The 72089-nt window shown below is 41.7% G+C and overlaps 1 long non-coding RNA gene across 2 annotated transcripts; it reads left to right on the top strand.

The window, feature by feature from the left end:
* The first annotated feature begins 28249 nt into the window (after positions 1 to 28249).
* LOC134548691 (uncharacterized) lies at positions 28250 to 65809 on the top strand. 2 transcript variants are annotated; one of them, XR_010079868.1, is made up of 4 exons: positions 28250 to 28382; positions 29752 to 29857; positions 63050 to 63110; positions 64006 to 65809. It is a non-coding gene; the product is annotated as an uncharacterized LOC134548691 (long non-coding RNA). The 2 variants fall into 2 exon arrangements; XR_010079867.1 differs by having other exon boundaries at positions 63050 to 65809.
* The last annotated feature ends 6280 nt before the right edge of the window (positions 65810 to 72089 follow it).

The following is a 72089-nucleotide window of genomic DNA, read 5'->3' as shown; positions in this document are numbered from 1 at the left end:
AAACCCTGATGCTTCCTTGCATTCCTTGTTTTGGCTGCGCTGGCAGAAATACATTTCCCTGCAGGGCAGGCAGGCAAGAGCTCACCCACCCTGCTGGGAGGGAGCAGGCAGGGCAGGGACGTGCAACCACAGCAGATAGATAGGACACAGATGGCTTGAGATACTTTGGAAGGGCCTCTGAGATACCCAGAGGAAACCATGAGCTCTAGCTGTGGGATTGGCATCCTTGAGAGCCCCTCTGAATGTGTTCACAGTGTCCCTCTTCCCACATCACTCAGCACATCCTTCTCCTCTTAAGAAACATTATGTCTCCTTACGGCAGGAGCTGTGGATTGATTTAAAAACACACGAAGCCAGCTGAAAACAAAATTCATGTGACAGCAATCACAGAGCTGCAGCTCTAACAGTGAGGGCTGCCTGGATGCTGGAACGGTGCTGAAACAGAGCCCGACTCAGCGCCGTGGCACTCATCAAACTCTGGCAGGATGGGAGGTATCCTTCCTGTTCACAGGCATCCCAGAAGCCAGAACTGTCTTTCTGCATCTGCCTTGTAAAGAGTTGTTTCTTGAGCTCCACGGATCAATTCAGTTTTCTTTCCTTCTGGACGATGAGCAGATGTGAGCATTTGAGTTGTTCAGGCCTCAGCTGTGAGGTACCTTTGGCAGGGGATCTGCAAACCCAGACCCCCCAGCCTGATGAATATTCTCAAAATGAAGCACACTCAGGCTTCTGTGCTCTGGATATCACACAAGCTTCCACAAGATGTGAGGGACTGGCAAAACAGAGCAGGGAGCTTAATTATGAAACAAAAAGCAACTAAGGCTACCCAAACCCCAGAGACTGACTCTGTCTTCCTGAGATGTGAAGGACTGGCTGTTACAGGCCTGGTTTATCACTGTGTTAAACCAGTTTTATGTTGGTGTAAAAACAGGGCGATAGAGCTGTGCTGAGCAGACCTAAGTATGCATCCCCTCTGCTCTGTCATACACTGTCACAGATATAAAACCAGCTAATGATTGAGAAAACCAAAGAAAAAACCTCTAAAAATGAAATGGGAGAAATGTCAGGTGTGGGGGAAGAGAATCATTACACTCCTTGATCAATGCACTTCTACTGAAATGATTTGGCCTGAGGGGCAAGAAAAATTTATTGGAAAGATAACATGCAGCAAGGTAAAGACCTCTTGCAGAGCAGCATTAAAATATCTTTTATGAGTAATTAAACCAGGCTGAAAGTTTCTTAAAGACTCTAGAGTTAAACACACACCTTGTGTGTTTGACCACCTCCATCTCATCATGTTATTTAATGCTTGCAACCCTTTGAACCCTGTTCTGTTGTTACTGAGCTTGTTGTACAGTACTTTATTGGTTTAGGAGACACTTTGATTCACAGTGGCTTATTCACAGCATAATTCTATTCAAGAGAAACAAGCATGTGACAGCTCTCTCTACAACAGCAGCACATTCTGAGTGGATAGTATGGCACACATTGCAAAATCTATATTCATCACAGAGCATGTGTTCATGCCATGAGAATTCATATTTCTTCTTTAAAACTACACAAGTCGCTCTCAAGTGTAAAAGGCATTAGGAAGTGCACTTGAAAACACTCTGAATTTCAGGAAGTGCCAAGGAGCCTCATTTCTAAGCGTGTCTATTTGCACAGGAACGTCAATGTGCAGAATGGCTGCTGGGCTAGAACAATGCAGGAGAAGAATTTGCAGAAAGGGGGCCAGCGTGGCTGGGATGAGCATATTGTGAGAAAAGTACACCTTGCCTGGTAGCAGGGCTTTCAAATAATGGCTCCTTTTAATTCCATCTATGATCATTAGCTTTAGCTGTTTAAAATATTGCAAATGTCTTCCTTATGGGATTGTTTCAAAGAAACATTTGGCTTGCAATAAGTCAGTAGTAATCAGTGGCAATGGTTCTTTTACAGTAAATGTACATGAAGTTTATGAGTGACTACACAGTAGGACATAAAAATATCTATTTGGAATTTCCAAGTTTTATGGGTTTTCTCCAGAAAAAAAAAAAGCCTTCTCAAGAACCTATTTACCCAATTAGATATCTATATACACTCATTTACTGTAAGAGAAAGCAAACTTGTATCCTCTGTAATGTTTACTTTGATTAACCATAGATGGTTTGCCCTTTGCTTGCTGCTGATGTTCTGTGGAACCATTTGTTTTCCTGCAGAGTTCAGGGCATTAAAGGAGGAGGTATTGCCTTCTTTTTAGCATGAATTAATTTAAAAAGAATTTTTGTTTAAAAGGGGATTAAAAAAAATCCTGAAGGAACAGAGATTTCCCAGTCTCTCACCTGTTAACTTTAGGAGTGTGTTTGAGCAGACACCTGAGACATGGACCTTATTAAGGAAGAAGGGAGAATATTTTTGTAAAGAGCACTCTGTTAAGTTACTGGCAACAAATCACTTGTCCCTTAGGACACACAGCACTTTCATTTCTACTGGCAAAACCTGGAGGGAGCCTGTTCTAAGTTTACCTGCTATTTATTCTGAAAGGTTTTAATAAAGACTTAATTGTGGAAGGGTTTCCAAGGAATGACTTGAAAGTGAATGTATCCCTGTCCAGGGAAAATAATGGTTCTGCTGCATAGCTCAGGATCTTTGGGATTAAGGATGTGGCTGGTGGAATTTATGGAAAGTAGTATAAATAAACACATCAAGGAAGGTCATAACTGCTCTTCCCTCTCCTTTTGTGTTATTTATTCTTCAATGCTGTGCAGTCCTGACAGTTTCCTTTGGGAACAGCAGCAGAGACCTGGGACCTGGCTGCTGGGTGCCCACAGTGGGGATGGGCTGGTCCCACCTCGATGTTCTCAGAGGGCTTCAGCCTCCAAACACACCTCCAGGAGACAGCAAACAAAGGAAGGCTCAGGTTTCCTTGTCGGTGTTCACAGAGATGCTGTCCCTGTTGTGGGTGGGGGCTTCACCACCCTGCAGCCCTCTGCTGAGGAGCTTCTTTCCTTTGCTCTCTGTGGATGAGTTTGTTGACAATGAACTCTTTTCCACCTGGAAAATGGAAGCAGTTTTGCTGTTCATCCTCCCTGCTGGAGGTTTTCAGTGGCAGAAGTGCTGCAGCAGCTCTGGAGAGCTTGAGGAGCCCTCTGCTCTCCCACCACGGAGTCGGGAAGGCACGAGGGCTTGAAGAGCCTCTTGAGAGACCCTTGAACCTCAACTTGGCTGCTTCTGTGCCTGCTGTGAATGGAAGCAGAGAGCCAGTCGCCCTAAGCCAGCTCATGTGGCAGAAAGGGGAATTTAAATCCTCAGGGTTTTGCTTCAAGGCCATGCAGACACCTTCATTTGGTCCCTGACCTGTCTTTTTATTCCAGCACTGTTGTAGGAATGTAAATTAGAACCAACAAGGAACAAAATGGTTTCTGTTCCTAAGTAGATGCTCAAGTTAAGGCCATCAGATGCAAGTTTTAATTATTGTTGAGGCAATTGAATACTAACATTTTTTCCTTTGTTTCAGGCTGTAATTATCTCATTTTACACCTTCATGGTCACTGCTTGTTTTCATGGGGAGATTTTTGCAGTCCTTCACACTGACTTAAAAAAAAATCTGAAATTACTAGCACCATAATTAGGACTGAAACTAGGAACAGCTCTCCCTAATAATTGCAGATATGATGAGTAACTGTAATTTATGTTGGCTTTTAATCACCACGAGTTTTACAAAAAGCAAACAAACAGGAACAGGTCAGCATCCCCACACTTGCTTTTTGCCCATGCTGTCCCCTCCCCTGCTGGTTTCTGTGAGCTGTGACCCCACGAGGGGAAAGGTGTGGGCTGAGCATGTCTGTCTGTGGTTATTGCACCTCTGCAGGGTAACATGGGATGAACTGCACTGGATCTCATCCACCCCATCCCCTCCTCCCCTGTGCCACAGCCTCAAGCACTGTCCTGACAGCAGCTCCCAAGGGTGTGAAAACAGGGCTGACAAAGCCAGAGGACTCAATGGATGGGAAACCACGACACTGAGTGTGTTGGGAAGCTACGAGCAGCCAACACTGGAAAGTTTGGCCCCAAATCCTCCTCCCAAGTGTGTCTGCAGGGCAAAGGTCCAGAGCAACCTCTCTCATTTCAAGATACTGAAGAAGTACTTTAAGAATTAAAACCTATTATGTTTTTAAAAATAACTATATTTGAGAGAGTTGCAGCTTTACTCTTTAGACACAACTGTCTAGAACCCCAGATGTTTCATGTTTAAATCACTTACCATGAACTTAGAGGTCTGGTGCTGCACTCGGGCTGGTCCCAAGGTTTAGAGAATTGGGACCATCTAATAGACCATCCATGTGTTGTCACTCTGTCCTTCCAGTGATGAGTCAGACATTAAAATTCTCATTTTTATGATTTGTCTTTCAGGGTGTTTTTCATTAATATTAACATAAAAATAAACCCCAGAAAGTTATTAGGTGTATGAATGTATCATTAATGCAAGTGTTGAATGATTAGGTAGGATGAGAGTGCTTTTTCTCTTCCCTTGCATTTCCATGGAATAAGAAACTGTAATATGCCTCAAAACCCTCCTTTACAATGTTGCTTCACAATCACTGACTAGAAAGATCAGAACATTTCCTGAAATAATGTGGTTTGCATAAGGTCACAGTAGAAATCAGAGGGAAGAATTGCACCATGTCCCAGCTAAAATATGTCTTTTAACCACTGAATTTGCTCTTTTGTAATTTTGAATATTTCCCCCAAATGGGCGTAATCAAGATACTTCCACATATGTTATTGTGCATATATCTGTATTTATATACATACCCATATATATAAAGCAGATGCAAAGATTTTGGTTGTACCACATGCAAAAGCAAAGTTGCTTCAGATAATTAACCAGTCATAAAATGCTGTAATTTTTCTCAGAAAGACAAGAACGTGTGAGTAAAGATTAGATGTATAAAAATGAAAAATTCAACTGGAAAGCTCTTCTAGAATAAGCAGAACTGTTGCTCTTTATCACAGTGTGGTCAGACAGTCACCTGCAGAGTGGCAGCTGTCCCTGAACACCACAGAGTTCTGCATGTCCCTACTCCTCTCATAATTGCTAACTGAGAGAATAAAATAAAATAAAATAAAATAAAATAAAATAAAATAAAATAAAATAAAATAAAATAAAATAAAATAAAATAAAATAAAATAAAATAAAATAAAATAAAATAAAATAAAAGGAATATCAGAATATCAGTTGTAACAGAGCACTGGAAACCATAGAGCCACAATGTGTTGTCTGGCTGATGGTGTATCCAAAGTTCATCTGGAAGTTGAAAGGGGCCACAGGAAGACACCAAATACAACTGAGAGATAACAATGTAAATCAGGCTTTGTGGTAATTAAGGTATGTGTGGTGAAAACAGAGGCAGATGCATGTTTAGATTAGTGAGTTGTGCCAGACATGATTGGTGCTGAAACTTCAAGAATTGATTGCCAAATTTGTTGTTATTCCCATTCTGGGCAGAGAGTTTGGAGCAGGAGAAGAGTCATTAGCAGCAACTCTCTCAACACCAATGTAAAGATTAGAAAAACACCTGAAAACATGCTGTGCAACCCTCTGGAGAGCTGGCTGCTTCCATGGCCCTATAATTTTCTCTTAAATTTTGTCTTGTACCTCCTGGTGTCCTAAAATGACATTCTTTTCTTTTGTCCTAACCCCTGATTTTGGAGACTGAAATGAAACATATGACACAGCCTTCAGTTCTCAGGGTCAGTGGGAATATTCACTTGCTGAGAGTTAATCACACACCAGAGGCATTTTAAATGCCCACTTTAACCCTGCAACGCTCAGCCATGTACCAAAGAAAACTGCACTGGCCAGGATCAGTGTTATTCCCAATGTTGTCTCCCCAGCTTTGTTTATGGCAAGAACCTCTGCTTTTCATTTATCATAGTTCCCTCCTGAAGTCTGCTGTTAGCATGTAAAGCCAAACAGAGCAGATGTTGTTATGACAATGATTAACATTATTATTGATGTTTATAAATTAAAGCCTGTTTAGGGGGGCACTCACCTGCCTGTTTCAGTTCTGTGGAACTGACAGGACCACTGAGGTCCCCATGCCTGATTAAAGGCTGTTTTAAATAGGAATGAACCCGAACATACTTTTAATTGCCTCACTAGAAGTAGGGGAAGTCTCATTTTCTTCAAAGGATGAACCCTTGTGCCTTCCAGCCGGACCATGCAGGCATAAATCACTCTGGAAACAGCTGAAGAAGCCTCTCCCTGCAAAAATTCCCGGACTGATCAAACTCAACACCTAATTACAGAGCTGCTGAACCTACTTGCACCGAGGGTGGTTTGAAAATCTGCCTGCAGCACCATGGGCTGAGCTGCCTTTGTCGGGAGCATTGTGCTGTGATGTGGAACGTGGGTAGATTCCTGGGGGATGTTGACAGTTTGTGGGAAATGCATGGAGGAGGAACTGGGTTACAAAGACCAGGGGGTTTAAATTTCTCTCTCTCTCTCTCTCTCATTGTTCTGCATTTGGGCTTGGAGATTTTTGAGGTTTGGTTTGTTTTGTTGGCTTTCTAAGGTATGGGGAAGGAAGAGCTTCTGGTTTTGGAAAAATCTGGCCACTACATGCTGTGTGTCATGAGCCACTCCTTCCTGGAGGTTCGACACTGCGCTGGTCCTACCCTCTCAAAAGGATGCTGGTTGATGCTCCTGAAAGCTCTAATGTTCCTTTTTTGTCACTCATGGCATTTATATTGAGTGCTAATCACTTGTAAAGCTATGGATTTATGTAATAAATTAATTAGCTCTACAACATTTCCTCCACTCTCTGCCTGCCAGTCTGTCTCTGCTGGGACTTGTTCCTTTTTTTCCAAACAGTTACAAATAGCACTCACTTATTATTTGCTTTTAAATAATTTGTCAGGCTAATATTTTTTTCCCTTTCACATCAGGAGTGGATTTTCTCCTATTTGTTATCCCAGCCTGAGGCACAGGGCAGGCATGATGTGGGTCTGCCTTGGCAGTGAGTTTTCCACATGCAAAAATGCAGGGTTTGAAGTTCATTGGGTCTCAGCAATGCAAGGATAGGGCCAGAGGCTTTGTCACTATAAAAGGATGAACCTCACCTTCATGAACAATTCAGGCCTAGCATCAACAGGGCATGAGATATCTAAAATCATAATGCCATTTTTTTATAGAAAAACCTTTTCATGGCAGCCTCCCATGCTTTCTGGTCCCTTTCCTCAATGTGTGCTGGAATTGGCCTGATATCAGAGTAGGATCTGTTTAAGGCAGAGATGGTGTCTACAGCTTCTTGAAAAATATTTCTTGAACTTTATGAATTTGCATATTCTAGTTTTCTTCACATGCATTCAGTCCATTTTAATTCTGCTAGAACAAATAATTTCAGGGAATAGTTTTGTATTGGTGTTGTGAGAAAAAATGCAGTCTTTTATCACTCCGTATGGATTTTTATCATGTAATGTTTCCACGTTTTTGAATGAGAGAAATGTTGAATAGGAGCACAGGATATTTCATTTGTATTAGAGTCATCATATTGAAACCTCTAATATATTCCTCGGTATTTTGTCTTTAAATTAAATGGACCTAATCCTTTTTATCTTTTCACATAGAAAACTCTTCATTCCTCTATTTATTTTAATTATTTTTTATCTGAATCCCTTCTGTTGTTGTATTATCTCCTCTAAAAGCACTGACCAAAACTGAACACAGTGTCCCTGTTGGCAGTGCATTATTCATTTACCTATCACATTATGCTGTTTATAATGTTTTCCACCCTGTCTTACGCCTCATAATACACAATTTGTCATTCTTTTCCCCTAGATTCCACACTCCACAGAAGCTTTCCTGCAGAGCTGTCGTCAGGAGTGAACCAAGCCTTTTCCAGAATGTAGCAGTTTATGAGTCAACAAAGTGCCTGTGACTTTCCAAATTCTTCTTACTAATTGTTAATGCTTCTCACTTTATCAGCATGTACTGGGCTGCCATTCACCTGGCCTTGTGAGGGTTGTCACCATTTTTTTCCTCAATTTTAGCCAATAATGCTCTCAGTTCTGGGCCTCTTACAACAATAAAGGCATTGAGGCTCTGGAGTGTGTCCAGAGAAGGGCAGTGGAGCTGGGGAAGGGGATGGAGCACAAATCTCATGATCAGCTGCTGAGGGAGCTGGGGGTGTTTAGCCTGGATAAAAGGAGGCTCAGGGGGGACCTTATCACTCTCTAAAACTCCCTGACAGGAGGTTTTGACCAAGTAGGCATCAGTGTCCTCTCCCAAGAAAAAAAATTATAGGACAAGAGAAGAAATCTCCCTCAAGAGGAGGTTTAGATTGGATGTTAGGAAAAATGTCTTCACATAAACAGTTGTCAAGCACTGAAAGAGGCTACCCAGGAAAGTGGTGGAATCACCACTGAAGGTATTTTCAAGGTACTTAAAAGACCAAAAACTGGTCTTCTATATAATATATTAATTATTATATATTAAAGTGTAACCATGGCACTGAGGAACACGGTTTAGTGGCAGATCAGGCAGTGCTGGGTTATCAGTTGAAACTGATGCCTTTTCCAGCTCAAACAACTCCGTGATTCTGTGCCTGAGTGTTCTGCAGGTGCTCCCACATTAGCACACATCCCTTTCTCAGGCTCCTTTCCATCAGGAGCCCTGCTAGAAGACATGAGGCACCCCAGCTCAGCTCCTGCCAGGCATTCTGAGTTCCTTGCCCTGACTTTCGATCCCACCCCACTGTGCTGTGCCCCAGCAGCCAGGCAGATCTGGGCTCCTGCAGACACACTGAGCTCCCCTGAGCTGGCCCAGGTGGGGCTGGCAGCAGTGTGGGAGGCTGAGAGGCTCCCTGAGGTAGCTCTGGTGATCTCTGTGCTGATACTCCTCCCCTCCTGCAGCACGGGAGCTGTGACAAAGGATGCTCAGGTAGAGCTCCTCATCCTGCAGCTGCACCCCTGAGTGCAGCCTGTGCATGGCATTCATGGTTCAGCCATGAGGAGGGATCCTCCAGAATCCTGGGCTGCCGTGTGTTCAGCAGCCTTTACAGGGAAAAAATGCAAGGATAGGGTCAGAGACTTTGCCACTATAAAAGGATGAACCTCACCTTCATGAACAACTCAGGCCTAGCATCAACAGGGCATGAGATATCTAAAATCATAATGCCATTTTTTTATAGAAACACCATTTTCATGGCAGCCTCCCATGCTTTCTGTTCCCTTTTCTCAGTGTGTGCTGGAATTAGCATGATATCAGAGTAGGATCTGTTTAATGCAGAGATGGTGTCTACAGCTTCTTGAAAAATATTTCTTGAACTTTATGAGTTTGCATATTCTAGTTTTCTTCACATGCATTCAGTCCATTTTAATTCTGCTAGAACAAATAATTTCAGGGAATAGTTTTGTATTGGTGTTGTGAGAAAAAATGCAGTCTTTTATCACTGCTTATGGATTTTTATCATGTAATGTTTCCACGTTTTTGAATGAGAGGAATGTTGAATAGGAGCACAGGATATTTCATTTGTATTAGAGTCATCATATTAAAGCCACTTTATCAAAGGCTTTTGGATGGTTCTATTCCATAATATCCACCAGGGTAACTCCACTAGTTCAAGATCCTTTTAGGCCTCCATCTAGCAAAACTCATAATCTTTTCCTTAATATTAAACTACCACCTGTGGGATTTTCCTGTGGTCACATGCAAATGCGTGCTCCTGTGTTAAACACATAATGTGATATCTTTGTCTTTGAGTACTGGGCTGGTGAAATAAGCTGTTTTTTATGGGATGCAATCTTTACACTTTAGTTTCTAAAGAGTTCATTTCTGTAGCCTGCAGAGCAGGTTCTGTGGTGCTGTGCTGCTCACTGATAGCGGGAAATGCTGGAAAACCTTTTTAAACTCTGGCCAAAAGAGCATTCAGATTAAGCAATAATTTAAGCAACACCATGAGGAATGGGGAGAGCACATGGCCAGTTAGTCACCAGAGGTCCAGACACACGCAGAAAGTAAATCCCCAACCTGTTATAGTATTGCACTTGGTTACTGGAAATGCAATATGAGCCTACTTTCATGAGCAAGGATGAAAGAACTTGTTTAACCTTTGTACAGCATTTCCCACCCACACACAGCAGTGACATCAGATGCTTCTTATAGGTAAAAAACAAGTCAGCATTTGGGGGACTCCCAAACAAGAGACAGAGATAAGCCCTCACCTCTAACTTTGTGCATTTAACACGCTTGTGGTGGGTCACTTGAAATTCTTGCTACTTATTCCTGGATCCTAATGAGACTGACAGAAAAAAACCCCAAAACAACAAAACCCTTCAGCCCTGTGCATAAAGCACTGGATGTGAAGCACTAACAGATATTTTATGTTTGTGCATGCAGTATAAAGTAGGGCTTTTGCATTCAAACTGGGGGATATTTTATTTTTCAATATCCTGGAGATCAAATCATCAGCACTGACGAGGGATTTTCACAAGGCCAGTCATTAGCTGGCCTTTAAGTAAGATCATGAAGCCTGGGAATGGGAGTCTGAGCACCACTGAGCCAGAGCTGGAAGCACCTGGCCATGTCAGGGTGTGTTTCAGGGCCACTTCAATGCCACCTAAAAAATCCTGCAGGATTTCTGAACTTCAAGATTTCCCGAGTGACTACATGCTAACCTTTGTGTTACTTTCAAAACATGCTGGGGCTTAGTTCCTGTGTGTCCCAACATGCAACAAGAAAGGATTTGGTTTTAATTGATGGTTTTGATTTTTGGAACAATCTGGTTCCTCTTTCCTCCCTCCTGCTCACTTCCTACCCCCCAAAAATGCTTGATAAATAAACTTTGAAGTCCTGGAAGAAGCAGCATGTGTTGGTGAAGGGAGAAGGTGGGGGTGGCAGAGGTGGTGGAAGGAGCTCAGTTTGTCAACACAACAGCCAGGAAGCAAGTTATTTATGAGGCTTGTGGTGGAGAGGGGGCCAGCCCACATGTTTTTAAAAAAGGGCTTAACTAATCACATGGTGCAGCTAATTCTGGTATTTGTAAATACATTTCACTCTGTCTTGGTGGATGAAAGGAGAGCTAAAAGAGGATCACAGTTCAGGGCATGACATGCCCATCTCTACTCCCAGGTGCTGCCCCGTGCAGGTGTCCAATTTCTCTGGACTGCAGGGATGCTCCTGGAAAGGACTTTGCTGTCCCTAGGCAAAGTATGAATGGAGTACACGGGAACTGATGCTTTCTCAGAACCCAAAAATCCTAAATAACGGCTCTGACAGAGTTCAACCTAAATTCAGAGTGCATTCTTAAACCACAGAATTTCACATTTGCAGCAGGGTTTCATGACTCCCTCAAGGAGGAAGTTGACTGTGAGAGACATATGACCATGAGACTGTATTTGGCTGGCCTGACATCAAATGAAGTGAATTTTTGACACACAAAGATTTTTAAATCCACTGATTCAGTACAGTCACACTGATATTTATTTTTTTTTCTGTGTAGAGCATATAATGAGCTATTCTTGTGGGTTGAACAACATTCTAAGTCCCATGATGGAGGCATGACACAGACTGGACACTGCTGCTACATTCCTCAGTTCAACAACCATGAGAGGGCTGTATCCTCCTCAGCTAAAAAAGGTCCAAAAAATAGCTTTATCTCCAGAGGGATAGTCTGCAATTTTATGCTTGGCCAGGCAAACTCAAATCACATTTGTGTCTTTATATATATGTATATATATATATACATATATATGTACATATATATATGTACCTATGTGTATATACATATATGCATAGATAGAAATACACAAATATGTACATAAACAACAGTACTGTGCTCTTAAATCAGTTCTATTTCATTTCACTTTCTCATAGAAAAAGCCTAAAATCCACACAAGTACATCTCAATTTTTTCCTTAAAGAGCAGTAAAAGACAAACTTTTCCAAGTAGTTTTTATATGTAGAAAAGTCTATTATAAAGAGATACATGTTAAATAAGGAGGAGGAGGAGGAGGAGAAGGAGAAGGAGAAGGAGAAGGAGAAGGAGAAGGAGAAGGAGAAGGAGAAGGAGAAGGAGAAGGAGAAGGAGAAGGAGAAGGAGAAGGAGAAGGAGAAGGAGAAGGAGAAGGAGAAGGAGAAGGAGAAGGAGAAGGAGAAGGAGAAGGAGAAGGAGAAGGAGAAGGAGAAGGAGAAGGAGAAGGAGAAGGAGAAGGAGAAGGAGAAGGAGAAGGAGAAGGAGAAGGATTTAGAAGCCATACTTGGGTCTACCTTGTTAAAGAAAAGGAAAGCAGAGAGAAGCTGCAATAGGTATTGCTGTAGAAACCCCCCCTGAGTTATGTCAATTTACTGGTTAGAAAACTAAACCAGAAAACTAAAATCACTTCAGGGCATGCCCTGCCCTTCACCCTCTGGGTGTGATCCCAGTGGGATCCTGCAGAGCTCTGGAAGTGCAGCAGAGCTCCAGCTGGGGACGTGCCATCACCACCAGGGACCTCACAGTTAGCACAGAATGAAATTCCTGGGTGAAATTCTGGCCCTGGTGACCGTGGCAGGTGTTTTGCAACTGGATGAAATGGAAAGAGAATTGAATCCTCTTTGTCCAGAAGAGAAATTTGGAACCAAAATTAATACCCAGGTACAAAACTGGAAATTTTATACTTTTAGGTATCAGGGAACCTGCTCTTGGTCTGGAAGGTCACTAGATGAATCAGGAAAGGAAGTAATAGAAAAAAAAATCAGTGGTAATTTCACTGTTTTCCTGGTGTTTCAGAAAGGTAGGAAATCTGGAGCAGTTATAATTTAAATGTACCTTGCTGACAAGTTTTACCAGAACTTTCCCACACGTGATATTGAGAGTATGTATCTGACAAATTTATCTCTCCCTAAAACAAAATAAAAAACATCCAAGAGCAAACTTGGAAAGCTACATTTTGAAAAAAAATAAAAAGGTTTAAGAGAAACAAACATCTGGAAAAGATCTTTTAGAGGGCACCTTGGTACCCTAAAATGCAGGACACTCTGTCCCCTTCCAATATTGAATAAAAATGATGGAATTTGCTGCACCCCAACATCATTGTGAAGGCAGTTCCTTCCTAGCCAGCAGAACATGGCAGGGGAAGGACACCAAAAGGAGCACTTACTTAAAAGTTACAATTCCTATTTAGCCTGTAAAGTCTTATAAATAGGGGAAGACTAAACAGAATTTCTATTTTATATATATATGAAAATACATATTTTAGCAATCTACTCTGTGTCCCTTCTCAGGCCAATTAGAACAGAATGCATTTAGGGATGCACAAAGAAATTACATTTCCATTTAAGTATAAAAGTGGACTGTACAAACTTCCATTTCAGTCTTTGATTTTATTTTTAGTCTAATATTTATATTCCTCCACAGAGACAATGTATCAGAAAAAGCTGTGCTGGCCCTACAAAGTAAAGAAATTGTCTCTAGTAATTTGCAAAGGTGTCTGAGTGCAACATTTCTCACTGGACAGTTTGCTGAATGTAACCTAGTGCTGCTCTTCCCAGAGGATCATAAATAATGTTTTCACTGGAATACAGGAGGCATCTTGACTTTAAGACTCTCCCACATTTGTATCAGGCTGATATCAACTGAGAAATCTCTGTTCTGTGTTCTTGTGTTACATAAAATAAGGGAAAGCAAGCAACATCTGAGTTCCCAGCTATGGTTTCTGGCTGATATTTTTCCCAGAAATAAATTCAGGCAGTCAAATCTCAGCAGTCCCCTCCAGTTCAATTTGTAAAAATACAATTTTATGCTTTCAGTGTTGGATTGGAATTTCTTGGTGTTTTACCTGTGTTTTGAACCATGATCAAGAGATGATAAATTGATCTCATCTGCAGATACCATCAGTCTAAAATGTTATAATAACTTTGGTTACTTATTTAAATTGATTGCAAACAATTCTAATGAGACCTTTTTATGTGAATTTATTTTTAAATGATACATAATTATCTTAAATTGGGACAAGTGTTTAAACTGGCAAGCAAACTAATTGAGACAAATGTCTCAAAGCCACGATCTCTTGTCTAGGAGAGGAAATGTTAAAGTAAGACTGACAGTGGATAAAACCACAGGATTTGTAGAAATTACTTACACAGAGAGTCTGTAACATCTTAATGTCAAATCAGTCAATCCATTTCAAGCATGTTCTTTCTAGGTTGAGTATGGATCCAACCAGAAGTCTGTGCCTCAGAAGTATTTGGTTTAAAAGTTCTGGTTCTCTATGAGTTTTATGGACTTTGAGCAGAACTGGATCAAAATTTCCATGCAGAGCAGTTCCAGCACCAGTGGTCCATCCGTGAAGCTGCGTGCTAGCATTGATCAGGCTGTGTTGCAAGTGTTGTGAAAGTGCAATATTTGTTCTGAAAAGACACAGATCCTGAGGTTGGAAAGCCTCAGCCGCTTTCTTTTTGATTAACAAACTCTTTCTAGCACTGAAGCACAAACTTCTTTTTTCCTGTACAAAACATGGCCTTGACTTATTAATGGAAAATCACAATTAGACTCAAATTTGTGTTTTGTCTTTTAGATATTTGTCGGGCAGAGGTGGCATTTAATCAGGGGAGGAAGAGACCAGAGTTTTTCACTCTCAACCTGCCCTGCAGAAATCTCTCACGTCTCCCATGTACCAGACAACAGCAAATGAGCCCATGTTCCTCCTGCTCAGATGCCCAGCTGGGTAACAGCTAATCCTGACATTTTAAATAGAACTGACAATACAACAATAGTTGCTGCAGATGGGAGGGAGTTCATTACGCCAGGGGACCGCATCCACAATGCACAATGGAAGTGAATCTGGGGAGGGTCGGAAAAAAAGGAGCTGAGCTGTTGGAGGGGAAATGTGGAAGATTAAATGGAGTGAGGAGCATGAAGGCTGCCTTTGTGTAAATATGAACATATGAAAAGAGGCTGTGGATGGAGCTGGATTTCAGCAGGGAGGTGGGCTGAGCTTCCCTCTCAGATCTGGATTTTGCCAAAGTGCAGCACAGCTCGAGGAAGCTCCAGGCAGAGCTGTGGGGCAGAGAAGAAGCTCAGGAGGCCAAATAAGCCAGCTAAATAAATAAAGAGAGTATTGGACACTTAGAAAGACCACGTTATAATTCTTTCCCCTTCAGTTAATGAATCCTAGATGACAAACTCTCTGTTCGGGATGATCTGTCAAGGTAGATTTCAACTGTATTGTATCAACATCCTCAGAAACCCCTTTCCTAGGTGTTGGTTGATTACTGGTATTAGGACAGGTGAGAAGACAGTAATGGCTAAAAACATAATTCAAAACTGCATAAAAGTGTGTCTGAGGCTGCTGGGTGAGCAGTGCAGCACCCTGGTGTTGCATGACCCAGCCTAAGGGGGGATGTACAAAACAAAACCTGCAGGGAGAGTCCTGAGAAGGCAAGGAGCACATTAAACCACATCAAGGCCCCCGATAGCTCCTTCTCAAACACTAACAGGCAGCTTGCTTGAGGAGCAGTGGCAGTGATAAGAGAGGCAGAAACAGAGAATGCAATTGGCTAAAAATAATTTTACTGCCACAATGCTCTTTTGGACTGCTCACTGTCGCTTCCCAGCAAGTTATTTGCAATTTCAGCCTGTGTTTAACAAAGTTTTGTTTGAAACAAATGAAAAAGGGGAGCAGCTATAACCTAAGTGTCTGCTAAGAAAATAGTACTAGCTGACAAGAGGAAAATATGACTTGGCCAGCAGTCTTAGCAGCTTTTGATCTTTTTGGAAAAACTTAGACTGGATGAAAAGAGAGGGAGTGTGTGAAAGGTGTCTGATGGTGTGCTGCTGAAGGGGGCAGGGATGAGTGGGTAGTTGTTTTGAAATTGTATTAATAAAATGAAATTGTATCGATAAAATGTTAGCAAAAAGGGCTCGAGTGTCGATGATATCTGAAAATGAAGGCAGGAGAGAAGCCAGCCCCAAGTTCAGCCCATCAGCTCCCACCGTGGCTGCTGGGATAAGAGGGATGCAGGGATGTAGCCCCAGGTGAGATGCTGAAGATGAGACCCTTGGAAGCATCCCAGTGTCCTGGCTCCAAAACTGGTGATGCACCACAAGCCCTGGAATAGTTTCACCCCTCTGGCACAGGGGGTGCTCCCACAAAGCAGGAAAAAATCACAGAATGGTGTGGGTTGGAAGGGAGCTTAAAGATCCTCCAGTCCCAGCCTCCCACCACAGGCAGAGATTGAGTGGCCGTGGTGCCCTGTGGCTCCTGAGAAATAATCTCAGAAAGAGTTTTCTCAGAAATAATCTGAGAAATAATTTTGAATCAGCCAGGACTGTGCTTTAACTAGGCACAGTAGGATTGTTTGAAAAACCTGGCAACACACTGGCCATGGCTGATATTAAGAGAACCTGAAAAATGATGAGAAAGGCCCTCATACATAGCCTTTTTTTTCATTGTGCTTTATGCAATTCAGTGCCTTCAGAGAGTAGCTGTGCTGTTTGTTTATTATTGTCATTAGCTTTTATTAGATTCAATGCAACTTACCTCAGAGTCCCTCTGTGTTCCAGTTTCTGTTTTGACATCATTATTTGTACTGAGGAAAATTTCAATATATTGTAGAAATTATTATAAAGTAAATTATCATAGGATAAATTATTAAAATTTCTTATACCATATTTTAATAAATAATGACCAATTGTTGAAAACATATTAAATGTAGGTACTTTTGCAGCTGGCTGAGGGAACACCAAGGAATTTTAGCAGCTATGAAATGTTTATATTAGTGATATCTATAGGAAAACAGAGATTTTTTAATACAAACTAAGCAATACCTTGATTCAGACACGGTTTTGAGGTGAGGATCTGTAGCAATTCTAGCAATTGGTTGAGTCTGCACCTATCTGCCACGGCAGCTAAAACAACTTCTCTTCATAAAATGCTGTAGAGCTGAATGATATTTGTTTGCTGTGCAATTAAACTGTTAAGGTCGACATTTCAATTAGCATCATTAGCCCTCAGCCTGAGCACCCCACTGAGAGGGATGGAATCACTTTACACCACACAGAGCGTGCTGGCTTCGGGCTGAGGAGCTGGGCACAGCTCCCTGTGCTGCTCTCCTGCTCACCCAGGGTCTGCACGGCTGTTTCCACCCCCAAACAGGCTGGAGAGGATGGTTTAATTCCCAGCACAGCCCCACTTTTTCCCTCTGCAAGCCAATCTCAACAATTTCAGGTGCTGAGAGCTGGATGGCTGCTTGCACTCGCTGCATTTCCTCAGGTGAGCTCCACACTCCCTGGGAGCTTTCTCACCATTCCTCTCCTGGACTCCCTATTCCCAAACTTTCTTTGTTTCCACATCTGGTTGCACCAGAGCAGCTGGCTCTGGTCCAGGACCTGCTGCATCTGCTGAGGGGAGCGAGGCTGTGACAGACACACAGGCAGGAATTTTTGTCTCTTTTTTGCCCTAAGCCACTGCCCCTCCCCAGTCCCAGGCTGGCATTGCCATGACCAAGTCCCCTGGTTCAGCCAGGCACCAGTGACAAGGATGATACTGAAGGTGGGGGAAGGACAGCCAGCTGAGAAAGGGGAAGGTGGCACATTCAAAGTGATGCCTTGGGAAGGCTGACCTGGAACAGAGACTGGACAGAGCTAGGAATAAAGTACATATTTATTAAAAGGCTTTTAGGATACACCTTGGGCAGTACAAGAGCCTGGCCAGGGCTGCACCCAAGGTGGACCCAAAACGGTCACAAAATGGACAACAAGTCACAAGGTCTTATACTTTTATAAGTTTTGGTCCATTTGTATATTGGTGTTTAATTATCCTACCACAGCCTCAAGTTGTGAGGTCCCATCCTTCTTGTTCCTCCCTTCAGCCACCCTTGTTTGTGCTTTTGGGCCTGAAAGTTGTCCTTGTTCTTCAGCAGGAAAAGGATTTGTTTTGTCTCCCTGCTCTGTGAAGAGAGCTCAGCAGCACTTACTATGAAGCTCAGAACTGCACCCCTGGGCAGCACAGAATCTGGAAAACATGAAAGATAAAACTCAAGGCACCAAAAGCAGAGCTGGCAGTTTTGTAAAGCTGACACCAGCAGTGCCAATGCCCAGACAGATTGCCCAATACACCTCAAAGGTTTCATCAGGAGAAGGCAAGAAATTCTGTTTTCAAGAATGGAAAATTTGGAGCAGTTCTGTCCTGTATGGGGGGATAGTTCAGCCTCGAACACAGATTTTCATAGGGTACCTCACATTTGTGCATCACCTCTGAAGTTCCTCCTGACTCCCATCCAGCCTAAATGCTCTAAATGCAGTTATGGAGGTGTCATCCACACAGGAGCCAGAGGATGGATGGATCTTCCCAAACCTGCAGGCAGAGCTGTGCAGAGGTGGCTGCAAAACCTCTTCATTCAGGATGCCTGACTCTCTTCTGTCTCTGCAGCTTTTCTTTTCTAGTTCCCCTTCTCCAGGGGTGGGATGAGAATACAGTGCTTAAATTTTGTGTGCATTGCTGGATTGGGCATTTTGGGAGATTTCACCACGTTGTCATTGCAGCCAGCTCTTTATTTTGTGAGGTCAGCAATCCAGATTGTGGGGTGAAGAGATGCCCAGCACAAACCCCTGGAGTTTTGTCTCTTCTCCTCACCCCAGCTCAAAGCTGACCATGGATGAGCAGTGTGGGTGTCTCTACCCTGTGCTTCCAACTCCTGCATCACCCTGAGCCCAGGGAAGGGGGGATTGATTGAAGCTCAGAATTGCACTACAAGTGTTGCATTGGCAGGCCTGCTAGTGTGGAGTATCAAACTAAAAGTGACAATAATTTTTTTTTCTTTCTCTCTTTTTGAGCATTTTTCTCATTTTTAAGTCTGGCAAAACTGATGCAGAGATAAGGTGACATACAATGTCACTCACCCAGCAAGTATCAGTCAAAATAGAGACAAAATAGCCTGAATCCCTTTATAAGCAGCTTTTGTCTTATATTTTGGCCGGACTTAGCATCATCTCACATCCCAAGGACTTTTAAGTGTATCCTGTCTTCAGCAATGCATGACAGTGACTGCATGACATTTCCCAGACTCCTGAAAACTCAATACAGGAATCCAGCAGTGATTCTGATGTGCTTTTACGTGCACATCAAATCAAACCTCCCCTTGGTCCACAGGCACATTACAGTGCCAGCTTTATCCCCATCACAGCTCTGTTGGCTTTAATGGAGCGGCATCAGAAACAAGGTTTGGCTGAGAAATGTTAAAGCAAGTTTCAGGAACAGGCTTCTCAGCCCATGTGCAACTATTTTCCACAGTGGCAAGAAGCACATTATTCAGCCAGTGAATGAAACAGGAACACTGACAGTCTGAGTGTGATGTTGAAGAAAGTAGTTTTTTCTTCATGTGTTGAAGGAAAATGAGCTGGCTGTGTTTAAATATGTGGCCAAGCACATGTGATGAGTAACATATAAAATGACTCAAGAAAAACAACATGATATTTTCAGCATTGCTGGGAGCCGTGCTTTCAGACCAGAATTCACACAAAATACAAGTGGTGGGACTTTCTTGGTTTGGTTTTTTTTTAAAAAAAATCAAATCTAACTCAGGTTTATCAGAACACAGCAGAAAAAAAAATCCTGTCCACAGCATTTTTTCCTGTGGGGAAGGTCACGGTGGCAGAAATTTCACAAGGACAACTGGAATCATCCTGTCCACAGCATTTTTCCCTGAGGTGGAGGTCACGATGGCAGAAATTTCACAAGATAAACTGGCACCAACAGATTTCCACCTTTCAAATGGTTTGGGGCCAAAATAGTAATCGATTTTTCACTTTCTGCTGGAGATAGTAAATAGTCATAATGTCTTTTTCTCCTGCAAGGTTTTTTCATTAGTATGGCACTAATCAGCTACAATAGAACTACTTCTGATCAAATTTTAATTTCTTCATCTTATTGTTAAATGTAATAATTTATATTTGGCACGTTCAATCAAATTTGAACTCAGATAAGCTATGTTTAATGAAAAATAAAATAAACTACAAAGAAGTTTGGAGAATTTCTTGAGTTCTGCTGTGAGCAGTAAAACCAGAGCAAATTGGTAAATGAGTATTCAATTCCTTTATTTAAATGCCTACAGAGAAAAAGGTAAACAAAAATACATTTGACAGTGGGTATGTCCAGCGGGAACATTTCCTTGTATTTTACTTTATAGTGGCTAAACATTAAGTCAAGCCTTTAAGTTGAATTTAATGTATTAAAGCAATAACAATCAAGGCACAAGGCATTTCCTGGGAATTAATGACTGACTGGGAGAGTTGATGGGCCAACGTGAAGCTGAGGGCCATTAACCTTGGCTAGTCATTAATTTCCCTGAAAATTCCCTGTGCTGAAGTTGTTAGTGCTTTTCATAATCTTCTTGTCTGTCAAGTGGAAATATAAACATTTGCCCTCATGTCCAAGAATTTTTTTAAAATAATCCATAGGATGGAGCTACCAGCAGCAGTGTGGCTCCAGATGTCCCTTCCAACCCCAACCACTCCATGGCTCTGGGAAAACAGAGAGTTTTGACAGCAGAAAAGATTCTCTCAGGAAATCCTTATGAGTAAATGCTGAATTTCCAACATTTTCTAAAGGGCCTGCATGGCAACAGGCTCATGAAATTGTATTCCAAAGTGTCTCATGGAATAAAAAACCAAAAAGAGCAGTTTTGGTCTTTTATTCCAATGGCATTAAGTTCCTTTGTGCTTAATCCCGTACCAGGACATCTTTGTGCATTATTGGTTGTTATTAATAAAGTTCACCGCAGTAATATCTCAGGGGCCTTGGGGAATGGCTTCCTTTGGTGTTGAGGGAACAGAACAGACCCTCAGACTTTCCCATGGCATCCACAATCTCACTTCTCCTACTCTGCTTGGAACAATAAATAGATGATCCACAGCAGCTCTGAGGAACAGAAATGGTGATGGCATTCTTTGTCTGGCTCTCCTTTTCTTCCCTTGATGGTATTGATTTAACCTTTATGAAAATTAATCTCAGGAGAGGGACAGAGCCTGAAGATTTTATTTTTAAGACTTGTAATTTGCAAAAGCAATTGCAAGTTCTTGCTCTTCCTGTTTGTTTATGGGTTTTTGTTTCGGGGGTTTTTTCGTTGGTTTTTTTTTTTTCCCCCCAGTTTTTTTTGACTGTGTTTTGTTTAGGGTTTTTTGGCTGTGTTTCGTTAGGGGTTTTTGGGTGTTTGTTTGGGGGTTTTTTGCCTTTTTTTTTTTTTTTTTTTTTTTTTTTTTTTTTTTTTTTTTTTGTGGATTAATTTTCTTATTTGATGAAAAGGTTATTTGTTAGTGTCTTCTAACTTTGCCAGCCTGCTTTCAGGAATCATTAATTCATCTTATAATTGGCAATAAAATGTTCCATCTCATACTGTAGCCTGCTTAAAAATCAGTCATTGCTAACAACAAATGAAAACTCAGCAGGTGGAGGGGTGGAAAAAAGATGCTGAACCACGTGTAGGGGATTTTATTCATCCTGATATTTTTGTGCACCTGTGAAGTAATTGGGGCATGTGAGCCCATGATTAAATGTAGGTAGGAAAGCAACTCCAACCCTGTATTACTCTTTGGGATGAAATTACTCACTACACACAAGAAATAACCTCTGTATTAACAGGTTTGAGATACACCCCTCCAGCATGGAGAAGAAAAATCCGTGATTGGCAAAGGGCCACTCCTCTTAAATCTGAAGTCCAGCTCCTGTTAAGCAGCATTGCTACACAATTTCCAAGAGCTCTGTTGATTTTCTTCATGGATGCAGCTCTCAAAGTAAGCAGGGAATTGGAATGCAACCCTGGCTCAACGTGATCAGAAGCAAAATAGGAGATATCACCTCCCTCTGAGCCCTGTCCTGACTGTGAATAGGAGAAAGGGAGTCTACAGAGGATCCTAAACCAAAAGTACTTCATCCAGCAGATTCTGGGGATACTGTGACCCAAGTCACAGTCTGAACTTCATGGCTGATTCTTCCTTCTTGAACAGGATAAATTAAAACTTAAAACCCAGTAAATGAGGTTGAACACACAGAGGGGAGAAGACAATTCAAATATATACTGTGTTGCCTCAGACAATGGCAAATTATCCAGTAGGAAACTATAGAAAGCTGTATCAGTGCCTTTTCTTTTTGGCAAAACACCATATATTCGACAAAACTCTTTCCAATAACTGAAACAATTGCCAGTGAGGAGGCTGTATTTTATCATTTGAAATGCAGCCCCAGCTGCAAGAGTTCTATTAGATTGTCTAGCTCAAAGTTTTATATTTATTCTTATCATTTAGGAGCATCAGATACTCATATCTTGGAAGGTGTCTCTTCAATAATCTTTTAGTACTCACACAACAAGTGATAACACTGCATTGGAGTTAACTCAATTTCACAACCTGTGAGTTCAGAGCACTACCATGGAAAGGTCTGGGAGTTTATTTACATCAAATTGACCCATAATTAAGTTTGGCACTTGCATATAAAAAATCTGTGATCCCTGCAGTGCTTTCTCTCCAAGATGTTCTACAATTCTTTGTTAGGTAATCAGTCATTTTATTATCCTATTCATGATGTTACAAACTCTCACCTTAGAAATGTATATATTGCATAGGTAGTTAGAGACAGAGCCCTTAGAAATTATTTTTAAGAATATATTCCAAAGAGATCCAAACTTCTGGAAGAAGAACAGTCCACAGGTTGCAGTGTTATGAGCTGAAATGACTGTAGGGAGCAGAAAGAGGGACACTGGAATTTTCCTCCCGTGGAGCTGTGTGGTGGTTGAAGAAGTGTAACCAGGCAGAAAGAGATGTTTGCAGAGAATTGCAGTGACTCATTAGCGTGGCAGCTATTTGGTTAACCAATTAAGAAATTACATTGATTTACGCAGCAGTTTGTAGAAATGCATGTCAGTTTTATTGCAAATGCTTTTAATAACCAGTGGTGTCTCTAAATAGGTTTGGTGCAGGGAAATGGTTGCATTAGAAAACAGATTAATGAATGGCTTAAATGGTTGATGTGGACAAAAAGGGATATATTTCCCAGGCAGTTATATGATCATGGACATCTAATTTTTAGACCCACATTAGCAACAATCTATTTAAAAGTAGATAAAAATTTGTAATGATTTCCCAGTCTGTTGGAACAGAGCTTTTCTATTTTAGGTGAAAAATACAGGATTTTTTTTTAACCTGTATTAGAATCTAAATGTAAACTGTATTGCTTTTTGGCTTCTCCTTGAAGAGGGTTTCAGCAAACCCATGTATTTTTTGGGTGGGGTGAAAAGGTGAGTTGGGCTCTACTGAAACCCACTTGGAGAAGAACATGGTAAGGGTTTGGGAGACCAATGGTGAAGACCATTCTAAGAAATAAGACTGATTTTACTACATGTGTTTAGTTTTCAAGCAGCACTGATGATGAAACTGCTACAGAGATGGCAAGGGAAATACTTAACAGCACAGTGGATGAAGTAGGAGAGTTTTATTAAATGATTGTGTTTCCATGGAATTGACACTCAAGCCTTACTTTGCTAGATGGTTGCTGGTATTATCATATTTATTGAGTAGAAACCAGAAATAATTAGTAATGAATAAATTGATGTGAAGGAAAATCTCATTTTCTTGTCCTGATGGTTGGAGATTTTGTAACTCCAAAACAAGGAGTTTGGAATGACCAAACCATCAAACTGAAACAGCCTGTTTCCTTAAAATGTTATCCAGGTTTTGTTAACGTTTTATGACTGAACATAACTCTCAGCTATTCTTTTCCAAAGAAGGAGAAAAAGGCTCTTGATGGTCCTATTATTAGAAGGATGATAATTTAACCTGGGAGGATAGATGTAACGTGAGGAAATTGGTTGTTGTTATAGGCAACTGTTATTCCTTCCCAATGATTTCAGCTAAAGCAGATTCTTTGAGGGAGAGCTTGTTCTAGGGGAGGTGATCTGCTGCCTCCTGGATTGTCTGGCTTGGCTGGAGACAGAGCCTTTGCAGCTCCATTTGTTTAGGTGTAGTGTGCAGGATTGTAACCCTTCCTCACCCTTGCAGAGGTCTGGCCACTCTTCTCCCACTCCTGCCATGAGCAGATCCTGCCCACTGCCAGCTCATTTCCTTTGCTCCTCTGAATCCCATGTCAGGGCATTTAATCTCTCCAATTCTGAAGCTCTCTGGTGTAAATTTCAGTGCTCACTGGCTAATGAATGTCTCTAAGCACATGTTAAAACTAAATTAATACTTTTAACCAGAACTGTATTTTTACTCCATAGCTCTGCCTGGTTTTGTCTCCGATGTCCATTGGGGAATGTTGCAGAGCTTTGACAGAAGTTGAAGATATTAAAGTACCCTCATTGCTCCGTGCTGAAGTTCAGAGCACATAGCAAATTGAGGCAAGAGGACTCCCTGAAATTAGGATAACTTTCCAGCTGCTTGCACTACATTTTGCATAGTTCATAACAGCTGTTTAACACAGATTTCTCATTAGCACAATATTTTTACATGTTAAGTGTTTTAAAAAGTATTTTTTGCTGCTATTGTGGGCAATAGATGGTTTTCCTATAAGAAAATTGGTTCTTGATAAATGAACTTATGAAAAGGTTTTAACTCTTTGCTACTACTCAGAAACATCATGTGCAATCCCAACTCTGTCTTTGATTGTCTGGGTTTGTCTGTGAACATCAAACAGCCTGCACTGTTATTCCTTAACCAGCTGTTGGTTTATTATGCCAAATCCTGGTTTCTCTAGGGTGGACTAAAATCATTCTTTTGATTGTAAATGGATCAAAATTTGCTTTGTCACCTCACTCACTCTTCGAAGGGGTTTTGCATGAAGAGAAAAAACCCCATAGTTTTCTAAGAAGTAGTCTACAAACTCCTTTGACACAAAGTGGGAGATCTCTGTGCCCACCATTCAGATTTCCCTGGATAATAAACAAGGGTGTAATCCATCCTGGAAAGTTTAAGGTTATGACCTGCACGTTCTTAGAGCTGTAAGAGCACTTGGTAGCAACTGAAACAAGGAGCTAGACCAGAAAAACACTGGAGAAGAAGAGCTTTTGCCTGATCTGGTCTCAGATGGGCAGGGCAGGATTAGACCTGCAGACACAGGGTGGTTCTTAGTAAGTTCTGGTGGAAGGAAAGGGAGAGATGATTTACCAGCACAGAAAATAAATGGATGGTGCATTGAGATGTATCAGTAGGAGTACTGAGTCACAGCTCATCATCTGGAAAACTGGAAATTTTCAGTGCTACAGCAACCCATTAGTTGCTGTATATATTTTGGGAATGAGGGGACGGTGATAAGTACTGCTTTCTGGAGCATGTTATAAGAGAACTGGGTTTTATCTTCTGGGTGTTTCCATCCTATAAGTTTTCCTGTCAGATTTGGGAGAACAGTATTTCACTTGGCTTTCAGTTTGTCTCTGAATCATTGTTATAATGGATTTTATTCTTCCAAGCCTGAATTGCTGAAGAAAAAAAAAAAGCAGAGTTGTTTGTGAGGTGGGTGGTATAGAGGAGAGGAGGTGAAAGAAAGGGTCTGTGCATGACTGATATAATTTTCTTCATCTCACACACTGAGGGTATGATAGTGTCTGATTAATAGTCATTATTAAGTGACCAAATGCTTATTTTCTTGGTTTGAAAATCAGAATCAAGAGAGCATTTCTTCTGTGATGGGCTAGATTTAACAGCAGTGTTGTGTAAGACCTGAAAGGAACAATGACTTCTTCTGCAGAGGGAACAGCCTGTGCACTGGCCATGCTTCAGTGCAAAGACAAGAAATTTCTGCTAGCTTTTAATACATTTGCAACAGTTATAGGAAAGGCACCTGTTGACAAAACATTATGTTTATGAAGGGCTTGGTGGAAAATTAATTCTTCTGCACTGGAGGCATGTCAATGTGGTTTCTGTTGCTGAGGTAGTGTTTGAAGAGACACAGTCCTTGAAGCCATGGGCAGACCTTACTCTAGGTAACTATGGAATTTCATGAGGTATTCACCAGTTGGTAACTCTTGGTATATTGATAGTTGTATTTAATCAAAAGTTACGTGAGGAGGAAAAATTAAAAACTCGACAATTTTTTCTCGTGTACCATAAGCTCAAATAGAAAGAGGTCAAACATACAATCTAGAGATAAAACAAAATTTATTACTTATCAGCTGCAAAAGCTTGTTCTATATGTTTAACAAGTGTCTTTTTAAGCAGAGCTAATGGCACAACCATTTTCAGTGTTCACATTGTTTTCTGAATTATTGCACCAGTGTGCCACTAGGTTGTTGGGTTTTGAGGGGAAAGACCAGGAACGTTTTCTTGGATTGAATAGATTAAAAGAACAATTTCTACATGCCTGTATCAATTCTTATCCTCATCTTTATTGAGCTGATTTATACTTTTTTTTTTAGTGTAAGCTTTGTTTGATTTTGATATTTTTACATTAGGAATGGAGATATAATTGCTGTTTATTAATCCAATGGAATGAAATTGCACAAACTTTTCTCAGATAAGTACCTGTCTATGTTGCCATCAAAATATGTGTGTTATATTTGCTACTTTTACAGATTTCTGGTTTTACTACTCATTAAATATTCAGGTACACTGGCGTCTCACTTATGACATGTAAGAAGAGGAACTGAAAATAACCTTAATTCTGCAGAAGACTAGATGAAGAAAAGCGTTTTTATTTTTATAGCTTAATTCTTAATATGACTAGACTACAGAGTGATATCACAGTTTGTAACATGACTGTATGGATTTCTGGCTTACCTCGAAAAGGTTTTGGGTCCCAAAATATTAGGATTAGAATAAAACATTTGGGAAAGGTAAAGATTGTCTTGAACCAAGTGGAGTCTATTGCTGTGGGAAGAATGAATGGAGTGTATTTTTATTACACAAATTTGAAAATGGTATCAGTTGGTGTGATGCTGCACCAGTGCACTCAACTCCTCCCAACGCTCCTTTACTGGGTTGTGCTAGAGCACACTTTTAATGTCAACATCACCCGTTTGAACAAGAAAATACAAAGTCAAGAATTTAAATACATCATGGGTTTCCAAGATGCAAATACATCAGGGAAAAGACAGAGAATGAAAAGTGTTCGCAAGGACGGGCTGTTCTTCCACCAGTGCGAGAGCTCAGACAGCATGTGCACAACCTCAAGTTCAGCTGCAGTTTTAGTTACAACACATTTTCCTAACACTTTCCTGTATTTACCTGCTGCTTTTCTCCAATCGTTTAAGCATCGCAACCCAAAATTTTAGGAGCCGACCGCCTCCCCCTAGGTCATCCCTCAAGGCCAGCTGTCAGAGACCCATCAACAACCGGGCTTCCAGCACGTTCCTGAACATGTCAATTATTTGTAGCCGCCAAGACTCCCCGTTTGTTCGGGCGGCGGAGCGGGGAGGCACTCGGAGCTCCTCCAGCACCCGGCAAACGCCTCCCCGCCGCGGGGGCGGCCAGATCGCGGTACCCGGGGGCTGCCAGCATCCCGGTACCCGGGGGGCGGCCAGCATCGCGGTACCCGGGGGGCGGCCAGCATCCCGGTACCCGGGGGCTGCCAGCATCCCGGTACCCGGGGGGCGGCCAGCAGCATCCCGGTACCCGGGGGGCGGCCAGCATCATCCCGGTACCCGGGGGGCGGCCAGCAGCATCCCGGTACCCGGAGTCGGCCAGCATCGCGGTACCCGGGGGGCGGCCAGCATCCCGATACCCGGGGGGCGGCCAGCATCGCGGTACCCGGGGGGCGGCCAGCAGCATCCCGGTACCCGGGGGCGGCCAGCAGCATCCCGGTACCGGGGGCTGCGGGCGCAGGTGGGACGCGGCCCCGCTGTGGCAGCCGCGGGAGCGTCACCGCCACCTCCTCCCTTCCTCCGCAGAGCCCCAGCCCGAGCCCGCGGGCGGCTCCGGCGGCAGCCGCAGAGCCCCGCGCTGGCGGAGGCCGCCGCGGGAGCGGGCCCGGGGCGGGGGCGGCTCCGGCGGGCCCGGGGCGCGGACAGGTGGGCGGCGGGCGGTGCGGGCGGTGCGGGCGCGGCGGCGGCGGGGGCGGGGGCGGGCCGGCCGCGGGCAGGCGGCGGCGCGGATGCCGAGCCCCCCGCACGGCGGCGGCGGCGGCGGCGGCGGCGGCGGGAGCCCCGGCCCCGCGATAAAAAGGGAAGGGGCCGGAGGTGCGCGCTGCGGGTCCGCCCGTGCGGCAGAACGTGCCTGGAAGCGGTAGAGGCAGAGGCAGGATGGGGGAGCGGGGGGCTGTGCCCAGCGATGAGCCGCCTCCCTCCCTCCCTCCCTCGCTGGCTCCCGCCCGCCCTCCCGCTGGAATCCCGGGCGGCGCGGCGGCACCGGGACGCGCGGCTCCCCCGGGGCGAGCGAGGGAGCGGCGCTGGCGAGGAGGAGCCGCCGCCTCACGCTGCGGCACCGGCCCGGGCAGCGCAGGTGGGTGCGCGGCGCCCGCTCCCCCCGCGCCTCAGCGCTGACCCCTCGCTCACCGGGGCTGCCGGGGGGCTGCGGGGCTGAGGGGGCTCGGGGGTGCCGGGGAGGCAGCGGGGGCAGCGGGGCGGTGCCCGGAGCACCTGAGCGGCCGCAGCCCGGCTGGGATGGTGCCGGGTCCCGGGGGAGCCTCTCCCGGCCGGGAGTGGCCGGCGCTGCTGGGGAGGCGAGAGGCTTCACCTGGACGTGCTCTTCGGGACGTGGGCAGCCTCGCCGGCGCTTGGGAATTTTATTTCTTTATTATAACATCTTCGGGTTTAGTCTCTTTATTTTTATTTTTTTTTTTTTTTTCTAAGACCGACTCGTTCTTGGAAATCGCGTTTGATTTCGGTTTCTGTTCCCGTGTGAGGTGTCTGCGGGTGCCGCTGCAGGGTGCGGGTGTCCGGAGCCTCCCGTGTGGGGGACACGAGTTTGTCACTGCCCGCTGCCGGCTCCGGAGTGTTTTAGCAGGGAGATGCGTGGTGGGGCTCCTGCTCCCGGGGATGGTGAGCAGCTCTTAGCTGAGGAAAGGAGAAGCATGTGCGTGCAAAGACAGGTTTCCTCCCAGAGCTTGTTCTCCGAAACTTCGCTATTCGGTGAAACCCGTTTTGAGCACCAGGAAGCTTTGGTTTTTCCAGGAAGGCGTGGATTTTCTGGGTTTTTTCACATTGACGTGAGGGCTCCGGGTACTGTGTTTAGTTCTTATTTTGTTCTAAATGGTTCATTTGGCAGGATTTGTGGCACATTTCCAGGCTTATTGCACTTCACGCATAAATCGAATGGTTTTCTTTTGCATAAAAAAGTTCAGGATCACTGCTAATTCCATGAGATAATCTTTCAAATACTAGCAATTTTTATTTGTGTATGTTTCCTTACAACCTATATAAGGTAGCTAAGCCGAGCATGGATATTATCTGTCTGTAAATCTATGTTCATTTTTCAGGTGGAAGAACAAATCCAATTAAAATTTTTTGTGTTTACCAAGTAATTAGGTGCAGATGTTTTTGCATTGCCACTTCAGAATTCACCTTGCTCTGTCAAGGTTAGGATGTGTGACCAAGCAATGAGCATAAAATGAAAATCTGCAAAGAATCTGAGAGTTTAAATGTCCTCTTGGCTTAAAATGAGTTGGGATTTCTTGGTGGTAATTTTTCTTTCTTTTTTCCTCAAATATATTAAAGAAAAACATGTAAATAACTTGGTTTGAATATCTAAATGCACCTTTTACAAAAGGGGATGCTTTAGGATGTTTGTCTAGAAAAACAAGTGAGCTGAAACATTGTGCTAATAGGATTTGCAGCATAAAATATGGCTAATTTCTCTTGTATGACTACAGGTGGCAGTGTAGAAGCCAAGAACAAAAATTGGCAGAAATTCTGTTCTGTGTACGAGAATATGAAGAGTGTACTCATGACTAAGCACAGGAACCTGGAAAACCACAGGTATGTGAAGTGATTCATACAGCTGCCTATGGTGCTCCTGGTATTTACTGTATTCTGATATTCCTGGCTCAATAAGTATTTTTGGACCAATTATCACTTAATGTGCTCGCAGTAAGAGCCTAATCACAATGTCATGGAAAAATCTATAATGACTACTAAAAGGAGCAAAAGTACTTTGAAGGCAGTATGCAAGGAGAGGTGAGATTTTCCTACTTTTTATGGTTTATTGTAACTATTGAGAATTGGAGCACTGAGTAGCCTGCAGATATTTTTTTGGATTTTTTTTTTATCCCTGTAAATAAATAGATTTTATATTGATATACCTAGCAACACTTACAGGCCTGAATATCCTTGAAAAGGAGAAACTTTAGATGCAAGAGACAAGTTTGCACGTCTGGATGTTTTGGATGTCTTATCAGTAATGTTTTTAATGAGCACTGAAGGATTGAAAGCGTGAGGAAAATTGCAGAATTAAGATGATGTAATTACGAGTTGCATGTCCTTTCAAATAAGTGTCCAGTGGAGATATGTATATCTTGTTAAGGGTTAAATCTTGTAAAATTTAAAAAAAAAAAAAATGACAAAACTGTTTTCAATTAAGAAATAAAAATAAAAATAAGCAGTATGTAACAAGAACTCGAGATTAGGTCTCCTGTTTCAAAGCACAGGGAAATACTAGATTATTTTAATAATTATTTGGTCATTAATTAGCAAAATTAGAGTAAGGCAAGGCTTTTTTTGCATGTTTATTTTGGTGTGCACAGCCTGTGGAAATTAGTCCAGGGGTCTGCACTCCAGGATTCCTGGGAAACCATGGAGGATGAGACAAACTGAGGATTTTTTAGAACTGATGAGTGGGAAGTTATCCTGGTAAGAAGCGTCAAAGTGGAATTATCACTGTGATCATGGGTATATTTATAGTCTTGCACTTCCTTTTCTGGCCCAGGAGAGCAGTTTGTCTAAATCTCTCAGTTGCTCCTGGGAGAAGATGGTTCTGCTGCAAATGCCCAAGTCACCTTTGTCAGCCCCTCTGCAGGAACTGGGCACAGTTTGAGACGTGCCCAGTTGCAAAGAAAGTTGCAGAGGGAATGATTTATTTTGCTGTTAAAATGGGCCAAGACTGTGCATCCCATAGGTGCCACCACCCAGCTGTCACCTCTAAACAGTTAAATTATGGTGGCTGGGCATCTTGAGATTATGGAATCCCAGTAAAAATGATTAATTATTTCCACCCAGTGCTTAAAGCACCGACCAGGAAACCACAGTTCAGCTATGGCTTTGTGGGCACTCAAGCCCTGGAATTGTAAGGTTGCTGTAGAAAAACTGAGTCTCTGTTGGTGAATAATAGTAAGAGCCTGATCTCTGATTTTGGGTACATCATAATGCTTTCAAAATACTGTGTGCCTTGGATAGAATACCCTGCAAAGCTTTCAAAGTTCTTCAATTACAGATGAAAAGATGGCTAAATCTAGGTCTTCAGGCTGGTGTACAGCAGAGAGCTGTTCTAAGCATCTGGCTGTCATGTTTCTCTTGTCACCTGTTACTTCTGAGTGAGCATCAACACTAACTTCCACATAGAGCAGTAGTTCTTTTTATTATTATATGTTATTGAGCAACAGGGTTTAAATATCCATCAAAAATTTACATTAATATCCCTGATAAAGTCCCTGATAAACTGTTTATGTAGTACAGGTCAGCAAATGCTTACGGCTTTGTTGAACATTGAGTTCATTACCTTGTGCTAACACATTTAGAAGAGAAAATGAAAATGTAATTTGTCACTGGCACAAAATTTTAATGGGGTCTTCCATTACATCAAGAGCTGCAAATATTAAAAAAAAAATGGTAACTAAAGCAGTGTGATGCTCAAGAGTTCAATTTGCAGACACTTCTCTGTGCTAATTATGAAGTATTGACATAAATGAATGAAACCACTTGTTAAGGCGCCTTTTTTAGTGTATGGCAGTTATGTGTTCACAAGATGATTCATAACATTCAGCAATTTGTGATGAATTTCCCTGCCATTACAGGAGATTACTAAGTATCTGATGTATTTGCACTACACTGGGTTACTTTAAATTAGATTTGATGGTGGGAAGGGAACTAGAATCGTTTTCTATCAACTGAAAAATCAAGCCTGTTTTGTGAATCAGTATTGAATTCCTCTGTACTGTATGGCACAATTTATCCCTTACAATAAAATGCAAATGTTTAAGCATCTTGCCTATAAATATAGCAGTGACAGTGTGTGTGTGTAAGCTCTCAAGCCTCCTTTGAGTCAAAAGATGTCTATGTACATCAGAGCCAATAAAATGCAGTAGACTTGGTGTAATTGAAAGTAGAATTCATAGTAAGAAATCTAAATTTGGAATCTAAATGGGTGAGGTCCCACTTTGAATCAGCAAGTCTTGGTTATGTAGAATACTCTTTGATTTGGTGATGGGTGTGTTTGTAAGTACAGCTCCCCTAAACAGTGCAGAAGAGGCTGCATCTTAAAAAACAATTCTGTGCTGCTGTTTTGAACTAGAAGTTGTGGCTGTTTATGTGTTTGTTGTCTTAGGGAAGCAGTGTTTAAGGACTTGCACAATCAGTCCTTTCATACTATGATAAAGGGGCTGCGATCTGTTAGATTATAAAGCATGATTGCCCAGCAGTTATGGGAAATGCCTATTAATGACACCAGAGTGTTACACAAGAAAAATTAAACTTTCATTCTCCTCCTTACTTTCATAGGATTGTCTTGAAAATGGTTTGTGGGAACCTGAGGAATGGATTAAAGATGCTGAATAGAAAGTACAGAAGTTATTAACATTTCATAAAATAAATACTTTAAACTTTCACAAGCACCAACCAGTCCAGTATTAAAGATGGATTTTTAGAAAACCACTAGAATGTTTTTAGATTTTTAGAAAACCAATGTTTTCCAGGAGGATGAGGACAGACTGGATCAAAATCTCTGGAGGGAGAGACACAAAGTGAAAATTTCAATGGAATACAATGCCTAAAACACAAGAAGTGTTTCTGAGGCCATTTAGCCTAGACCCTTTGGCTCCTCAGGCTAGGGGCTGATATCAGATCTCCAGCCAGAAAAAAATAAAAAGTATTTACTTGCCCTCAACAGTATTAATGCAGCTGTTAAACCAAGGGGATAGTTATGACACTGCAGGATGCTCATTGCAGATTAATGCAACTGAACTCTTGTGAAAGTCACAACATGTGAAGTGTAAGGAAATAACTCTCAATTAGCAAATGTGTAAAGCAAACCTCCAGGCAGGTATTCCCACCTCTGCCTCCAGGGAGGCTGCCACTGGGATTCCATGAGGGGTTGTAATGCAGAGGGACATCAATCCTGCAGAGGAGAAATGACCCTGAAATGACAACAACAAAAAAAATCTCATCCTGTAGATGAGACCTTGGCTGCCAGATGATGGTGGAAAATCCTTTTGCTCTAAGAATTCCCTAGCATGGTGTTGTTTCCAGGTGATGGAGAGACATCTCCTGCTGTGGAGTGTAACCAGTGCTGGCAGGGAGCATTTGGTGACCTTCCAACCACATGCCAGAGTGGCTTACAGCAAAAGGAGTCAAGACTCTTTTCCTGGTGAGGTGCTGGTGACATAAAGGCTGCCAAAAGAGTAGTGTAACATTCTATATTCATATAAAAGAGTGTTGGAAGCAACACGTGAATTGCTGGATAAAAGGTTGGGAGTAAAGAGCTGTGCAGCATCAGTCTGCAGTGTAATCCCAATATCCTACATGAGGGCAAGCAGGAAAGGCACACAGCTCCAGGTGACACCGGGGCTGAAGTACGTGAAGAAGTGATGAAGGTCATCTAGAGAGCAGTGAAGGACTGCTGGAAAAATTAGGTCCTATTTAAACAGGAGCACTGAAGGATAGGCAGGCAGACCAAAATGGAAGTGTTTCCATTGGAAAATTCCAGTTGTTTCCAAATGCTGGAAGACTGGGATAAAAAATGGAGGGATAATGGTTTAGTTGTACAGTGAGTACAGTCCACATCTGCCACAGAGAAGGTATCAAGAGGGTCACTGATTAGGTTCCTGTGGAATTGTCAAGAGAATAAAATGCTTGCAGCCATTGTGGAGAGACTCAGGAAAAAAAGATGATTATTCCCTAAAAACTGCTTCTCTGACTCTTTAAAAAAAATTTTGAGGAATATTTAACGTGGTTGAGCAAGATGTAAGGAACAGAAAGATAGTCTGCAAAAACATGTCAAAAAACTTTTTTAAAAGGTGAAATTCATGCAAAATAAACATGAAATATACAGTAAAACAAGCTAAAGCCTGATATGTGATTTGTAAAAGGCAGAGAAGCTTGTCATAAGTTCTTTCAAAACTATCAGAAATGGGATGGCCAATGGTTCAACAGATAAATAAGATCTAAAAGAGCTCAAAGAATATTGCATCTGTAGCTAAAATCATATGAGATAACAATATTCATGGTAGCAATGAAGCTAAGGTGCCAAAGGTGATGCCAGTTTTCAAAAAGGCTTCCAGAAAGCCTGTGGGAAAGAGCAGGACAAGTTTGACTGGCATTCATACCAGCCAGTTTTCTGGTAAATACAATAGAGAAGAAAACAAATTCATGGACAATTTGTTGTACCAGGAAAGAGTCAGAACAGTCTTACAGGTCTGGTGGAGTTCTTTGAAGGCACTGCTGGGGCTGTGAGTAAGTGTGATTTAGCTGATGCAGTACACTGGGGTTTCAGGGAGTCTTGTGAGGACGACTCACCAAAGGTGCTGAGCAAAATGAAACTGCTCTGACATAAGAGGAATTTTTTTTGTCCTAGACTGATGGCCAAAAGATGAATAAATGTCCTGTTTGACAGAAGGGATGGAGGTCACCAGTAGAGTTACTCATGGGTCTGTGCTAAGTTTAACACCAGTATGCATTGGTGATCTGGAAGGGAGAGTGCAGAATGATTCTAATTTAATGAGAGTAGCATAAATGAAAGCCAGCTATGAAGAACCCAAAAGGGAGCTTGTGATGCTTAGTAACTGGGATTGCTGCTGGTGCTATGAAATAATGCATGTGGAGGAGAACAATCTTGCCATTATTAGCATGGAAGGAAGCAATGTTGTAGAGAGTTCATCATGCCAAATCCTAGCATGGATCAAGTGTTTGGGATTGGCCAAAAAAAAAGAAGAAAAATTAGGGAAAAATGGCTCACAGAGCAGGAGTCTTTTGTAAACTGCCTGTGCTTTTGTCTTGACCCCTGGGTGCTGATCTGATCCGTAGATTTAAAGGAAGAATGAGGGGGAAAAAGAAGAGAGATAACAGAACTAGCAATGGGTGGCAGTGATGATAAAGAGCAATTAAATAGATTGGGAATCTTCAGCCTGGCAAAGACATGGCTAAAGATGAAAATGATAAAAATCTATATAGGAGTGTAATGGAAAAAAATGAACAGGGAAAGTTCATTAAGTGTCTCTTGTAGTACAAGACCCAGAGGGGATCAAATAAAATTATCAAGAGACAGATTCAGAACAAGTAAGAGGTGGTATTTTTTTTTATATGGTTTAGCTGTGAGCCTGCAGGATTGTCTGGGGATGGACTGTCAGTGCAAAAGCATCAGCTCCTGCTCAGAGGAACACAGATCACAGTTCCCAAAGGATGCAGAGGGATCCCAAAGGGCATCCCTGCAAGATTTTCATGTCCTGGTGCTCCTCCCAGACCTCTGCTCTCAGCCTTTGCTACAGCCAGGATATGAGTGTAGCTGTATCTTTGGCCTGACTGAATGGGGCTATTAATATGGAAAACTAAGAAAAATTGCAGTCCCTTACAGAAAATGCTGACCAAATGCCACTCTAGATACATAACAGAAATATTGGTGAGGAAAACATGTTGAGAAGGACAGATTTTTTTTTCTTGGGCCTGATAACTTCCCAAAGCAGAAAAAGTTCAGTTTTCTTTGAAGAATATACCAGTCTTTACCACATTTTAGTGCTGTGGTTTAGCTGATATGGTGCTGATTGGCCAAAGGTTGCACTCTATGATCTTGGAGGTATTTTCCAGCCTTTATGATTGTGTGATATGTGGAGTTTAATGCCTATACAAGGGAGTTAAGATTCTTTGTTCTGAAGTACCACTATTCAGCTTTACTTCTGTCCTTGTTCAATATAAGTTGGACAATTGTTATCTCTGGCAGTTTATCTTCAGGTGGACTGAATTAAAAACCTACACGTGAAAATAAACTGGAAAATTTTGGTTCAGGATAAAATGCTTATCGATAGAATAAAATGAAAAACACAGGTTTTGAACATGGAAGATGAAATCTCTTTTCCAATAAATATGATGAGGTTACACCTAGACTTATTCAAATGTAGAAGGACCAAAGCTGTGTTAGAACTGAACAAGAACTTGGGCAGAATAGGTTGTTTCAGAATAAACAACAACTTGGGAATGGCATTTAAATATTAAAATATTTAGAATTTATGACACCAGGATTGTGTAGCCTTCCAACCCAGTAATAAATGAAATCAAAGAAGAGTCTCCCAGTGGTTGTGAACATGACCAACCATGGGGCACAGGCTCAGCACAAACACCGTGCTGCACCCTACAAGGAGTGACAGGAATGGATGTTGCAGGGAACACAAAGGTTAATCTAACCCAGGAATATTTGTCTCCTTGGGCTCCTGGGCTTGGTACAATAAATCAGCCTCCCCAGTGGGTGATAAGGAGCACCCCAAGCTGGTTTCTGCTCTGAATTACCCACTGGAGGAGGTTTTCTCTGTCCACACTGGCTACAGACTGACAAGGGGAACAAAGCAGGCTGGCCTTTGAATATACCCATTCTATATGTTACTGTCAGATCTGATTTTTCTAGAGGTTTTAGTAGGTCACTTTTTTTCCCAGTGGTGCTAAGATAAAAATACATGAAAAGACAATACCAGCTAAATCCATTTGAAAGAGTTTCATGGAGAAGTGTCTGTTTCCTAATAAAGTTCAGATTGTCCCACAAAGTTTTCCATAGTTTCTACTAAGCTGAGAGCCATATTTAAAAAATGAAAATAAAATATTCTTCTGTTTAAGGAAAAAAAAAAAAGAGAAATTTGAGATTTTTCTGAAATAAAAAGAATCATGCAAAAAGATTATAATGAGTTTCTGTAAATTACAGAATTTAGGGAACAGAATCTGTTTGAAAGAAGGGGTTAATTATTTATCTCATCTAAGACACTCATCTCTCTCAAGAATGGGAGAAGGATCAGTCCTGTCATTAGCTCAGTTATTTTGATGATTCCCTTGAATAGTCTTCAGTTTTCCTATTTGTTCAACAACAGCAAAAGAGGCTTCTTAGAGTAATTTCTTGATTTTAATTTCCTATAATGGAATGTTATACTAAATGAAATAAAAAGTATAGGAAAAATCTTGCTTTTTTCTTTATCTGGTAATTAATACAGTGAGGCAATGAAGCTGAACCACTGGCAGTCAGACACTAAAGGAGATTTGGGTGAGCACAGATGACAGAAAAGTTTGATTTTTCTCTAGAAATAATTTGTTACCAGGCACTGTGGAACTGAACTTCACTAGTAACATAGAAGGTTAAACTTTTATGTCTATTTAAAATCATACTTTGAACTGTAGTGTGTGGTCTTAAGTAGTTAAGGGAATGCACCAGCCATAGCATATTTCCCAATTATTTATTCCAGTATTATCTTGGAAAGTGGACACTGCTGTGTGTTTTTGTTTTCTTTTTAATTGAATGGAATCAGTTATTTGCAAACTCTTTCAGTTACATTTTTCTCATACAAGATCCTCTGAGAAAACAGGTTGTATGTCTCAGTATTATAAAGATTGTGCATACATACCTCTTTATTTTCCTTTTTGTTATCAACTGCACTTGTATTTTTCTTTTTTTTGGGGGGGAGGGTGTCAGACACTGTAATTATTCTCTGATGCCTTACAAATAGTTGATTGTACTTGTTAGTTTTTTATCTGGATGGTTCTTAGTGTTCCTGATAATTGAGGTGCTTGTGCACTATATAATGAAAATAATAATAATTCTGAAGTCAAAATGAAAGTCACGTGCTGCCTTTGATTCAGATTTTGGTTGTATGAAATCTGTGTTGCTCACAAAGAAAGTTGTAAACTCCTATGAAACCTTTGATAAAATGGAAGCCAGGACCCAAAGCAAACCAGAACTCTGCCCATCAGGTCTCTTGTGAGAGAGGCAAGGCACAGACACTTCTGGCATCACCTCCTACAGCCCTGCATCCTGCTGGCTCCTGAGAATGCACAGAAACTCCAGCTCCTCTCATTTCAGACCCTGAAACTGTTGCCAATTTGCTTTTTCAACTTCTATATAGGCCTTCTTTTCTTGTTTTGTCTTTCTGTTTGTTTTTTTCTTTGCTTCACTTTGCTTCATTCATAGGTGGAGGTTTTTATTTTAATTTTGATCCATCTTGGTGCTTCCTGACACATATAAACATTTTTTTCTGTGATTGCTTTACCCCATGCACAAATAATTTCTAATGGGAATGAATATTTAACAGCATATCAAACACATAGACATAACAGTGCTGTCTCCATTGAGCCAGACTGGGTTACTTTATGAAGTTTAAAGAAGTTTTTGTTTTGTTTGTTCAGTCAGAGCAAGCTGGGCTACCCTAAGTGATGGTGTGATCTCAGTGCCTTGAGAAGGTTATTCAATTGAATATATTTTACCTCACCAGATAAACATTCATATGATCCTTTACAGAGACAAACCAAACGCTGACAACTTTTTAAACTCTATTTTCTCAAGTGTTTTCCCATGCAGGCATTTGCCAGTTAAATTTTTCAGTCTATAAAGGTGTAAGGTTTTGCTGAGTGTGGTGAAGATGCTTTTGAGGCGGGGAGTTCTCTTGGGTGGTTTGTGGAATTTCAAGGAAATGCCTCATCCAGACACAGCAGCTGCTCTGGGGCAATGTTTCCTCATCCTTCTTCATCAACCCCACATTTCTTAATTTTAATTCCCAAAGAAAAGGAAGGTCAGGGGAGACAGAATGCCTTCTACAGCTCCTGAGGGAGGTTGCAGCCAGGTAGGGTTGGGCTCTTCTCCCAGGTAACAGTGTCAGAGCAGGAGGAAATGGCCTCAGGTTGCACCAGGGGAGGTTTAGATTGGATATTAGGAAAAAAATGTCCTGGAAAGAGTGGTCAGACATGGGAAGAGGCTGCCCAGGGGCGTGGTGTAGTCACTGTCCCTGGAGATATTTAAGACATGTAGACACAGGGGACATATTTCAGTGGCAGTGCTGGGTTAATGATTGCACTTGATGACCTTAAAGGTTTTTTCCAGCCTTAACAATTCTATGAATTTCCTGCAAAAGCATCTTGTGAATCTTTTATTTAACAAAGTCTGTGAGAAGAAACATTTCTCCACACCCTGCTCACCTGTAAAAAGACCTAGAAATCTCAGCTTAAAAGAGAATTGCTTTGTGTTTCTGAGGCTGGGGAATGGGGGAGAGTGGAAGTGGTGTTTGTAATGGCTTTTGAAACCTTCAGAAGGTTCCAGTCCTTCCAAGAAATCTGCTGTAGCTCCTTTTATCCAGCAAAACTTAGAAAAGTCATAAAAATTTGAAGCCAGGTGGATTACTTAATTAAATAGATTGCTGATTTATGACTGGTTCAACAATTACTTGAGGTTTTATTTCATTTTAATGATTCAAGTTAGAAGAAAATTTTTGTCCCACAGACATTTCCTTGTGTTTTACTTCTCATTAATTAATATCTTGCAACATAATGAGAAGCTGATCAAACCTATGGATAATATAAAGCTGGGAAGATGGAAAATTCTTAGGTAGTTAGAATTAAATCTAACTTAGCTGTGAGGTTTTTGGGGACTAGTATGGTGTAAAAAATGAAGTTTTAGAAAAATTTGTAGCTGTTCTAAAAAGCACAGACATTAAGTAACTTGGTGAGCAGTGGCACTCAGGCAAGAATTTTGTAATTAGCAGTAAGAGTTGAAATTGTTCAGTGGAAAAGAGGAATGTGTGCCTAGATTTCATGTCCTTCAGGCTCTTTACATTTAATGCAGTCAGAGATTAGGACGAAAATTTATTCAAATGTTTAGGGAATAAAGAACCAAACAACAAGGCCAGGCAAAAGATGTAATGGCTGAATAACCAAGCAGGTATTATTAAAAATGTCCATTTAAAAATCATTTTGTCACATGTCTTATTGCATTATTCCAGTTTTACATCTGAATTTTGACTGTTACCTGCTTGCTTGAAGATTCTTTTCCTATTATTCCTCAGTAGTTATGTGTTCAAAACATGCCCATCTAATTTTCCACATTTGAACTGAATATTTTATTCTGAAAATGTTAGGGCTCTCCAACCCTTAAATTTGGTTTTTATGCAGAAGAGTATCTGAAGATAAAAAGTTTCATCTCTTAGACCAAACCATTCTGAAATAGCACAGGACTTTCCTTGAGTGGCAGCTGCGTGTTTTCTTGGGTACATGGGGAAAGAAACACTTCTGCCTCCTTGTTACAGTTCATAAATGGCTTTGTTGCCTGCTCTGATTGTCTCCAATGCTCTTTGACTTTTGCCACCTCCACGCTGGTTTAGTCTAAGACTCTTATGAAGAAGCTTCTCTTATTTTACAAGCTGCTTGCTGATACCATTTAGTCACTTGGGTTTTCCACCAGCTCTGCTGATAAAGATGTGGCCTGCGTGGCACCCTGAAGATCTGGCACATTTGTCTCTCCCAAAGCAGTCACTTTACTGGGATTTTTTTTTTTTTTTTACACTGAATGTTAATCTCTCTCAAGCTGGTCTTACTGAAGTGTTCTTCATTATCGCCCTTTTCTTCCCACTCTGATAAATCCATTTTATGCTCCTGCTTTGTGAGGCAAGGCTTTCCCTCCCTCTGCCCTCTCTGAGGCAGTCTTGTTTTCTGCTGGAGTGCTGGTTTAAGGGCATTAGCCTTCATGAATTTGGTGGGGCGTTCACAAAATCTGTCTTTAGTCTGGACAGAGCACTGACTGTGTTTCCTCCCTGGCTAGTGGAACATGATTGGGGTTTCCAGGGCAATTCTGAGTTTTCAAATTGGTTTTTTTTTCTGAATTGCCCTCCAGAGAAGACCCCTGACTGCTCCAGCTGCAGCAGGGCTACGTCTGATGGTCACTGGTGAGGAGCTGGACATCCCTGCCCAAGGCAGCTCAGTGTATCTGCAAAGGAAAAATAAGATGAATCATTGGGAATTACACCTTTTTGTTAAGTTCCAGGGTCTGGGTTGGCTTAAACTTGATACAGAACGTACCCTACAAGTGTTTCAGTGCTTGAGTTGTGTTTCCACTGTTAGTGGCTGTTGGAAAGTGCAGAATTCCAAAAGCTTAGCTGGAATTTTCTCAGGATGCCTCTCAAATAGTTGAGCTGCAGATAATTGGTGGCTGGTATCATTTGCTTCATAATATAGTCATTAATTTTCATCACAGCTCTGTAGAACCTGTCCTGTTCTGCCATGTAGAAAACTGTGCTTTTTGTCGTGCCTAAATTGAAGAGATTTTTGAAGCTGGTGCACAGTTAAAATATTACATGGTGCTTTTACAAAGTTGTCACTAATGAATTAATTGCAACTCAATAATTTCAGTTCTTGTAGTATATCCCTATTTCTGTTCTTGTTCTGGAAAAAAAAAATGAGACTTCTATGGAGACAAAGCTGGCTTTGAGACCTTGGAAACCTTACTCCTCATCCCTTTGAGTGGTTCTGGACTGTATTAAATCAAAAGTTAATGTTTGCTACTGAGGATATCCATGATGGATGGATTTTGGAGCCTTTAGAAGTAAATGGCGTCTCTGGTCTCAGGTAGCTCTTTGTAGAATAAGAAAGACACTAGACAGCAGATGAAGCCTTTATTGTGTGTTCTTTTGTTTCATTTTAATTCATTATTTTCTCTTCCCCGTGATAGTCACTGTCTAATCTCATTCAGAGAGTTTGCCTCAAATGCATAACTTGTCTATTTTAAAGCTAAATTCCAAACTCAGATTTGTAACATTTACTTGTTTGTACTTCATGTAATTCTGGTAGAAACCCATTGATGAAACCTGAATGATTGATTAACCTAATTGCATTTCTCAGTGTTTAATGTGAATGGGTTTAATATTTGCTCTTCTTGACCTTGCACTTCCTTTACGTATTTTTTTGCTACCACATTTCTACATGTATTTTCATTTTTTTTTTTTTTTTATGCTTTCATTTTCTGCATCTACTGGGAGGGGATTGGGGGTGCCAAAAGGATGTGAAGATGTGCAAGGAACCATGGCCTCGTGAGACACAGGATTAAATTGTTTATTTGGTGTTAATAACTTGCTTGATGCTATACCTAAAATCTACATTTGGAAGAAGGGGAATTCCTTTAAAAAGTGGCACAAAAGCAGGAAAGAAAGTTAGCAGACAGTGATTAATTGCTTTATTGCAAAAGGGGAGCTTTTTGTATCTCCTCTTGGTTTGAAATGAGTTGCCATACGTCGAGAAGGTAGAGACTGGCAGAAGACTTTCCTGTTTTACTAAGTTGTGACATCAGGAAATAACTAAATTTACCACGGGGAGTTTACCTAACTAACCACAGCCTTTTACTGATATGTTAACTTTGTCCTCACATACAAATTTTGAAATAAAAATGCCAGTACTTGGTGTGTCACTGATGGGAAGTAAAAGGCAATATTTTGGTCATAATTGGTAGGAGGCGAGACTGATATTCACATAAATTTCCCCAATTAGAGAATAAGCAGAAAATATTTCATAGAAATCAAATTATTTCTTAAAATTTCTGCAAGCTGACTTGGCATTTGTAAATGCTTGTGCTTTCCCCACTCGTAATGCTTAGTGTCTGAAAGTGGTTTTATTTAAATAAGAAGCACAATTTTCTTTAGATTTCAGGCTCCAGCTTTAGCACAGCCCTCAGAATTTTGTTTTTAAGGCCAGAAAGATCCTCATGCTGTTTTTTAAAACATCCTGCATGCCAAAGGACACAGAAATATATTCTGCAATGATTCTGCTGCATTCAGTATCTTGCAAAAACTTAAGGGTATGACAGAGAATCCATCACTTAGCCTGGTACTCTGTTCAAACAAATTACCCTCGCTGATAATTTATACAGACTTAAACCCTTAACTCTCACTTGAAGACACTTTGGTTTTATCCCTTAAATCACCTGGGGCTCCTTCTATTTCTTCTCCACTTTTATTTAGCACCTTCTGCACACAGTTTCAAATCTGTGCACCGTGGTATTGATCTCACCATGCAGAGAAAGAGCAAGACTGGTGAGCTTGTACCTGTTGGGTGTCTGAGGACTGCCCTAATCCTCCTTTTCCACAGCCCTGCCTGCCAGGCACGTGTTGAGTGATTTATTCAGTGATCCTACACCTCCACGAGAGCGGTGTCAGTCCAGGCTGTGGTCCCAGGTTTCAGACAGGCAACAACTTTGTGTGTTCTCAGAGGAGTGTGGCCCTGCTTAGCATTAGAGTTTGCCTTCACTGTGTGTAATCTGTGTCTGCAGGTGGGATTTTGGGGAAATACCAGGCATGACTGGAGATGAATCTGCTTTTGTAAGGTGTCTGGGTCTTGTACCACTACAGACCTGATTCTGCTTTGTGAGTCTTAAGAGTAAGAAAGCAGTCCTAAATTGTGTCTTCAGTATCTTCCTTGCATTTTGTAATTATTTGAAAATGAGTCATGTACATATATGCTGGTTTATCATTATGCTTTGCAATTAAGTCAAACTGTACTTTCCTCTTGTGTAGGGAAAAACTAGAAAAATTCTACTTTTTTTTTTTCAGCAAACTCTGACCTCTTGGGAACTCCCCAGCTCCCAGCTTGCCCTTCTGCAATCTGTTTCTGCCTTTCTGACAAGTCAGGTTTTAATTTCTTGGCAGATCTTTCTGAAACCTGCATCTGGTAGTTTGTAGCTGAAGACAGGCAGACTAAACCAGGCTTTCCAAAGCTGCTCCTCTTGTATAAATAGTCTAGAGGGTTCCTCTGGTGACTCAGTGTCATGGATGGTGGCAATGGCAGATACATGGGTCCTGGGGACTCAGCTGTGCAATGTCCTTGAAGTCATAGCAGAGCTGCCTGAGAAATTTGAGAGGGGAGAAGCAAGCAGCATTGCTTTCCTGACCATGTGAAGTGAAATGTTGATTTTTCCATGAATAAAGTTGGAACTATTGATTTGTTTTGGCAACAAGTGACAAGTGAAGATGCTCAGAGAGCTGCTTGACTGAGCTCTGTTTTGTCCATTTAGGTATTTTGGTGATGGCCAGCTCTGCCAGCCACCAGGAATTCCTGGTGTGTGGTGGTTCCCTGTAACAAGGTGAGCTACCAGGAAAAGCACTGTAGAGTGCTAACTAACCTTTTTTTCATACTAAGACATACTCTCTATTCCTGTCCAATATAAACTAAATTTGGGCTGCTCTGCTGCTGAAATCCATATGGGGTCTTACCCAAAGGCTTCTTCAGTGCAGACCCTGGATTTGGAGCTATCACCCTGCTAACTGCTGCAGTTTTGCCTGCAGTTTTGCCTGCAGCCCCTCTCTGTATTCCTCCTCTGGAAACACTGTGACTGCTCATGGTTGTCACCACCAGCATAATTCAGTTTGTGTGGGTCCCTTCCTTATCTTCCTTATCTGGGTGTGAATTGTTGCTGGGGGATAACTGAGGCTGCTTGTGAGTGGAGTGAATTATCCAGGCAGTAATTACCCATTCCTGGCCATTGACTTCCCATCCCAGAGGGCAGGTGAGGATTCAGACTGTGTTGTGTAGCCTAAGTTCAGAAAGTCTAAAGCTTTGAGAAAGCATGCAGGATTTCCCCTGGCTGTGTTATACTCATGGGATTTGTGCTGCTGGGATGTGCAGAGCCCTCAGTGCAAATGAAGGGTGTTGTACATCTCACAAGATGTACATGAGGCTGAGGAAGGAGGTGTAACTTGGTGGTGTTCAGCATCTTTTTGGGTGTGGATCCTTGAGGGGCTTGGAGTTTTTGCTCCTCAGTTGGTCCAGTTTGTGAGGTGGCCATGGATGCTGGTTCTTGGAAACTGGAGAACTGAGTTATGGTGAGAAAACTGACTCCCTTCTCTGTCCCCCTGAGACATCAAGTTGCCTACCCCAGCAAATCATTTTTTGGATAGGTGGGGGAATTCAGAACCCCCACACAGGCTGCAGTTCTGCTTTGTTTTCACCCTTTGGAGAAATGCAGCAGAGTGGCAAAGCAAGAAGCTGGTCTTGGGGAGGGCAAAGCCCAACTCCCAGCAGAGCTGCTTCGTGCAGGGATGTTGAGGTGAGACAGCCCAGAGTGACTCTGAGCAGGGCACAAGGGAACCTGCTGTGCCTGGGTCTTCCTCTTACTGTGGGGTTCATTTGTGTGTCTGCAGAAGGGCAGGTCATGGGCAAAAGAAAAGGAGAAATTACCTTTCTCAGCAGCTGAAGGGTGTGTGGGTTACCCAGCTGAAGGAAAATTGAATTTCTAGAGGAGAGGGCAATGGAAAAGGATGATAACACACAATGGAGTGTACATGAGCAACTCCTACAGTGTTAAATTGACTTTGAAATAAAAGATATGCCCTTTGGGTTCAGTTACTTGGAATTTCTGGGACTTAAGTGTACAGCACATTAGAACTCAAAACTAAAAATTGAGTGGGGGTTGAAAGGTCCAACATGGTTGTAACTAAGGTGAGGTCCATGTACAGACAATTTAGGTCTCTGAAAGCAGAAAACCAGCTGCAGAGAGTTGAATGGGTTGCTTCAGGTACTATTCACTAGAATAGACTTAAAAATAATGAAGATGTTGATTTTTTTTGGCAAAGTGAAGAGCTTGTTTTGGAGCTGTTTAAATTCATGGCGGGTGGGAGGGAATAATACTATTGCAAACGTCACGAAAACAGGGGAACAATGTAGATCTGAACTCCTACTCCCAATAGGTTTTTTCTTTTTTGTGTTCCCTGGTACATGCTAAAAATATTTTCAATATCTCAACATCTGCATTGTTATGAAATATGGCACGTCTTTGTTTTGTTTTCAGCTGTGTCATTCTTCCATTACATTTTGTTCCATTTGCTCTCTTCAGTTGGGATGTGAAGTCATTTTCTTTTGTCAGTTTTAGGCCTAATTGCCTTGACTCCAGAACTTCACTGTGCACCACTTGGAAGAAGTTATTTCTTTTGTTCTGCCTCAAAACAAACCCCGGGCTGTATTTTGGGGAATATGGATTGTGAAAATGTCCTCTGATTGGCAGAGAGGGGCAGAAAATAGAGTAAAAAGAAGGCAGTTAAGCCTCTTTAGAGGTAGAAAACCATGAGGCTGAAGAAGGCCTGGGTATACCAATGTGTTTTGGATACTTCTGTGTATTAGCACATTTTGCCTCAAGGGCAGCCTCATGTCCCGTTGATTTGACTCAGTTGGAGGATGGAATAGATGGATAAGGCAGAACAAATCTCCAAAACACCAAGCAGCAGAGGAAGATGGTGAATGAAGGTGGGAAGCAGTTCTGATTCATGTGCAATAAAAGCTGCAAAACAGGCAAGAAACAGGGCAAGACCTGCTGTGGACACAGGAAAGGGAAACATTAAGTCAGACTGGTAATGAGGGCAAGGTGGCAGAAGATGAGGGGCAACCATGGGAGCTTGGATGCTGCTGCTTCCCAGAACAGTGCCTGAAACACAGAATTTCTGGGTTCTGCTTGCTCTCCTAGCCTGGGGCACTTCACACTGTTAGACCCTGGTTTGGCTTCTTGGTTGACTCAAGCAGCAGCACTGGGTGTTAATGCTCTCACCCTGTCTCTCAGGGGTGCAACTGTTGGCAGGTTGACCCAAAAGGAAAAAAAAAAGGAATTTGCCTGGTTTGATTAGTTATTTTCTCTCCCCTGAGTCTGAGGAAAATTTGCATGTACACCATGCACTTGTAAAGACTTGCCAAGGTGACCAAGCCAGGCCACCAGAACTGGGAAATGCTGAAATCAAGGTTGCGTGTGTTACTTTAATTCTGTTTTCATGGATGTGTGTGCTGTAGCAAAATCTAAATAAATGGTAAGTGTTGGAAGTTTTGTTGGTTTTCTTAGGGGTTTTTTTTTGTGTTCTGGGAGAAACCCACCTGTGATAAAACTGTGGTGTTTATGGGATGAATCAGGGATAGGCAGTTAATGAGATGTTCACAGATACCTGAGATGAATTTTTTGCACAAAGTTGTAAGAGACATTTGCTCTTGGCAATCTTCTCTTCCCAGGGGTTCCTGCCACCTGCCTCTGGGTGCAACTCCAGCAGCCTCTGGGACTTGCTGAAAAGCCCTGTAGGGAGGTTTGAGCCTCCTGCTTTGAGCCCTTGTCCAGAGGAGGTGCTGGGCTCTGCAGGCAGCCCTCATTTACAGTTTCGAAGTGCCCAACATCCCACTAATGCCACACCCTGAGAACTCCTCATCTCTAAATCTCTGTCACCAGAGTGGGAAAGTGTGACTGACAAGGCACCAGGACAGGGAATCTCTCCTGGCTGAGGCACCAGGTGCTGTGAGAGGAGCTGGATTCTGGCTTTGCTGCCTGTACCTCAGATTTCCTGCCTGGGGCTGTCATTTTGTGGCCAGCTGCTCAAATGCTGGTACGTGTCTTGTGTTCTGCATTTCCAAATCAGCTCCGGGAGCCACGTGGTCATTCAAAGCCAGTTTTAGATGATTTGCTCTGAGGAATTCAATAAAAGGCACAACCACTATTAAGGAGTAATAGGGACTGAGGCTTAACTATTGAATAGATTACGTGAGACTGGAAGAATCAGACGGCCTGAGGTCTGGAATGGTCTGGTGTGTGAATTTTCAATTCCAGGTCAAACAGGACTTGCTGAGGTTCCCCTCCTCCCACCCCCCCCCTCCCAAGTTTTTATGTTCCCCAGAGTGCAGTGCACTTAAACAGAAGTGATTGGAACAAAAAAGGCAATAGATGTGTCAGTTAATCTATAGCTCTTTTCTATATTAAGTTAGTTTTAAATAGCATTAAAGGCTCGGTTTAGTGAAGCACTTAGTAAGGCATCTAACGGCATATTTGAATTGAGGCCAGCATTGATAAACTCGGATGCTGTGTGACCATGTATTCTGACAGGAGCTCAGCATCCACAGGGGCTGATGTGTATGTCCCAAACACGGCTCTGTTCTTCCTTCTGCTCACGTTCAGGGTTGCCATTTAAAGCTGGTTTATTTGTGGGTTTGGTAAAATGAGATAAAAATGAATTTTTTTTTTTTAAGTGGTGGATTTCTATGCAAAGCACATTCTTTACCTTCCCAAAATACCTGCTGTCTGTCACAGACCTCACTCTTGCTTTGATTCCTTTAATACTTTTCTACTCTTCCAGTGGATATTGGATCATTTGATGTCATGAGATCCAGTTACAGAAAGTTTTTTAAAAGAGGGTTCTGAGACTTCAGGAAACTGGAAGAGAAAAAAACCAAACATTCCTTAAATAGACCAGCATTAAAACAATGCTCATTCTTAATTTATGGAGAAGTATGTAAATTGTGTCTGGTGGGCCACTATAATGAGGTTCTGTAATTAAAAAAAAAAGATAATATTTTCTAGTTAAAACACCCAAACACAAAACCAAACAAAACCACAAAAACATTAAGGCTAAGACTTTCACAACTTTCAGAATGTAGACCTTTGGGCAGTTATCCTCTTCAAAGAAGGGATAAATATTAAAAGCCTCCAAAAGACAGTAAGTACAAGAAGTAAGAACAAGAAAAGTAAACTTCTTGCAAGGAATAAGGAGTGCAATCAAGGACCTGTCTATGCATGAGGCACAAGATGTACCTAAAATATTAAATGGATTTTTGAAATCTTGTTGAAGTCATGTCAACCTGAACCATTATAAACAGAAATTAAATTAAAAGACACATTGTTTTAACCTGACAATCCATTGAAAAAATATTGACTTCATTTTTTGTTTAATTCCTGAAGAAGTTTTCAAAGTTATTTCCTGTGATTTGGGGCAAGAGCACCTTGGCAAAATGGTATTTAAAATGTTGTAAATCTTTCATTGGCTTATAGGAAAGAATAATAGATTTTTTTTAAAGTACATTTGCTTTAGTCTTATGGATGAGTTATAATTTCAAATTTAAAATAATTGTCTGCGATTCCATTTCCTTTAGGTCTCTCTGTAAATCAAATCAAGGGCCAGAAAATGCCAGTTCTCTAAATGAGGGTGCTGCCTTCTAGCAAATAGAATCTTTAAGATAAGAGAAAATTTAACCAAAGTGTTTATATCCAAAACAAAATAGCTGTTATGTGCAAGGAAGGGAATATTTGATTATTTTACAGTAAGATGTAATTGCATTTGCTGTTAAGAGACCACTGAAGTGGATACATTGAGAAAACCTGTGATTGGAGAGAATGGCATTTACCATTGTACCCTCATAAAACTAAATGAAGCAAATAATGTTTGGTTTTCCTGATGCATTTGATCAACATGTTAAAATAACATTCTTTGAATTAGAATTTAATAAAACTATTTACCACCTTCATTTATGGAAAAAAGAAAATGTTTTTTTTTTTCTTATTTGTGATCATCAATTGAAAGATTCTGTCTGGAAATTCTCCTACAAATTGAGCATAACAGCTGATAAAATACAAAGTACTGTTTTAGTGTACAGTGATAGGGCACTTTGCTAGTTTTTAGTCTTAATTTTAAAGTGCTCTGGTGACAAAGTCACTCCTATTTTCTGTATTTATGCTAATCTTTCAGTGAACATAGCTAAATCATCGGGACCCTTAATTTCAAATTTCCACCTTTTTCTTTAAAAAGAAAACCTTAGTAAACTTTATGTAAGTTACTCATAAATATGTGTCTCTGCTAGGCAAAATACCAGAATAGCAAAATCCAACTTTTTGTCCTTCTCTTTAGATCTTCTTGGAATGGTTATTATATATCTTGTTTCCTTTCTATTTCCACATCTGGGCTCTTGTTCTCCTTCTGCATGCATAAAGGTCTAACTCCATTTTACAAAAAGACAAAAAAACCCAAACAAAAACCCCTCAGGCCACTGTGGTGTAAAGATTTCAAATTTTTAAATCAGGAATGTGTTTTTATATTCCTATTTTGGCCCATCTGGGTGGTGTATATTTCTCTGGTGTGTAGCCTCAACTGGGTCATGATTGTAGAGGAATTTTGAGTGTGTGGGTATCTGATGCATCCATAAATTAGAATATAAACAAGACTATGCTTTAACCCAACAACATTTAAATGGTAGGGTAATCTGTAGTCTTTCCTCTCCCTCCTGAAATAATTGTTCTGGTTTTTTTTTTCACCATGGTTTTCTTTTGTAGCATTTTAGACTCTAAAAAACACCCCAAACCACCCTAGCTAGCTGTTATTTCCTTAGTGAGTTTCTTTTTTTATTTGTTTTCTCCAGCTGTCACAAATATTTTAGGTCATTTGAATTTTTGTTTGATATATATCCCTTCTGTTTTATTTATGTGTGTATATATACATAATATGGGAGGGGTTTGTGTATATATATATATAAATATGGGCTGTACATATATAAAAATAAAAATACGTTGGTGTGTGCATATACATATATATACACACACATATATTTAATTCCTGTCCAACTTCCTTTGGTTGTTTCTGTCATTGTGACTGAGACAAATGGGGTTTTTTTCCTTCAAAGGAAGAAAATCACCTCTCTCAGTAGGTGATTTGTAAATGAAGCTGTCCTGCATCTCTTCTGGAACTCCCCTTCCAGAGAGCATGTAAAGGGAATATCCCTGGGTGATTCATAGGAACAAATTATGAGTGGGGGTAAGATTTTGACAGAGAGAAGTTAAAGACAAAAGCCCTGTTGACTCCAGTGGGATGAGAGGATTCACAGTAAAACACCAATGTTTTAAATTACTGTTGCTTCCAAATATCGTTTGTGCTGCTTCCCCACAGTTCACTGACTTGGCCTTAACTAGTAGCAAAATTCAAGTAAATCTCAAAATTTATTAGCGCTTTTGTTGTCCTTAACTTTGTTGTCAAGTAACTTAAAATACTTTTAAAAAGCTGTTGGACAAAATCAAGCTTGGTTGGTTTTAAGTGGGAGGCTTTTTAACACTTTCCTCTCTCACATGCTTTTACTCCTGTGAAGAAAAAAAAATTATTTCTCTTCAATTCAAATCCAGAGTAGAGTGGAGATCAAGAAGAGCATTGATAGTCTGCTCAGACTTGAGAACGTTAATGGCATTACTTGACGAGTAGTGAAGCAATATAAGGAATTTGTTAAATGTTTATGGCATGGCAGAGATCTGCCCTCTGTCCTGTGACTCCTGAGTGCTCAGAGGTTGCATTTAAAGCATTGCAGAGCTGGTGCTGCCTTTGTGAACCTGAAGCCCAGCTGGTGAGATGTGGATGGTGCACCTGGTGTTCTCCCACGTGAATTCAGTGAAAATGGGGCAGGTTTGAAGCAGGAACCCAAAGTTTTGTTGCAGTGAATTACTGTGAGATTTCACAACGCTCCAAATTGCTTTTTGCCTAAGGAGGGACTGCTGCATTGCTCTGCAGAAGATGATAAAACTAGAAGACACCTAGAAGCATCTAGAATATCAAAATCTTGCATTTGTGGCACTAGAAGCACCATACAAAGTAGAGTTATGATTTTAAATACCCGATTTATTCAGAACATAGGTGCCAATCTTGTTTTGAGAAGGTAAAGCTGCATATTTGGTAGTTCAGAGATCCACCAATTTTGCTAAGAGTTGCCAAGAAGAAGTTGACAGCTTGGACCAAGGATTGCTGTGGTTGCTATGTGCAAAAGCCTGGAACAAACCAGTGGGGAATAATACCAGGGTGGGAAAGTATTGCTATGGTTACAGAGTATTTTCTTTAAAGGAGAGGTGGATAACGCAGCAAGAATCACTGAAACTTAGGTAATAATGTATTATACAAAAGGAAAACCACTGAAAGATAATAACTGTCTTCTGCTCTTAATGGTATTTTGTTAGTTTCCAGCAAAGAGGGATTTAATTAAAGTAGGAATAATTTGTGAAAGCTTTGTTGGAAAAGTATCCTTAGCATTTATTTTTTAGAGTGGAATGCCAGCACAATACCTTGCATATTTTGGCTCAGCCTCTTTGTTTTTTAAAACAAAAAAGATTGGGTTTTTCTTATCAAGGAGATTAAGAGTTCTTTCAAAAATAATAAAAGTGTAATTATACACAAATAATTTGGTTCATATAAACTTTTAAGACAGGCTTTCAGAACATTAAAAAAACTATAAAAGAGCTGAGTTTTGCAAAAGATGTATGTAGTATTCCTTGTCCAGGGACACGGAGGAGAATTGATTGTGCTGGGGAGTAAAGGATGGAAAGAGAGCAAATGGGCAATTTCTCTGTGCTCAAGAGCCTGCTCTCCTTCAGAGCATGACTCCAGCACACCACATCAATTGTTCATCACATCCCTGCCTTGGGCACGATTTGTTGAAGTGGAGGAGGAGGAATTAAATTGTCAGCTGAAATATGTTCAGCTGGTTGTGACTGTTTTCTGTAGTTTTAGTGCCTTTTTGCCTGTGCTGTGGATGGAGATTTGATGCTTGGAGGTGAGGCAGCATCCTTTTACTTTGCTCTTGACAATTATAATTAAACACGGAAATAACCTACTGTACATAGCAGGACAGACCCTGGCTGTTAAAACTGACATCAAAGCCCTTTTTCAAGTTAATTTTGTAGCTTTTCCAGCAAATTCCTGGCTTTTATGCAATGGACACGTAAGATGGACTGTGGAGTACAGAGTGGGGAAGAATGGTCCTGATGGAGACTGATTATACCAGGGCTGGACTTCTTCTGTCTAAAAACACTGAGACAAGGGTCCTGACAAGTCCAGAACAAAGATCTGAGATGGGGGAGAAGCAAGGGAAATGGGGTCAGCTGGGGAGAGGAAGAATGGATGTTTTGTCAGGAAAATAGGGAATTTGAGAAAGAAGTCTTCAGAGAGAAAGGAGAACTGGACTAGAGGCTGGAACAAAATGTGGAGCTGGGGGCAGGAAATGATAAGGGCCAGTGCTTGAAATCTTAAGAGTGGATGAAGAACAAGTCCTGGAAGGAAAATATGAAGAGTATAGAAACAGAAAATGTCAAGGCTGAGGAAATGGACCAAAAGTTGTGTGCAACTCAGGTGCACTGCTCCCTGCAAGGAAGAAGTTTCTGTCTTTTCCTAGATGCCTTCTGTAGCTGACCCACTGTCAAAATGATGGCTTGCATGGATGAGAGCATCTCACTGCTGCCATTATTCCCTCCATTAGTACAAATAACAGAGACAAATACAGTGTGGATTCAGCTGTTCCACACTGGGCCATTTCCCTGTGAGCATTTGTTCCACATTTTTTCCCCTGGGGTTTTAAAAAATATACTGCACAAAAACACATTGCATAATAAGGTAGTAAAATGATAAGGTAGGTGCTAAAGATTATCCAAAGTTGGAATTAATTTTTCCTACACTGTCTTAGCTCACTGTAGTTCTTATTATATAGCCATGTTAGAGTATCTAATTATGTGTTCACATGATATTTATTCCACAGGACTTCCTTCTTGCACTCACTAGCTCAGGTGAATTTGCATGGGGGTACATCAGAATTTCACAGCTACAGGTTCTTCTGAAAGATGTGGTGTGAAAGAGAGAAGTTTGCAAAGAAAGAAAAACTCCCCTAAGGACAGCTGAGGGCTGCCAAGGGACTCTCCTCCTGCCTCTCTGTCCCAGTGAGACACTCCAGTCCCTCCCCGCTGCTGGAAAGCTGTTCCCCTACTCCTTTATCCCATTTTCAGAGCATCTGACTGCTTCATGGTTAGCATTGCTCAGCAGCCTCTCCTCCTCCAGGGAGATCAGAGGCACAGCTGCATTTTCAAGGTCTCTGGCCCCTGGTTGGAGACTCCTTACTCAGACATGCCCCAGCCAAGATCTGTGGCAGGGTCCTGCTTTGGGCATAGCTGGGCTGGTTTGGAAGCAGCTGCAACATTTCAGTACAGCTCAGCCTGTTGTGGTCACCTGGCACCACTTCTCATTTTCTTTGCTGTAGCTTAAGCTGGATGACCACAGTCATCCAAGCCTTGCTCTCTTTACACCTCAACTCCCCAGGCATGAAATGAAAAGTTTTCCTCTCCCTTTTTTCATAAGGAGGTGGTGTTCACAAACATTATGAAACTCATTTTCCCAGTATCTATGTGGTGGTGAAGATGAAGGGATTTGCAGTCTCAAAGCTGGAGTTAAATAGGAGATGGCAGGGAAGTCTGTGGCCATCTGCTGAATGGCAGAATAAATTGGAATATCCCTTTGCTCATTGAGCAAACAGCCAATGGTCTTGTGCCCTGACTGGGATGGACCTGTTCAGGAAAACAAACAAACAAAACAAAAAACAAAACAAAACCCCCAAAACAAAACAAAACAAAAATCCAGGTTTTGAATAATAACTAAGGAATTTTATCATGGTGTGTGCACACAAAGCAAGATGGATTTACAGGTGCTCAAGGGTCCTTCAGTCTGGCCCCATCTGCTTTTTGAGTGCTCAGCTTCACACTGTTTAAAATACCTTTTCAGGTATCTAAAAAGATACCTTTTTAGGTATCATTGTACATTTTTAGAAGCACTAATGCTTTACAGACCTGTGTGTCTTTTTACCTCCCTAATGATTCTGTAAAAGCATTAAGGAACTGGGAATACTAATTCAGCTATAAAGTTTTCCTAAGATAAGTAGTTAAGAAGGGTTCTAAAAAGCTGGTCACTTGGCAAGCCCACAACTTGAAAGACAGATTCAGAAAGTCATTGAGATTTCTTTCAAAATCATGGCTTTCAGTCCTATTGTTTAGGTGCAATGGACATTATATTTAAGGGCTTGCATAAGCATAAGCAAATGTAACATTCCTTAGAATTTGAAAATTCTCTACTCTTCCTTGAAATCTGACATGCACTCAGTTTTCCAAATTCCTCTCCTTTCTTTTGTTTTCCCATGGTTCTCAAATTAAATAAGACTTGATTTAAATAATGACTTACTATAGAAAAGAATTGAGCTTCTAGCCATGAAAACTGTGAACAAGCTATTTGAATTTTAATTAATACCTCACATTTGCACAGGATAAATTTTTATAATAAGCTGTTGAAACTTTTTAAGATGGAAGAAAATAATGACAGTTTCTCAAAGACCAGAGAACTTCAACTCTCATTTCTTCTCTATTTCATTTCTTAAAAAAAACTTAACCAAAATGAACCTTTTTGGATATTATGTAGCATACTTAATTTTTTGATACATCATCAGTGAAAGCCAATGCAGTTCTTGTTGATGAATGTCACCACTTACTAATTACAGCACTGATTGTTTATAAGTCAGCTTAGTAGAACAAAACAGAGACCAGGGTGCTGATCATTGGTCGTCAGTCTTGTTAATGCTGATAAGTTTTTGATGTCCTGAATAATCCCAGTGAGAGAGAACTGGAAAAGAGCAATAAAGGGGAGGCCCTGAAGTCTTCCTCCTTCCTTTCTGCTGGGAATCACTGCAGGACTCTTCATTTTGAGTGTAATCATTGCTTGGGATGATGTAACAAGATACAAGTGTGCTGATAAATACTGAGCAGATGTTTCTGTAGATACATGCAATAAATATTCTTCCTGGTTGTGTATACATGGGACAAAAATTCACTTGTACAGAGCAGTGCAGGTATGAGAGAGCTGTTACAGTCCTCCTGTTTGTGTGCCTACATCCAGCACAGGGAGATTATTCACAGCATGCCACATGATGGCCATTGAGCCCCAAAAGGAGGCTTTTGAGGTGTCCATTCACAGCAAAATCCCAAAATTAATATTGTGTATCAAACAGAAGATGTCAGCACCAAAGCCTGAAACTGCAGCACCTGATAATCCTGCAGCAGAAATGAGAGTAATTATGGTGCTGTGTTCCTTGATTGGCTTCATTGGCCTCTCTAAGGAAGCTGAATAATGTCAACATGTTTAAACCAGTGCTGGTCCCTGAGGAGCCAGTTCAGAGCTTCAATATCCCTGCACCTTCCTGAGCCAAGTGATTGGGTTCATATTTTTCTTAGAAATGTTTGTCTGAAGCCTTTAATTGTTTTTAGAAGTGTATTAATAGCAAAGAAGAAATATTTGAAGATACCTTTCATCTTTTTTTTTTTTCCTTAATTAGGAAGATCATGGATCTGTAAATATTTCAGAGTATAAAAGTGGATTTGAAAATGTGGAGGTCACTGGAGAAGATGTGAGGAAAATCCAAGCCCTGGCAATGTTAATTTTTTTGTGGGACAGAGTGTATGAAATTTCATTGGGAGTATGAGGTACAGGTGCAGGACTCTCTTCTGTTTCGGCTGATTTTTTTTTTTTTTGTGCTGCCAACGTCTGAGGGGGTCTTGATGGATTTTCTGCTGTAAGAAAAATCACTTGCTCTCCTACTTTGGAAACAAACCCGTTTGTTTACCTTTTTATGCTGTGTTAAGGTGGCCTAGATCTGCCTCTGTGTCTTGTTGAATTATAAGTAGTTTCCAGTTTATGGCAGAGCATAATTGCTCTTTCTTTGGGACAAGCAACATACACATTTATATGATAAAGAGATTTGGGATCTTGGACACACATCTTGCCCAAATGATTCAAATATGAGCATGACAGGGAGTCACATCATAATTTGGGGTGCTTAGGGTGGGTTTTGGTGCCTACACATCATTGTTTAGTGCTCCCTGGGGTGCTGCAGGTGTCCCAGGCCTTTGCATGGTGTGTGCAGCTCTGGGGCAGTTCCTGAGCCCTCTGGAGTTTGGAGAAGGCTGCAGGAGGTCAGGGGAGAGGTGGCACCAAAAAACTGGACTGCAGGAGCTGAATTGCACCTGTAAGATCTGAAGAGAATTTGTGGTTACTGTATTTGTGTCAGAGTAGCTGTTTGTTTGGTAGCTAGCTACCCCTTTGGCAGTAGATTTTCTGATAAGAAGACCCAAAAAAAACCATTTTCTGCTCTCCTTCCTATGATGGTTTGACATTTCAGAGACTGCAGTGGGACTCAAAGAAGAGTTCATCGAACTCAGAGAGCTTTTGCTGCTTCATTTCTGTTGGAAAACACCATGGGTACATCCTACAAACAAATACCTGAGCAACTTTACTACTTTTAATTGTCAAAATGTTTTACATATATTTCCTTTTGAAGTTCTCTGTTTAAGCCCCCTCTCTCTAAATTCTGGAAAACTGTGGAAGAGGCAGAAAATGTCAAGGTAACAGAAATGAACAGTCACTAAAATCTCACCTTTTCTACTCCAGGGAACAACTGGTATTTGAGAGAGAGAGGAAGAGAATAGTGATCTTCCTCTCTGCTCAGCCCTCATGAGGCCACACCTGGAGTGTTGGGTCCTGTTTTGGACTCCCCAGTAAAAGGAAGGTGGAGCTACTGGAGACTTCCCTTCAAGAGAAGGGACACAAAAATGGTGAAGGGTCTGCAGCATCTCACCTGTGAGCAAAGGCTGAGAGAGCTGGGACTGTTCTGCCTGGGGAAAAGAAGAGCTGGGACTGTTCTGCCTGGGGAGAAGAAGGCTTTGAGGGAGGAGCACAAACTATCTAGTGACTGAAGGGGTTTTGCAAAACAGACAGAGCCAGGCTCTCCCCAGTGTTGCTCAGTGACAGGAGCAGAGAGAGTGGCCCTAAACTGAAGCACAGGAGGCTCCATCTGGGAAGTTTCCATTAGGAATCTCTTTTTATCTGGCACAGGTTGCACAGATGTTGCACAGTCTGTCCTTGGAGGTGTTCAAAGGCTCTCTGAAGGTGGTCCTGGGCAATGGTCTGCAGCTGCCCCTGTCTGAGCATTGGACCAAATGACCTCCAGAGGTTTTTTTCAAGCCTAAATTGTTTTGTGATCTTGTAGATGTGCTGACATGCCTTCTCTGAGGTATTTCTTTACAATAAAAAAGTAGAAATTACCCTCACTACTCTTGCATCTGCATCTGTCTATTTAGCCCTCAAAATGTCTTCCAGAAGTTGTTTGTGGATTTATAAAATAATTTATATTAATGTCTAAAACCTGTGTTTTTTTTTTATTTTAGAAGGCTTAGGCAATAGTTCTGTTCCTCTGAAAGTCTGTGAGTAGTTCAGTGCACAGTCTACACAACTCTGGTGTTTGCTGATATAGGTAAACAACAGTGTGGCAAACACCTCTGGTCTGTGGAACATAAATTCACTCACTGGAGGTAAACAAATATCAGAACTCTCTAAAAATATCTAAGCTCCTAGATATAAATTTATATACATTATCTGACCACACTTTTGGCATACCGAGATCAGATGGGTTATTCTTGGATAGCTGAACACTTCTTTCAGCTCTGGTTTCTTATTATTTTTTTCTTTTGCATTTGATTGTCACCTTGTCATTACACTGATATATATAATTCCATTCACTCTTGCTTGCAGCCATAATGTAGTTTTGAGACAGTTGTGCATACTGAACAATGTACCAATCTGATTGTTGCTACTCTACAAATCTCTCCTGTCTCTTCCCATCCCCTCTCGTTCTTGACCAAGTAACAAAATGCTGATTAAGTTCCTTTCAATTGGAAATTCTGCTCTGATTACAGACATGATGACTTTTCTTTTTTTTTCCCCACCTACTTCCAAGTGGAAGTAGTGGTGATCTTTCTCATTGTTTTCCTGAAGTAATTTATTTGATGCTATTTGTTCTCTGGAACACTTGTGTTTAGGTAGTGACTCAGTAGTCTGGATGCCCTGGTGGAGGTTGCTGGTTTGGTGGACACACTCATACTGGTTTATGTCAACACAGAATTTCTCCTGTAATGTTGACTCAAGATAAATATTTTGAAGGAGATAAACTTGAAGTGTTCATAGCATTTCTTTCTTTAATTGGTTTTGGGGAGATTTTTTTTGGTGCAGTTTTAAAAAAGAGAAGTTCTTCCATCTTTGGAAGAGTTAGCATAAGAATTTCTTGGATTTTCCTCCTCTTTCTTCCTGCCACAAGTTATCAAACCATTAATGGTCATTTGTACTGAAATAGTCTATCAGTTACAATAAACCTGCTTGCTGTGAGCTGGGCTATATTAATTATATCTAACAACAAATTATGGGGGATTTTATATTTGTTTTGCAGTTTGGTTCTACTCATAGCTCCTTGGGGACTGAAGACTAAAAATATGTTTAACTGTACAGATTGTTCTAGCTGTTAAAGAGCATTTCCTTATTCCTGTAAGGACTTGCTGTGGGAGCAGCTCTGAGTTGACTGAAGGGCAAATTTTTTTGGCAGAGTGAAAGTCATCCATCTAACACCAGATCAAAAGAGCATCTCTCTCAAATAGATGCTATTGGAATTCTTTTAAAAGTGAAAGAAACCTAGAAATTGGAAAGTCACAATCAAAAATGTGCTTACCAATGCTCTGCAAAGAGGCCACCTGGTTTAAAAATAAAATTACACAGCAGCATCAGTAAGTTGACCAGTGCCAGTGCCTGATCTTGCAAAGTTACACCTCCTGTTTTCATTCCACCCACGATGCCTTGGGGGCATGTTTTTGTATGTCAGTATTAATGGGCTTGCTACCACATAGTTGGAGAACTTGTTGCAATGAGAGCCGTGGAATAAGAATTGTGTTTGAGTTCTTCCCAATCGTAGTGAGAGTCACTAAAAAGTGACCCATGTAAATAAGGATATTTAGAATGGCTTTTACTCAACATTATGGAACGCTGTCCCATTGGCAAAACGTCTTAGAGATGCAATTTCTTCAATTTTAAGGGCTGGATGTTGGTTCAAATTAAATCTGAGAAGTTTATCAATGTTGGTGTACCAATTTTGAATGTCTTGAGAAGTTTGAAAGCGTATGTTAGAAATACATCTCTTTCCAGGCAATGTATGTGTGTTTCCTGCAGCAGATAAAAGAAACATGAGCAGATGCACTTAGCTACTCTAGGGCCAAATTCCTTTAAATACAATAATAATTCAAAGCTTGAGTTTGCACATAATTCTGGTGCAATGTGGGGTTAATGGTTCGGAGTGCTCCTCTATCCCTGCAGCAAATGCCTCTGCACCACTGTTCATTTTATTAGGTTAAAACCTGCAGGAACTGTTGAACTTTTGAATGTTTGTTAGCATGAAGCAAGGAAGTTGCTCTTTTTGTTGGGCACAGGACTGGTAACCAGGGCATGAAGCTCTATTCTTGCCTCAGTCTCCAAACCTTCCTGTGTAACCTAGAGAGAATAATTTGTTTTTCTTGAGGCCTTATGTTCTGCACCTATAAATAGGAGGAAAGTTCTGAAAGTCCTCAGCAATGGGGCTTTTTAATTCCTGAGTATTTTTATGATGCCTTGGGACCCTGAAAAAAGAAGGTACCAGATAAAGGCACAGAGCTGATTGCCTTTGTTTTTGTTAAGAATATCTGTCCATATTCTTCCTTTTTAAGATTCAAAAGCATGGTTTGGAAAAGCCCCTTCAAGTCTGAAGTCTCATTTCCTTAATATATCCATCATCAGACATAAACACTTTTTTTCCCTCCCTCTCTCTGGCTCACTTTTTAGCTTTCATTTCTTACTCCTAGGGAAAGCCTCCCACAAGTAGTCCGTGCGTTTCTGCTGATTACTGCGTGATGCCATTTTAGAAAAATGAAGCATAATTAAGTAGTAAGAGGAACTGGGCAGTCGAAGGGGTAGCTTTTGGACAATTCATGAAATAGTCGGTGCCTTTTAATGGTAGGGTACTTCCTCTGCTCATGAATTATTCATTTTAATGCTTTTGTTATAATGGCGACAGTGTTCGGTCTCTGAGGCAGTTCTGGACAGCCTTCCTCTGCTGAAATACTGCACAGCAGCAGCTACCATTTATTTCATAAACTAATGCATCTAAGTCAATAACACAGTGAGTAATGCATTTTTAAAATCGAGAAAATGAGAAAAAGAGGACAGATAACAATATTGTAACTAAGGTGGTCTGTTTTGGTGAAGGGTTCAGTTTGTTTACTTTTCTGGGAACTATTTAGGGATGTAATTTAAAATAAATATTTTTACAGATTATTGTGTATAGTATTAGATTCAAATTATGTCTATAATGAAAACAGACATTAGTGTCTCTGCTTTATACAGCATTGTGCCATAAAAGGCAGTTTAAAAACACTCACTGTACATAAACACATCGAGTTTTTTCTTAAAACTAATGTTTAAAGGTCTCTTTGAAACAGTTTTTTAAGATGAAACATAACACAACCACATAACCCACACAGAAAATGCATTTGAGTCATGTGCATACAGAAATAAAAGTTTCTTTGTGGTATCTAGTATCAGTCTTTCATTAAAGCATGGACTTCCCTGAAGAGAAATTCCAGTGCAGGCTCTTGAGGGTTCTCCCCATCTTCCCCCTCCTCCCTACACTTCCCTGACTCTGGGCTGAGCCCCTGCGTCTTGGCAGGGTGTGTTAGGGACAGTCCCGTGAGGAGCAGGGAATTTGGGGCTGAGAGAAGGGAATTTGGGGCTCAGAGCAGGGAATTGGGGGGTGGCAGCAGGGAATTTGGGGCTGGCAGCAAGGAATTTGGGATGGCAGTGGAGAATTTGGGGCTGGCAGAGGAGAATTTGGGGCTGGGAGCAGGGAATTTAGCACTGGGAGCAGGGAATCTGGTATTGGCAGCAGGGAATTTGGGGCTGGCAGAGGAGAATTTGGGGCTGGGAACAGGGAATTTAGCACTGGGAGCAGAGAATTTGGGGCTGGGAACAGGGAATTTAGCACTGGGAGCAGGGAATTTGGGGCTGGCAGCAGAGAATTTGGAGCTAGTACAAGAGAATTCGGGGCTGGCAGTGGGGAATTTGGGGCTCAGAGCAGGGAATTTGGGGCTGGCAGAGGGGAATTCAGGGCTGAGAGCAGGGAATTTGGGGCTGGCAGAAGGGAATTTGGGGCTGGCAGTGGGGAATTTGGGGCTCGCAGCAGGGAATTTGGGGCTGGCAGCAGGGAATTCGGGGCTCGGATCAGGGAATTCGGGGCTGGGGCTCCGTGGTGCCGGTGCCAGCAGACACAGACGCGTGCTCCTGGCAGCGCTGTCCCTCTCTGATGTGATTTTAGGAGCGGAGTTTCCTCCCAAGCCCTGTCCTCACTCCCAAAATGCCTTCGAGCAAGAGATAAGTGCGTGTGGGGGACGGAAGCAGTGAGCAGATAGATGAGTGATTAGGTCATTGGGATGAGGACGGAGGGGCTCTTTTTTTATTTTTTTACGCCGAGCTCCCTTCTGGTTTGTCGCTGATCAGATTCCCTGCGAACACGGAGGGCTGAAACTGCGTAAGTAGAAGGAAACAAAACTCCATAGATGGATAAAGCTGCCGAGCTGCGAGGAGCAGCGGAGTCTGAACTGAAAGTATATGTGGTTTCGGGGAATCTGAATCACGCAGTATTACTTTCACTTTTTCTAGGCTTGTATTTCCTCCGAGCAAACCATCGGGGAGGTGGAAGTTGTGATTTAGAGAATGCCTTGCAGTCTTTGGAGCATTGTGCTGGAGGGGGAGTCCCGAGAGCTCCCCTTGCCCACCTCCACCTTGATTCTGCCGGGAATGCCAACCCCGGCCCTTTTCCTGCGGGAATTCCATGTGCTCAGGGGACCACCCCATGGAAAATGGGAACACCAATGGGAACCCCTCCTTTCCCTTTTGCTGCTCAGGCCGCTCTCTGTTCGCGTGGTACTGGTACAAAGTGTGTGGTCTCTCGGCTCTGACTAATGCGTTTTGTGCTGTGCGACCGAAAATGTCTCGCAGTCTGCCAGGGCTGACTGAGGGCTCTGGAATGTGGTGCTTTTTCTCTGTTTTCCTCTGATTTATTTTTTTTAGTTCCCCCCCAGCCCCCTTCTTCCCCCCCTCCCCCCCTTCTTTTTTTTTTTTAATTTTTATTTTTGTATTATTTCAATTTTCCCCAGTCCAAATGCGCAGGCAGCTGGCTGGGGAAAGCCTCGGGATGCAGGGGAAATGCTTGTGCCTTGTGGAATGCGGCTTCCCCCGGGAGAGCCCAGCCGGGCGGGCGGTGAATGAGAACGAGAGAGGGAGGGAGGAGATCGGAGGCAGGGACAGATAGGAAAGAGTGAGCGAGGAGGAAGGAAGGAGGTGGAAACGGAGGGGCCCATTTCCCTTTTTTTCTGAAGCAATGACAGCTGGTTCTGTCCTGCCTCACATGACGAAGTGCTGTGGAGAGGAGGATGGAAGCTGGGAAGCCAGTGAGCCAGGGTGGTCAGCTGATGATATTTTAATTTCTTTCCAGGCTTTAGTCAGGTGATCCCTGATGAGTAGCCAGCCCTCCAAGAAGGGACCTCAGCACACAGGTAAGAGAGAAGCTGTGTACTCTTAATGAAACTGGGGGTCTGGGCAAGAAGGTAAACAGCTCTAACATTGTTTAAATAGTTAAAAAAAAAATCCTGACTTGCTTGGGTGTGTAACACTGATTGTCTCTTTCAGTGCTGCTACTTCTGCTATTCAGTCTTGTTCTCAATTTTTTTTTTTAATCTGTCTTTAATTAGAAGCTTTATTGCAAAAAAAAAAAAGAGAAAAACCGAATTGTGTGGTGCTAAATATAGACCTGGGTATTGAATGAATATTGCATTTTGTTACTTTTTGAATAAAATAACTTTCCATAATGCAAGTGTGTCAAACTAATATTTAGAGGGGAATTCCCAAATACTTGAACTATGAGTCATAAAAAGTTAAAGGACCCGTACAACAGTTCAGGATAAAAACTCCGTTCAGCCCTGGGTGGCTGCTTTTGTACACGTTGGTAGTAAAATATGTCTTAAAAAAACCCCCAAATATTCACAGAGCTGAAGCTCTTTAAACTCTGCTGACCACAACCTAAAAGATAGGTGGCAGAGACAAAACAGATGACTGGGGTGGAGGAGTGTACAAGTGCTCTTGGTTTCATGCATCTTCTCTTTCATTGTGTCTACCAACCTGGTGAATAAGTCTTATGTGCTGAGGGTTCTTCAAAGGGCTCTGACTCCTTAATTCCTGTTATATAATGTCTTATCAAGAAAACAGACTCAAAACCAGCAATAAGTGCACTTACTGTAAATGAAAGAGAACAGAACAAAAATTCTTGGTGCGTGTGACAGATAAAAGTGGGGTTTAACTGGTTTTATGTCTGGATATTGTGCCACGCTATCGTCTCTTTAAACATAACTACACAAAATTTTCTTCCTTACTGTTGTTTTTCCTTACTTGAAGAGCTCAGATACTCTCTGAAGTTCTGAATTACTGCTGTTTAAAGACATGTTCAGAGTTTTTTAAGATGAAAAAGGCGGGCAAGTGTTCCCAGCTCCCACCTGCAGCTCTGAAAAACTCCTCGCGGTCTAAGGTTGAAAACTTTATTTTGAAAACCTGTCACACAAATTTCCATGTTTTACTGGCAACATTGTTCCTGCTCACTAATTTGCAATATTTAAACAAAAACCATTTGAGCCGTACTTTTTTCTAAGAAGCTGGTGCTATACACAAGAGTAATAAAGATGGGTGACTTTCCAATTTTTTTGTTTGATTGAATGATATTTCCCCTTTTCTCATTGTTAAAATGTCTCTGCTTGTGACTAGCTGGCTGTGGGATGATGCTGTTGTCTCATAACAGCAACTTGTTCTTAGATGCTCAGATATCCTGAGGTTTGATCTGGAGAAAACCCTGGGATGGGGCTGTGGGATAGGTGGAGGAGCGTTTCTCTTGGCTTCAGCAGACCTTTATCATGTGCAAGCCTGAGGAAACACCCAGGTTTGAGTGGAAATCTGGGAGGGTAATTGCAAAAGCATGGGAATCATCAGGGAGGTTGAGGGTAACAGTGGATTTAAAGCCAGGATAAGAGCTATGAAGTTGAGTTTTGCACTAGATCGTGGAGCAGACACCACTCTTCAGTTTCAAATAATCCTTGGCAACAGAAGGTTTTCAAGACTTGCTTTTCCCTCTTTGTGAGATAGGAGGAGGAGAAGGTTTCATGAGGTGAGGAAAGCTTGGTGGAGTGAAACAATGTCAGTCAATAATGGTTTTGGGTGGCAGGGATTGCTCTGGAGTGGCTCCTCTGCTTGCCATGAGGGCCAGCAGTGAGGCACTTGGTGTTCAGTGCCCCTCTTCCCAGTAAGAACTGGGAATTGCATGGGCTTGGGGCTCTGGAAAATTAGGCAATAGCCCTGAAAGTACCCCAGGTTCCTGCACGCCGGGTCCCACATTGGCTCCATCTTAAGCAAAGCGATCTTTTATGAATGGATGCAAATCTTCTTAAGCTCCCTGCAGTTGTCCTTAGGGCAATTCCTGGCAGGTGGGCTTGTCCGGTCTGCAGCTGCAGAAATGCAGGAGCCCGGGCTCATGTCCTCACACAGGGGTGTTGCTCTGCAGTGAGAGAGGGTCAGGAGTCTGGAACTGGAATGGCTAAAAACTTTCAGAGGGTATGAGTGCTCATTTATTTTCTTCTCTTTTTTTTTGGTCTTTTTTTCTGTTTGCTTGGTTGGGGTTTTTTTGGTGGTGTTTGTTTTGTTTTGTTTTGTTTGGTCTTGTTGCCATTTTGGTTTTTTGGGTTTTGTTTGATTTATTTCATGGAGTTTGACCTATTGATTATCTGTGACCACTGGCATCTTTAATAATGTAGACTGTCTAGTTCAAATATATCTCAGAGACAGGAAATGTTTTAGTTTCAGGTCTATTTCTGCCTTTTCACTTGCGTTCTTACTGTGTTTTTGTCTGAAGAGAGGGATTTGTTTGAAATATTTCAGGTGCAGTTCCTAGATTTCCACTTACTGACATGAGAATATCTCTTTCACATAACTTTTGACTTGTGATCACTTTAGGTCATGTTTATTTAACCCTGGAAATACCTAATGATCATGATTCCCTTGAAGATCAGTAGGAAAAAATAAATAACTTGCCCTTCAAATGAGGAACTGATTCTGTGTATATGGCATTATAAAGGATAACATCTGCAGCATTTAATTTTTCTTAGAGTAATGGAAGAAGAATTAAGAGTTTAACAGCTGTACTGAGTAAACTTGCAAGAACATGAGCCCTTAACACCTTTAAATACAGAGATGCTTCCTTTCATAAATAAAATTGGTCTAAGAATGTAAAAAAAACCCTCAAGAAAGTTGTTTTACTATACGTTTTATCATAGATTGTTATTATTAACTTTGGAAAATGAATTTTTTTTGTTTTGCTCTACATTTTATCATAGTTATTATTAACTTTGGAAAATTACTTTTTTGTTTTGTTTTGTTTTGTATTGCTAGATAGAGGGCAGAGCCTGCTGTTACTCATTTAGTAAGATCTGTGTACATTTTAGGGTTTAACTTGGCACCAAAACAGTCATTACTTGAGTGCCACATCCCACTTGTCTTGCAGTTGGACAGCGCTTTAGCTGCTTAAAACCAAAACCCTTCATTCCCCTCTTTCCCAGTTATGAGCACAGACATCTGAAATGGGATTTTCCGCTCCTGCAGTGCTAAGAAGCTGAGACCTTTTTGGTATCATTCACACGACCCCCTCAAGGCTCCTCTTGTGTACTAACGCTCGGACAGCGCCGCCAGCTTTCCCTGTCACCCGGAGGAACCCTCCTGGTGCCTTTGGGGTGCTCACAGAGCGTTTTTTTGGATGTTTTTTGGCTCTGGTTTGGCTCCGAGGTGGTGCCAAGGAGGAATTGCGCGCGCAGCCTGGAAACGGGCGGGGCGGTGCGGTTGTCTCCCCCCCATGGCAGGACGCGGTTCTGCACCGCCCACGCCTCTCTGCTGGCTCGGGGGAACCCCAGCTGGAGAGACAAATGATGAACCCCAGCTCTTCTCTGCCTTGTTTCATTTTTTCACCCTCAGAAAAGGAAAAAAGAGACTCTTAGAGGCAGCTCCAGCAAGTTCAATGTTTCTCGCTCTCTAGATTCTCGCTTTTCCCTGATACGATGGAGAGGGACTTTTTACAAGGGCGTGTAAAGACAGGACAAGAGGGAATGGATTCAAATTGAAAGAGTTTGGATTAGGTATTAGGAAGAAATTCTTTAGTGTGAGAGTGGTGAGGCACTGGCACGGGCTGCCCAGGGAAGTTGTGGCTGCTCCATCCCCGGAGGTGTTCAAGGCGTGCTTGGGTGAGGCTCTGAGCAACCTGGTCTAGTGGAAGGTGTCCCTGCTCATGGCAGGATGTTGGAATTATATGGTCTTTAAGATCCCCTCCAGCCCTGGTCATTCTATGATTCTATAATTTTATGCATTTTTTCTGTATTGGTGCATGTTGTGTGAGACAATACACTGTAAATGGTGATTAATAGTGTGCAGAGACATCCTAAAAAACACTCACCTCGATGAAAACTGATAATATGCTGAAACAATAAATAAAAAGAATCTTCAGAAGTCTGTTTACTGAAATGTGACATTAAAGTTAGCAAACCAGATTTAGCCTTGCTGCAAAAGCAGAATGATTTTTAACGTCTGGATCACTCAGAAAGGCTGTTTGTGAACTTTACATAATCTTTTGGACTGTAACAAAATGTTGGAAATACCCAAAGCTGTCTAAATCAAGTGCTTCATGTTAATATTTAATATCAATATCCGTGAGCTACTTCCCAAATCAATTTTGCTTTTCCTCTTAGGAGTTGAGAAGAAAAAAAAATCCCTCACTACCATATGCACTGATAGTAGTAATAAGCTTCTAAAAGAGTCATAAGCTCTGACACTTAATCACTCTTTGTGATAAATGATTATTCAGAGGCAAAAGTCCTGCCACAAGACACATTTCATTTGAGAGCTGCACCATGTGCTCTAAACCTCAGTTCCACGAACTCAGTATCCAGTCAGTTCACCAAGGAAAAGGCACAAGCAAGGAACTTTCCTTGATCTGAAAATGTCTCTGTACTTTTGGGGCATCTTAAGAATTAAGGGGATGCTCAGAGAGATGGAAGGACCAGGCATGTGCAGCTGCTTGCATGGGATTTGTCCCTGGCAGCTTTTGTCATCTTTTCTCTCCCTCACCACCACATGCACCACTTGGACCAGAGATAGCAGATTGCACTCTGTGGAAGCCTGTGGGAAGGATTTTTGTGAGCCTGAACACAGAAGGTGCCATAGCAAGCATCATAAATGTCCCATATTATAAAAATGACAAAAGACAAGGAAGTAGGAAAGGAGTTAGTCAGGGATGCTAATGATGTCCGAAGTTCTTCAGCAAAATCAGGACTCAGTACTTGCTCACAGAAAGCAGAATATGACTGAAATGAAGAAGAAGAAGAAGAAGAAAAGCCTGCAATTTAAATGAAGCAAATGGCATCTTAATAGGTTTTGGGGGGTTTTGGGGTTTTTTTTCCCCATTCCTTCAGATCATAGCAGGCTTTACAGTGAATCACTTTCCTGAGGAATTTATTTGTGTGTGTGCACTTTTAAAAATAGTGTCATGATTTGTCATTTGTAAAACAGGAATATGGGTGAACCCCTAAATAGTGACCCTCAACTGAGGCTGGCAATCATTTACATCTTAACAAGAGGAATCAGAAAATCCACCTTGGGGGTGTTTCCCAAGTGTTGCATTACAAGCACTTCAGTAACACTAAAGTGTATTCTGAAGCTCATATTTATTTTGTTATTCAGCTGAAAGTCATACCAACAGAAGCAACATATTATGACAAGTTAATGTAGTTTCTGCTACGCAGTGCTGCTGCTCAAGGTGTTATTTTCATTAGAATTTTTTTTCCCTTAAAAATAGAGACCTATTTTGATGGTGCATCTTGTCTGTTGTAACAATAGAAGCTCAAGACCTGCTTTTCCAACTGTTTTTTCCCCATTTATGTAATTATTAAATACCCAAGTGTGCACTACGTCATAGAAAATTTTAATCCTCTAATCTCTACATTTAATCTGTGATACAAATTCATTGCTTTTTTCCAAGACTGCCCACTGCTTCCTACTGGGTGGGAATTGCTGCCTTTTGGAGCAGGGTATAACATTCTCAGGAAGTTTGCTCCTGAGGAGTGGCTAGATCTGAAGTGTTGCAATAAATCTTGCAAATGGGCAACTACAGTTTTAATTGTATTTTAATCTGTGCATGCTCAAGTCGTGCCATTGGTGCTGAGCGATGACTGCGTGGGATCTCATATTGACCACTCCATCTGAAGAATGTATAGGACAGTGTGTTTTTCCAAAGACTATTGACAAAAATAATTTGTGGGGTTCACTAGAATTAAACAGTCTCACTGTTGTGAGATTAGAGATCTTAACTATTGTGAGAATTCTGAAGATGTAATGAGCCTTTCCCATAGCCCAACCTGTTCGTCATCACAGCAGATTCCTCTGAAGAAAAACCAGCCATAGAGTTAAAGCTTTTTCACTGAACATTTTGTTCTGTGGTCACTTGTGCAGAGCGTTGTCTGATATGGGACATACATTACGTGCTAAAGCTGAATATTCTTCGTAATTGAAGACAAAGCTCTTTTCAGAACTTCTCATCAGTCTCTGAAGAATGCTTTGTAGACACTGATGTAAATGTTTCCTGAGAACAGGGAGGGGGAATCCCCCCAAAAACCCTCTCGGTCTGGAAAGAGAGTTCAGCCCAGCAAGTCAGAGTGGGGATTTACTGCCTGAGGGCGGCGGTGGCTGCTCTGTGCTCTTGGGGCTTGTTTGGTTCTGGTGCCGAACTGGAGGAAGTTTTAACTCCAGCCCTGCCCGCGCACCGAACCCACGGGAGGGACCCGGACACCGAGCGGGGCCGCGCCGGGACGGAGCGGAGGCGGCGGGGAGGGACGGACGGGACGGGACGGGATGGGATGGGATTGGAATGGGACGGGACGGGACGGGACGGGACGGGACGGGATGGGAATGGGACGGGACGGGACGGGACGGGACGGGATGGGATGGGATGGGATGGGATGGGGCTGCTCCTCAGTGGCCAGCGGGGGCGGCCCCCGGGGCAGCCGCGCTCCGGAGCCGGGGGAATTGCGGGGTCCCGGCCGCGCTTTCTCCTTCCTTCCTTTCCTTTTCAAGACCCCGCCCGGGACACCGCGTGCGGAGCCCCCGAGCTCGGGGAACAGGGATAATTCTGGGCAGCGCCTAAAGGTTCTGCCCATTAACCCGGCATCGCCCAGCTCCCGTGCAGGAGTGCAGCCTTTACTGGTTTCCAATTAACTTCATGCAAATTTACTTCGTATTTTCTGCAAGCAAAGCCCTTGTAAGCAACATTTTGGGGCAAGGTTTACTGTCTTTAGTTTCAGTCCATGTGCAGAAAGATGTATTTCTTCCACCTGAAGAAATTTCTTCTTCCTGAGCCTGACTTGCTGCAGCTCTGGGTGTGTTCTGTATTCAGTATTCTTGTGAGCATTTGGCACAAAAGTGCTGAACAGCTTGTTGTTACTGGTGCCTGTTTCCCCCCGAAGTACACAGCACCTTTTTTAATTTAAAGGAATAGCAATAAGTTAACCAGTTAACTAGTTAACCCCAAACTAATAGAAAATATTTGCCTATTTAAAATTTTCCTTTTGGTTATGAAAGTGCAAAATAATATTTATTGTGTAGTCTTTACTCTTCTTGTTCTGTGAGAAGCTTAGAAGCTCTTATAGATTAAATACACGTCAATTTATTCAGTATTAGTAATGCTCATGTTAGAGAAAATACAGGCATGGAAGTGAGTTACTCTGTGTACCCAGGTTATTTTGTTTTCCCTTTTTGTGGGGTTTATTTTTCAATAACATCCAGTTAGTCAGCTATTGGGTGGACAGGCTGAATAGATTCCAGCTTTATAAATGTTAATGCATGTTATGAGTGGCCTTGAGTAATAATGGATGACAGCACAGCATTCAATCAGAGAGGACGCCTGAGCCACTCCAGTGCAACTCTGCTGTGTGCTCTGGGGAGGAAATGTGTGCTTCTCCCTAACAGGAGAGAGTCTGGCAAATGCAAAAAGCTCCTGGGGAAATAAATGCACCTTTGTTTTTCCAAAGAACACAGCAGGCAAAGCCTTAGAATCACAGAGTCATAGGAAGGGTTTAATTGGAAATCAGGTTTTATTATTGACCTTAAAGATCACCTAGCTCCAACACGCCCTGCTATGGACAGGAACACCTTCCACATGGACCAGGTTGCTCAGAGCCCTGTCCAGCCTGGCTTTGGGTACCTCCAGGACACCCACAACTTTTCTGGGCAACCTGTGCCACGCCTCAGCACCCTCACAGTCAGATTAGATTCCTGATATCAGATCTAACCCTCCTCTTTTTCAGTCTGAATCCGTTCTACCTTCTCCTGTCACTCCAGGCCCTTGTAAATGTTCCCTCTCCATCTTTCTTGTAGCTCCCTTCAGGTACTGGAAAGCCACAATTGGGTCACCTCAAAGTCTCTTTTCCAGGCTGAACAATCCCAATTCTCTCCACTTCTCCTCATAGGAGAGGTGCTCCATCCCCATAATCATCTTTGTGGCCTCCTCTGGACTTGCTGCAACAGGTCCATGTCCTTCCTAATTAAATACCTTGACATGTGTGATGCCATAATTTCATTTATGGATTTTGTGGTTTTCTGCTTCTGAGAAATCCAAGCCTTGGTCCACAGACAGTTTGTAACCATGATTCAAAAATTGAGCTCTGCTGGGTATCTTAAACTTGAAAAAATGAAGCACTTGTGGATTGATACTTAAAAAACTGAACAAGAGAGCAGCAATCCTCTAATCTGGTGGTATTGAGTTAGCATGAATGATACTTATCAGATGTCCCTGTAAGTAAGAGCTGACACTTGTTTATTCCTTGCTAATTTAGGCACCAGCATTGTCTTCATAAAGTTGTGCAATCCTTATTGGAAATATACAGGCATTTTTTTCAACCAATGATTAGAATGAGAATTCATCTGCTCTTCATTTTTTTTAGTGTAATTATTTAATGTGTACATCTGACATTTGGAAACTTTAACTGAAATTAGTCTCTCTTAAATGTGTTTGCCACTAGGATTTAAATGGGTTCCAGTATATTTGTTTCATGTAGTGGAGGAGGAGGAGGGGAAGTAACATTTGAAAGTTATCACTGCTTGCCTAAAAGCCCACAAATGCTACCATATGTCCGGAGGTTCTACATCATTTATTAAGATGAGAAAATAACCTAACCATTCAGACTTTGAACAAGATATCTAAAAGTGAAGCAGTATTTCCCTCAGAATTATATTGTGCAGTCTATTCAATGTAGGAGAGGTAAGCGGGTTGATTATCTCTAGACATAATGTTGCCAAATAGCAATAAATCAGGTATTTTTAAGCTAGCCTGCGAACAGGAATACTTTCGTGTACCAGCACCACTTGCCTTTCAGACTTGACTGAGCAGACATATTTTAAGA

The sequence above is a fragment of the Prinia subflava genome, chromosome 3 (assembly GCF_021018805.1).
Source record: "Prinia subflava isolate CZ2003 ecotype Zambia chromosome 3, Cam_Psub_1.2, whole genome shotgun sequence".
Lineage (NCBI taxonomy): Eukaryota > Metazoa > Chordata > Aves > Passeriformes > Cisticolidae > Prinia > Prinia subflava.
The sequence above is the reverse complement of the archived record's forward strand: the minus strand, read 5'-3'. Positions and strand labels throughout refer to the sequence as shown.